At 43.5% G+C, this 72,089-nt stretch overlaps 1 protein-coding gene across 1 annotated transcript; it reads right to left on the bottom strand.

Moving 5' to 3' along the window:
* Positions 1-22,531: 22,531 nt before the first annotated feature.
* LOC147898273 (uncharacterized) lies at positions 22,532-59,439 on the bottom strand. Its single transcript, XM_087379558.1, has 4 exons — positions 59,333-59,439; positions 58,959-59,091; positions 51,941-51,995; positions 22,532-23,528 (listed from the first exon to the last, which is right to left on the bottom strand). Exons 1-4 carry the CDS (start codon positions 59,335-59,337, stop codon positions 23,287-23,289), a joined length of 435 nt encoding a protein of 144 aa, XP_087235684.1. The 5' UTR covers positions 59,338-59,439; the 3' UTR covers positions 22,532-23,286.
* Between the last annotated feature and the right edge of the window lie 12,650 nt (positions 59,440-72,089).

Here is a 72,089-nt window from a genome sequence, read left to right on the forward strand (position 1 = left end):
CCTTGGAACAATATATTTGTAGATCTACAACAACTTCAAAGAAGAATGGTCAAGTTTTATGGAATAACATTTGAGGAGTGCAAAGGCGTTTTGAAATTTGTTATCAAACTGGTGAGGTTGTAAAGGAAAAGAAAATGGAAAGAGTTACTATTACATTGATGAATGAAGCAATTGATACATCATTGACTGAAGCAAGTTCGAAGTATTTTAGTGTGCAGTCGGAGAAACACATATGGTGGTTAGGCTCGTTCCAGGTATGATCATTTTTTGTTTTGTACTTGATTTTGGTCATTGTTTTCAAATCTATTATAGTAAGACTTTTGTTTTCTATGATCTGGCAGGTGAAGACAGAAGACCATGAAACATTAGATTGGGTGTTTCACCACACGGAAATACCAAGAATAATCAAAAGACAAGTGCAAGGCGAGAATCTCCATGTTGCAGGAAAAGGTGATTTTCAAGTAGAGTGGCACATGGCTGGGGATCTTAAAACACTTAAGTGTATATATAACGTTAGTAAAGGAGGCAACTCAAAGTCTCCTTGTCTTTACTGCAAAGAATCAGCTCAAGTAATGGATTCCAAATGGTGGAAGAGAGCACCTAATAGAGATAAAGTTGACCCTGACTTCAAGGCCATTCTGGACATTCCACTATGTAATGTTCACATCTACACATTGCATGGTCTATGTCGAATTATTGAGAAATTGGTATTTCTATATATTGGATTTCTTGGAATCTCCGTCCCTGAAAAAATAGAAAGGATGCTCTTCAAGCATTGGAAAAAGTGTTCTCCGATATAGGTCTACATGGAAGAGATGTTCAAATCACAAAGGATTTTAAAAAGTCTACCAATGGCAAGGAGGTACCAATCAAGCCCTCTATTGGTGGTGTTAAGGCAAGAAGATTCTTGTCTCGACCCAAACACAGCAAGCAAGTAAGGCAAGGTAGAATAGTTTCAAAGATTAATTATGGATTGTGGAAGCAAGTCCATAATGCTATGAAAGATCATGAGGCAGATGGGGAAGCACAAAATGTGAAGGCAGAGGTGTGGAGGTCTCTTGATCAACTCTTCATGTTCTATGACAAAGTAACATGGACAAAGAGTGATTATAAGAACTTTAAGGAGGCAATTAAACATTTTGGGAAGTCAATGAAAGACGCGTGGACAGCCTGCAATATAACTCACTACATGGTAAGGTTTTGTCTTCTTCTTTTACTTAAGTGTGATCCTCTTTTTTTAATTACTTACTATGCATTCTTATGTCTTACAGCATATCATCTACAACCACCTTCCCTATTTTGTCAAAAAGTATGGATGCCCAGCAATTTGGTCTACCCAAGGCATGGAGAAGTCTCACTACATGGCACGTAATGCATTTTTCAGACACACACAACACTATGGAGGGAGTCACAAGGCAAATAGTTTGAAGGAAGTCTTCCAATGGTTTTACCGAGGCATACTACAGAGGCTGCATGCTAAAAGAAAAGTTGCTAGCTCCAAAATCAAGCTTGCTTTTCTTCTAGCCCAAAAGCAAAGACAAAGACAAACTCTAGACAATTCAATGGCAGCAGAGAGACATAGACAATGGAGGGAATCGAAGATATTTAGAAACCATAAATGGACAAGTAAACATGAATAGGACTCATTTGTAACTTATTGGTGTTATGTCCACATGTTTTCAAACTCAATCAATAGAATTTTTTTTTGTGGAACAAGTGACTCTTGGTGTTATGCCTATATGATTTGAGACTCCATCAATAGTATTTCTTTTGTGAAACATATGATCTAAACATAATACAATTTGTTCACAATTTCAATATATTGTTTGTTTAATATTTAACGACACCACTCTATCTAAATGTACAAATCATTTCATCTTCAACTTATTGTTCATTTATACAAGATCATACCAGACATCAAAGACTTTGTACAAATTAGTTCAACTTCAATATAATGTTTGTGCTATATTTGATGACTAAATCCTCTTTCTCCCAGGGCCTGCCAATCGGAACTCTCTTTTTTATCTTGATTGGAGTCTTTTTCTTCTTTATTGGCTTGATGTCGACTATCTGTTTATCAATGCTTGCCTCTATTGCTTGTCTGGGAGGGGTATCCTTTTCTTCAGCTGTCTCCACGTGTTCTTCTTCTTGGATTGTGTCGCCTGATGCAATCACGGGTGGCTCTCGAAACCTTATCAGCTTGTGTTTTCCATAGCCCTCCAGACATTTGGGCTCCTTAACACCACATGCTAATGCATAAGAAGTGTAAGACAAAAAGTAAGAGGCCCTAGAGGCTTGCTTATTCACATAATCTCCAAATATATCTATGGCAGACAACCTCTCTATCAAAATGATCTTTTCCTTTTGCCATGAAAGATCATGTCCACCTAAAACCCTGGACAAACATTTTAAGAAGTAAATAATGGCTTCTTTATTGTTGCTCAACTGCCTATGGTAAATCAAGATCTTAGCACTACCTAGATCATGAATATAATGAGCTAGGCTTGACAGTTTGCGAAATCCAACCGGCCTGCTTCCACTTGATCTCTGGAGGAATGTGTCATCCTCAATTTGTAGCTGCCACATATCAAAAGATTAGAGTGAGACAATACACAACCTAGAAAACATTTAAGCAGAAGACAAAGTATTTGATTTGAAGTACCTTCTCATTTTCATCAGCAACAAGTAGTTCATCTTTCCAAAGATTTATTCCTCTCCCCTCCAGTCCAGCCTCTTCTTTAAGCTTTTTCGTGTATAGTGCTGAGAGATTCATAGCTTCCTGTGTGAGCTGGAAGGTAGCTTCATTTGGCTCTTGGAACTTTTCAGCCTCTTTGAAACAAAAAGTAAGGGCCTCTACAGGATCAAAAATTGTTTCCAAAGCCAGTAGTGAATGGTCATCCTCTATGCCAACCTCCTTGTCAAGCCTTGAAGCCTGGGCAATAAGGGAAATGGCATAGTCCTCTCTCAAATTGAACATACACTCTATATCATGGAGGAAAACATAATCTTTTCCACCAATCAAGACACCTGGAAGCATGGGCACTGCATAGTTGCTGCTTTGAACATCAAAATCTTCAACTGGCTGTGCTCCCCTAAGAGTTTTTGTCCTCAGTTGAACAAGGTCAAGAGCAGCCACTTGCAGCCCCTCATCCTGAAGGTTGATATCTTCTTCTTGCTCTGCCATTTCTGTTACCAAAGGAACATCCTCTTTTTCCTCTGCTTCAGATGTGTCTTCTTCTTCAGTCTCCTGCCCTTGTTCATCCAAAGAGTCCTGACTGAAGACAATGTACATAAGGAATGCCATGGTTTCCTCAAGCACTCTGCACTTTCTGGTGTGCAAGTTACAGTTGAATTTATATTGACAAACAGGCTGTCAAATCTTCTATTCACATGGTACCTCAGCCTGTCAATGGAGATAATATGATTTATATGCACAAAAACCTTTTCACCTTCCACAATTCTTCCTGCCTCTGTCAGTTCTTTGAAGGTATCCCAATGGTCTGAAAGAAAATCTTTGTGATGCTCCAGTACAGAGCTCATTGTGAACTCCATGTTGAAAATACTGTGGTATATGTGGAAGTTACTCTGAGCCTTGCATTTGTGAAGAAACTCAAATAGGAGCAAATCTGGAGACTTGTCCTCTTCTAGTTCCTTTTGTTTTGTGATGGAAGAATCAGCATTCTGCTCCAGTCTCTTCCTTTTGCCTGTTCCAAAATTTATATACATTGAATTCTATATGCTGACATATGCAATCAGTGAATGCATAGGATATCACCAAAAAATTCCTTCATGAGCTCTCATGACTTACCTGGTGATTGCTGTGGTCTAATAATAGCAACAGAAAAGTCCAGCTTCCTCTTGAAAGGTGGGGCCTGAGAGTCAATTGTTCCAAAGCAAAAACATTTCTCATCATCAAGGAAGAATTCCATAGGACCAAAGATAGCAAAACAATGAGGTAGAAGTGAGAACCAAAAGAGACACAGGAATTTGCAGGAAAACACGATGGGGGACCATTTGGAAAATATAAAGCACTCTCCTCGCATTTTGTTGCAAATTCTCCTGTTCTGTTGATATGCATGTCAAATCAAACACTAGGTTCATCTCATTGATCTGGACATTTCTCATCATCAAGGAAGAATTCCACAGGGCCAAAGATAGCAAAACAATGAGGTAGAAGTGAGAACCAAAAGAGACACAGGAATTTGCAAGAAAACGTGATGGGGGACCATTTGGAAAATATAAAGCACTCTCCTCGCATTTTGTTGCAAATTCTCCAGTTCTGTTGATATGCATGTCAAATCAAACACTAGGTTCATCTCATTGATTCGTGGATAGTATGAGTTGATATGCAAGAGAAAGGCTAGAGCTGAGTGAAGCTTTTCATGAGGAATGTGTCAACAACAGGAATTTGCAGCAAAATGCGATATGGGCTACCTAGAGATGTATAAAGCACTCTCCTCGCATTTTGTTGCAAATTTCTAGGTTCTATTCAAATCCATCTCCAATCAAATTCCTGGGTGATCTACCACATTCTTGGACAGTATCAATTGAATATGTAACAAGAAGGGAGCTGAGTGAAGACATTTGGACATCAAAAGTCCAATGGATGGAAGAAATATATGTCAAAAAACATTGAAAACAATCTAGAATTCTGACCTTTTTTTTCCTTTTCCATGCTGTTGGAGTTGCACTGGTGAATCTCCTACTCTTTCACTAGCTTGACTCTGCACTAACCTAGAGATCTAGCAGTGGTAGTAGTCTTCAGGCAGGTTGTAGTCTGGATGGAGTGTGCTGGGTAGGAAAGGATCAGAGAGAGAAGGAAAAGGAAGATGCGAGGGTCCTGGCAGGGATGAAAGATTGCAAGGCAGGGGAGGGAAGAGTGGTTGTGGAATTGATTATGAAATCACGAATGGCACAAGTTCCAAGGCATAAAGTGTACCTTTCACATGTGCCAAGTTTCAAACTCCAAGAGATTTGGGTCCCATCCACACGTGTGAAAAATGACTACATTCCACACGTGTGGGATTTAGTAGCTGCCTTATTTGTATTTTGCACTTATCTTTTCCCTCCTGTCTAATCTATCCTGTCTCAGCTTTCTTGCCCTCTAGTCTCAGCTCTCTTGCCCCCCTACCTCCCTACCCTACAACATCAGCATCCTGACCAGCAGCACAGGTTCATCGCTAGCACAGGGTACTCATCAGCAGCACAGCACACCCACAGATAGATTTCAGGTCAGTATTAATGGGTTCTTCCCTCAGTCTCTGCAATCTTCTTGCCTACCATAGAAACAATCCATCCTGCATGGAAATGCATAGACTCTGTCCATATTTTATTTAGTTGTAAAGACAGAGAAATCACTGTAGGAATGCAGATCTTCAAGTGTGATAATTGCATGTGAGGGTAAAACTGTACTTATGGGTTCTTCCTTCAGTCTGTGCATACTTCTTGCCTTCCATAGACTCAATCCATCCTGCATGGACATGCAAACACCTTCAAATGACTGAAGGCATATTCCAGCATGCTGCCTCATGAATTTGCAGGAAAACGTGAGGAGAAGGCCTTAGGAATTTTAAACAGCCGAAATCGCGTTTTGTTGCAAATATTGAAATGTTGCTTCATCCACCCCTGTCATTCTGGTTTTGTGACTTCCATAGTTATCCATGGCTGTATTCTTCTTGCATAAACTCCATTCATATTGTATTTAGTTGTAAAGATAGAGAAATCACTGTAGGAATACACCAGCATGTCACTTCAGGTATTTGCAGGAAAACGCGATTTGGACTTGTTAGGAATTTCAAACTCTCCATATCGCGTTTTATTGCAAAATTTTCAATGTTGCTTCATCCACCCCTGTGATTGCCTTTTTGTGTCATACCATGTTCTCCATGGCTATAATCTCTTTCCATTGGTTTGTATGCAGTTTGTCAGAGTGATGGCAAGAACCAAGTCAACTGCAAGGAAAGCTGGCAAAGGGCCAGGGCTTGCAGCAACAACAGCTGGGGCAGGTACCAAGAAATTTAGTCTGCCTCCAAAGGGAAGAGCTGCACATGGCAGGAAGGGTAAGCCAATGAGCCTACTCCAGCAAAAGGCTAAGAGATTGAATCATGGTGCAGGTGTGCTAAGGGAGATCAGGAAGCAACAGAAAGCTATAGGCTTTGCAATCCCCAAGGCACCTTTTCAAAGACTGGTGAAAGAAATATGTGATAGTTGGCACCTTGGGTTCAGGTGGAACAGGACTGCCATTCTTTCCTTACAGGAAATGGCAGAGGATTACTTGGAAAAATATTTTGAAGATGCAATGTTGGTAGAAGCCCATGCTCAGAGGGTGACTGTGATGGCCAAAGACTTCAACACTTTGTCCAGAGTGAGATGGAGGTATGACAAGCTTGTTCATCCTGTGGAATGGCAGGACATAAAGATGAGAGACATATTATTAATTCCACCTACAAGGAAGTTGAAGGTAGATGAGGTTAACGTTGTTGAAGTAACCCACTCAAAGAACACTAGAGGGAAGGCTGCTTATGAGGAGTCACTGAAGCAGCAAATAAAAGAAACAAAATCTGTTATAGATGTGGAGACTGGAAAGAGGGAGTTGCAGATACATAGAAGGTTGCAGGAGCTGGGCCCTAATATAGTTGTCCATATTGAGGATGAATTTTCAATGAATGATTTTGACTTGACAAAACCATGCTTGGCAGCATTGGCTCATAAGAATGAGTATTGCTTAGATACTATCATTCTTGCAATGCTCTAGTAAGTGTTTATTATTTTACATTTTTTGCAAAACAATCCTCCTTGTACCTCCTTTATACCCTACCCTAATTATTTTTTGGTCCTATGCAGCATGATGAGAAGCTGGCTTCACCCCTCTGTACAACATATAGCCCATATTATTGATCCTGCCATTTCTTTTAAGTTAAGAGATGCAAAGGAAACTCCCATCGGTATTTCCAACTGGTTCAGACACTACAATTTTGAAGTTATCGATGTTTTGCTACTTCCATACCATAACAGGTATGTGGGTGACTGCTTCTTTTAAGATTCTTCTTTAAGATTGAGAACTCTTGTAACCTTTGATTTCCTAATGCTTTTTTCCTTACGCAGTGACCACTGGAGTTTTGTTTCTATTGACATCCAGTAGAAACAATGCTTTATATTCAACTCTCTTAAAAACACACACAGAGAGCTGAAATTATAAGTGATGTGTGTGCTTTTTGAACTTAAAACTTTATTATTTTGATATCATACTAACTAAATTATATGTATTGCAGTTGTATTAGAAGGCTTCTAGATGCATTGGATCACTGTCCTCCTAATGTCTCTCTTTTGGATTCAATAGAGCCAATAAATCTAGAGGTAAAAAGTCGTTCCCTCTACTGATGTCTATTTCATGCTATGCCTTTGAACTTATTGAATAATTTTATTTTGTTCAGATGTTAACAGTTTCTAACATATCTTTCCATTTGTACAGACACCACAACAAGATGATTCAAGTAGTTGCAGATGGAGAGTGCTGATCACTGCCAAATATCTACTTTCAAGCTATTTTGAGAAAGAACAACCAGACCTTGTAAGAAAAAATAATTTTCATTTAGCTTGAAGATAATTGATAATGATACAAAGTGTTCTAAATCATCATATGCCATTGCAGATGAAAGAAGATAGCTTCAGCTCAAACTATGTATATAATTTCAGAGCTCATACAATTTGGAAGTTTTTGAGCTATGCCTCCCCCAAACTTATTGTACCAGCTACTGTCGAGTTGGGTGAGAGCTCTAAAGTACAAGAAGGTGTCATACACCTTGATGCCACAGATGAAGCTGATGTGGTGCCACAAGAACAAGGACCTAGTGCTGATGAGGAGAAGCCACAGGAGCAAGGACCTACTACTGATGTTGTTGAGGAGAAGATGGAGCAACAGCAAATAGATGCTCCTGGGGCAGTAGAGGAGACAATGGAGCAGCACCAACATACTGTACAGGACAGGATGGAGCAGCAGAAAACAGATTCTCCAAAAAATGATGATAGGGAGAGCTTGGACCATGTAGAGTAGCCTCTGGATCAAGCTGTACATAAATAGAAAATGGATGTCAAGAATATGTTCTACATGTACAACTAAACACTTCTGTACAAAATTTTACTTGATTGAATGCAAAACCTTTGTTTATGGAGTCTGTGTTATCTCAATTTTTAAATTTTTATTGAGCTCTCTCTTCTTTTGAGCACCTGCAAAAAGCAATATGAATCAATAGGGTAAAGTAAACTAATAGCAGTGCTTAATGAGACTAGGATAAATCAGATGGTGTACCTTTTTATTGTTGTAGATAAATAAAAAGTCATTTGAAATAGAATCTTCTGTCTCAAACAGAATGTCATTGCACAATTGAGCTAGGGAGCAACATTCTCTTAATGAGATATTGACTAGCACATCACCATTCTCAACAACATCAATATCAAGAAGTTTATTTTCTCCACCAAAAGAATCTTCATCTTGATCCATTGGGACTAGTTTTGTGCCTAGCATTCGATTGCGCTTATAATAAAAAGAAAAAATAAAATTTTGTGATGCAACCATGTACTTCAGTTGCATAGAAGGTTGGACAACCTCACAAAACACTAAACTACATGTCTTCTTATCCCAACCTTTATCCAAAAATTGTGGCATGCATGCCGAACTTGTTGCTTTAACTGTGAACATTGTTTTTGAAACCTTCACTGGAAAGGTATTAAACAAGTCCACAAAAACTATGAGAGGCATGCATAAAGAAATTTTTATTATCCTTGTGGCAATATTGGGCCTTAGAGCATTCTGTACTTCTTTGAAAAGCTTGGCCCTATATGCCTCTATAACACTAGAATGTGGGTGAGGCCAATCCACTAAATTCCATGCTGGAAGGCCTTGTTTCCTTAACACACCATGTGTGTTAGCATTGTCCAGCAACTGATAAAAATGATCAGTAAAAAATCTACCCGATTGAGCTAGCTCTGTTGCACATCGACCTTGGTATTATTGTTCTCCTATCGATCCATGTAGAACATCTATAAATCCCAGAATACAATCGATGTTTTGCCATGTCTCATACGATGAAGGGTATAAATCTGAAATAAAACAACACAAGAATGTCAATAAGCAAAGAAAGAAAGCTTCATCTTAAAAATCCATACACCTCATAAAGAAAAAAACCACAATAGAAAAATATACAATTAGGCCTGTGTTGCAGAAGATCATTTGGATAGTCTCGCAAGACAAGTTCTTTATGCATGTACACATGCTGAATCAAAACTTCTTTCACCAATATCTTCCCTCTGGTGATTTTAAAATCTCGTACTCTTCCCTTCCATGACGCTAAGAAAATGTTTTTTGTCTGGGGTCTTTTTCTTTTGCTAGGTTGCATGAGCACCCATGCTCCTTTTGAAACACTAAACCTTTCCCAAGTTCCTTCCGTTTTGACTGTACTTGAATTCTCTACCGAAGAAATAGAAGAAGCAGGCCGACGGGGTAAGGATGTGTGGTATAATTCTGCCTTCATAGCATTATCATCCACTGAGCGTCTTCCACAACAACGGCCATGATTTTTATTCACCATGGAGACCTTCTGAATCTGTAACAATAGCAAAGTAATGTAAACAAGATAAAAAATTGAAGTTTCAAGAAAGAGAAAGTGGGCAGATAGACAGTTGACAAGAAACATCTTACTCTACGCCAAACAGGATCAAGGGAGTAGTTTTGGAAAAGAAGAGGCTGTTGCACAATGAGGCAGTGGTGTAGAATGGTAGACCTTTCGAAGGAAAGGCAGCACAACATTTCAAAGTTCAAAGGAAGGTGGAAGTGGGAAGGCCCTTGTCAGATAAAATGTCAGACTAGATTCTATCTTCTTGTCCAAAGATCTTGTGAGAATAAAAAACCAATCTCCACATTAATGTAGCACGCTTGTACCTACATAAAGTATTGTCTTTTTTCTGTTTTCTCTTATTTTCGTGAATTTCCAACGTTACATTGGCCCTCTATTGATTGGTTGAGAGCTTATTTTTCCAAACTATAAAAGGCCCCAAAATGAGCTCCCTTTTTTCCTAATGCATGGTTCAACACATCTTGGCAGCATCAACCACCTATGTAGCCTCGATTTGCCATTTTAGGAAAACTCATTGGAAGGAGATCGAGCGCCTCTTCAAGAGCTTTGTCTGGGTAGAGGAACCGGGGAAACAATGGATGCACCATGTCTCATGGGAGCTCTTGAAAACCCCAAAGATGGAAGGGGGCATAGGACTCCCGGATGCCCAGAGGAAGATAACAGATTGGCAAATGGTTAGCCCACCTTTTCTCCAAGGAGGCCCCCTAGAACACTATATTAGGGAATTGGGGAATTTTCACATGGTTTGGGAATTCCCAATATGGCTAAGATTTGGCAACATGGTCAAATACTAACCCACTAATTGAAAGTGGAATCCATCCTAAACATTAGATTCCCTTCCTCCCAAATCCCACTTTCAAATATGGGTTCAAGTTTTGGCCACATGGTCAAATCTTAACCCCTTACTTGGAAGTGGGACTTGGGAGATTCTCAAATTCTCCAATGTGGTGTTCTGGACGGAAATTGTGAAATACTTCATTAGTTAGTTGGTGGGGGTGGGGAGGTGGGTGGGGCTGGGATGGTATGAGAGGTTGATGTCTGACTTTCCTTGCAGGATTTTGACGTCCAAGACGGCGGATGGTTTGGTGAGAGCTTAGAGAAGTTGTATTCCACCACTCCTGACATGGCAAGGAAGAAAGGGCTTAAGGGGGGACGATAGTCTTAAGGAGTCCCTCTAGTGGAGCGTCACCCCAAAAAGGACTGATGAGGCTTTTGGGCTCCACGATCCACAGAGGGCAAAGAACCTTTTTCGTAAGGGGCTCAGAGATATGAGGAATGTGCGCTCAGTAGTAGACTGGAAGACAGAGGCAGAGCTGATGATGGAATTTCAGCTGACGGTTGGCTCTCATTTGAATTCAAATTCATAAAAAAGCTAGCATGACTTAGCCATTTGCGTTTCCTTTCCCTCTTCCTTCTAACCTTCACATATGTTGATGACATCCTCTTCATTAGTAATCCTATCATTACAAAATTTCTTGACCCTTCTAGGCCACTCCATGAAGATGAACCCTTTACCATTTATTCGATACACATTATCTCTGTTAAATGTAGTCTTTCCTCACCCTTTGTCGAGACTAATCAAAATATTATCAGCCTCTCTACCACTTTCCTAAGCACACCTATCTCTCTTTCTCCTCCCTTCCTTGGTGAATTATTTACCACATTTGTTTGGAAGAAAAACTTCTTAAATTTTCCACTGTTTCCATCATCAGTTGTCACAATAACTGACCCTCTCCTCCTACAAAGTTTGCCTAACCTTTGTCCTTCCCATCCTCTATTCTTGTTCAGATAGTTTTGAAGCTTTTTTTCACTTATCCCTTCTTATTGACATTTGGAAACACAATGGCTCCCAACCTCACAAAATTAGAAGAATCATCCATGAGTACATCTCTTACAATACCTTTACCCAACTAAAATTAGATTTGTTTACACTTCTTTCCCTTTTGGGTAGACAATAGGTCATCACACTAGTTAATGACCTATTGTCTCACCTACTGTGATGCACCCTACTGGGGAAAAGGTGGGCACACACACACACACACACAGGTCTCTTATTTGCTTACACTCTTGGTGGCTACACAAATTGCCCTATTTCCCCTCCTCCCCCCCCCCCAAAATTATTTAGAATACTTGTTAAACACACACACGCACAAATTTTTCTCCGCTAAAATCTTCGTACTCAAGCACAAAAACCCCTCTTTTTCTTTTATTTTTTTCTACTTCATTTTGTTAAAAAAATTTTCTTCCCTCTTAACTTTTCTTATTTCATTCTTCTAAACCCAAACCCCCCCCAATTTTAAATTTTTGTCCCTCTTATAATTCTTATTTCTACTATACCCTTTTTAAACCCCTCTAATTTCCCCCCCTTGTCATCAACACCTTTAACTGCACCTAATTTTTCTTTTGTGGTAAAAATGGCCTTTTGATTCTTATTTGGCTTGCTTAGACCCTTTAAATAATTACATACATTTACTTGTTGTAATGATTCCCTTGGCCCCTTTCTTAAATACTTAAAGTATTTATTACTTAATACTCATGGCTTTAAATATGTCTTTATTGTATTAATCCACTAACTCTCTTATTATAATACCCCCCTAAAATTTCTCTCTCACCCCCTAATTATTGTCTTTATAACTGACTCTCTTTTTTAACCCTTTTTACATCCTAACCCAAACCCCAAATCCCCCCCCTTTTCTTAAGCTCCCTTAAAAATTTCAACCCCCTAACTAAGTCCCTCTTAAACCTTATACTAAAACCCTCCCAACCCGCTTCTTATCCTAACCTAACCACCCCTACCTAACCCACTTGCCTCCTCCACCACCCTAACTATTCTTTAAACTCTTCTTGCTTTGCAACTCCTCCACTGTTATGCAAGACGCCACTACCCATGCCCAATGCCCATACCCACCATTACGCCACCCTTACAAACACTCCTCCTTTTGCGACCTTCTACTCATGAACCTAGCATCTCCCTGTCAGCTCTGCTAACCTTTACCTATACTTCGACATTCAGTTTTTCATGGTTTATTGCTCGCTCACGTCTTTTTCCTTGGCCTTCACAACTCTGCAATGACTCCACATGGCATATTGCTCGCTCATGGCTCATTTTTACCTCTTCATCATCGACTTAACTGTGTGGCAATTTCTGTAGTTGGCACTTTGACATATTGTTTCATTTCTCTCTAGTCTTACAAACCCACCTTGCACCTTTGCCCTCGCTAGTTGCTATATTCCGTCACCTTTTAGTAGAACTAATCTTAGTTTTTGCACTAATTGGGTCTTTTCGGGCCTTGCGCATAACTTGTTTTCCCTTCCCACCTACAACTGCCACAACAGCTTCCTTACAAGCTCACTTTTGATGAAACTCCCTGATCTAGTCTCTTCTTCTCATAAGCGTCTATTCTCTCCTTTATTGTGACCTGCTTAGTAGTTATGTAAGGACGCCTTTCCATTCATTTCCTTGGTTATTTCTTTGAGGAAAGCCTTGGTTTTTGACCTTTCATTTCGTTCTTGGTTTGTTTTTTTCTTGCTCTATTGATGACCAACCAGGTTCCTTTTAGGTTCTTGCTCAGTATACTTTCACGACTATTGCTTTGTCTACTTTCTTTAGTGTTTGTTGGGTTCACTATTGTTCTTCATGGCTTCCCCTTAACATTGCCCGCTTGCATGTTGGTATCCTTATATGTCTTTTTGTGTTTCACTCAACTGCTTTTTGCCTTCGTGGAACTCTGCAAGTCTGTGCTTTGGTTGGATCTATGTCCCCCTTTTTGCTCTTATGTAGACTTTGTTGATTGGCTTCTTGGCTATTTATATTTGCTTGGTGTATATATTTATCTCACCTATTCTCTTCTATTCTTCTATCCCTTGTTTCATTTGTTTTTTTAAATCTCTCTTTATTATTTACTTTGGTGGGCATTGCATGGCGACATGCCCTACTCTCAAAGGGGTTTTACGTGGAGTTAGTCCTTTATAATATATATATATGAGATAAAGGTGACAGCAAAGAGATGAATAGGAAACCCATAGGGATACCTTTAGTTTGGGTCCAGCAATGTGGACCAACCTGAATGATAAAAAAGTCAAGCAGAAGTGGCTGTAACTTAGAAAGGTGTCAAAGCAGTAGAGTATTTTAACCTTTTCTGATTTAGTGAGGTCGAGACAACCATTTTTTAAGAAGAATCCCTTGAAACCTAGTTTAGTAGCAAGCTTGCAAAAGTAAGAGAAAGAATCCATGAGATTGAACATGCCATGTTGGGGGATGGCTTCATAGCAGTTAGCAATGTCAACAGAGTAAAGGGAGTGGATTTCGTACGGTAGGTTGACAAGGAATTGTAAATTTGAATCAATGCCCCATGGCATATTGGTGTTAATGTTGAGGAAATTATTACAGGTGGCATGGAGTTTCTCTCCTTGAATGGAGATAATGTTTTCCAGTTCTTTAAGTCCTAATAAAGTAATGAGGTTAGTGAAAGAGGAGAAGATACGATTTTGTGCATTGGTAAGCCAACAACAAATGTGTTTTTGTGCCTTATAAGTACACATGAGATAGGGAAGGTTACTAGAACTGTGAGGAAGCCTAAGGGAATCAAGAGTGTTAGAAATGGATTTTAGTATGACAAATGGGGAGTCAATTTGTGGTAAAAACTTGGGCGAGTTTATTTTAATCACTGTGAGCCTTTGTACTAGATATTTGCAAAGGATAATGGGAGTTTGGGATGCTTTATCCAAGCCAGTGATGGCCACATGGTTTGAAATCCAAATTTACTTCATTAAGAAGAGTTTTTTTTTTCTAGAATGGATTGTTGGATTTTAAGGTTGGGGAAATGAAAGAAAAATCTTTTTCAAAAAAGGTGGGAAAGTTTAGATTCATAAGTGGTGTAATCCAAGTTGAGAGTAAGACAAACATCTTGGAAACAAAGAGTAAGTGATTGAAGTGAAGCATGAGGATATAAGGGGGTAATGGGAATGTGATTAACGGCAAAGAGTATGTGAGAACGGAGAAAGGAATGATGAAAGAAGTTAGGGTTAGAGGTGCAAATGTGAAACTGATCATCGAAAAGTTTGAGAAAAGGTTTAAATCTCTTTAATAAGTTACAATGTCAAGTGGAGGTAAAGGTATTAGCTAAGAAAGTGAGTTTAGGTTTGTAGAGTAAGGATCTAAGGGGTGGAGTGTACTTCCAACTAAAGGAGAAAGAGTCAAAAGTGTGGAGAATGTTAGAATCAATACTAAAGTGTAAAAGAAGTGTATCTCTAAAAATAGATTTAGGGGGAATTTTAGTTAAAATATTTTTCAAATAGAGAACATGAAAGTACTTCAACTTTTTCTCCTTTGGAACAGACTAAAGATTGGACCCAATTGGAGAGGCTCCATGCTCTCTTATTATCAGGGATGATCTGTAATAAGCCATCGGTCCCATATTAGATCATTCTAATTGAGTTTGGGGGCACTTTCATACAACTTAATGCAGCATTCCAAGTGATTACATATCTCTACCGAGTCAGAGATTAGGGTTCCTAGACCTCAGGCTCACCGGATTACCTTGGCTGGCCCTAATTTCATCCATGACATTAGTAGTAGTTGAGGTCACTCAGAGGTGTGGGTACGCATGTACACGCAAATGGTTTAACCGTTTTTTGCTCCATATGGATAGAGTACCCCCCTTTCATTATAGCCTTCAAGTCCCCTTTGTTCCAGCCTCACCACAAGGGTAACCAAGTTATCCTAGTATAAGTACAAACATTCAAGACCTTGTTAGTCCCCCAACAAGCTTTCTGTGAAGCTCCCAAGGATCACTACTTATGTACATCAGAAGGAGGCTTCATCAACCCGCTAGGCTATACACATATCCATCTCCCCATTCTTTGAAGACATCATCAGGCATTCCATATTTCATTGCATTGCATTGAAATATGGACTGCCAACTTATGTACATCAGAAGGAGACTTCATCAACCCGCTAGGCTATACACATATCCATCTCCGCATTCTTTGAAGACATCATCAGGCATTCCATATTTCATTGCATCACATTGTTCGGGTTGATGGCATACCTCTTGAAGAGTGCATCGACACTCTATATGACCTGCAGGAGATCAAGTTAGAGGAGCACTTTACTTTCAAATGCTTTGTGTAATACGAGATCCAAGGTCATTACCATTGTCTTTCACAAATAGATTTGAACCCTTATCAACCTTCTATCTTTATTGGATTAGAGATGTTAGGAAACTTTCATTCAAGAGTCTGTACAACATAGAGACCATCTTCTTAGGGCACCTAGTAAAGATCATGATGCTCGACTATATTCTACTTAAAGTGTGATCACCAAGTTTTTCCAATCAAATAGCATTGAACAACAAACCCCAGGGACATGGCATGGCCAAGGCTCGAAGCGAGAGACACAACAAACATGTCAATAGGTTGATGTATAGATCAAGCTCAAGGACCTTCCCTCCATGTTCACCAAACCACAAGCATGAGCAACGAATGTGACAATGACACTTGTCCGATGTAGCGCAATAGCTAGGAGACCACAGTTGACTACACGCACTGATCATCTCCAACACAATATCACAGGTTTATGCCACCATGAGGCTTGTAGTCATTGAGACCTCCCATGAGCTTGACCCTTTCGTCAGCATCCAAAGGACCACCATAGTGATGCCACACCACAACTTCCGTCCTCTCCATGAGCTAAAACATTTCTAGTACTTGTGTTTCTATGTTTATGTTGCACTTGTCTTGGGTGTAGATGCTCGCTTAGAGGCTCCACCCATTCAACTCATTATATATGGGTTTTTTAGTCTCATAAAACCTTCGATCTTTGGGGGATTTTTAATAAACTTTCTCTCGACGTTCCAAGGGTCTAGCACATATATACGACCTTGCTCTATGATGTCTCGATGCAGGCACCACTAGACTTGTCCTCCTTACCTAGGCCCAACACGTCCTCCTTGTTCACTACATGGAATGTACCGGCTACGCTACAACGGCTTGACAACCAAAAAGCCATAGATCATGAGGTGTTAAGGATGGAATACTTTGCACATGGGCATGAGATCTTGGCTCCGATCCTAGCACAGATGTTTCTTCATGTGGTATGTCATGGATTTCCTTCTGCTTGGAGCACCACTACCATTATACCGATAGACAAAGCAAGAGACCCAATGGATATATGGAACTACCGCACGCTAATGATAGGACATACATTGGCCAAGATATATGGATTGGATGTTAGAGTAAGAGATTGGCTCTTATATTGAGGCACATGGGTAGCGGGCACTAGGTCAAGCGGGTTTCCGATGGCAGCATTCCTCCCTTGACCACATTTTGAGCTTACAGGCTGTCAATGAGGAGGCCAGATCCAGATACCAAAAAGTCTATGCTTGCTTCATAGACTTGCAGAAAAGTCTATGCTTGCTTCATAGAATTTCAGAAAACTTTTGACACAATCCCACAAGGCCGCTTGATATGGAGGCTGCATCTCCTGATACGGAGGCTTCAAGAGATGCAGACACCTGGAGTCATGATGTGGGGCATGATGAGCTTATATGAATCTATCAAAGGGAGGGTACGTGCACCTAGAGGTCTATCAAATTAGGTTGAGGGCATGATCAGAGTGAAGCAAGGATGCCCACTCTCTCTGACTCTCTTTGGGCTTTACATTGATGAGATCACCGTACTCATTCTAGACCACCAGGTCTAATTGTGGATCCACCCATAGTCATGCGTCCATGACTCACCAATTACTTGAAATCTCTCTAAGGTCACCAGACCTTACTAAGCGCCACCACCTAATCCAACACCTAGGTAGGACTATGGACCCTTTGAGTGATGATTCCAAATGAATCATTCTTTTAAATGTCCTAACTTCTTAAGATTTCAATTCAACTAATCAAGTCTAATTTAAGGTTACCAAACCTATGGCCATGTATAGCACCCTCTTGCTTGGGAAGAGTCCAAGAACTACCCTGGCTCATCAACCCAACCTAAGAGAATGACTTAACCATTTCTAGTACTCCACCTTCAAGACTCTTGGCACGATGGATGCCTTCCAAAGCCCAGCTTGCCCAACGTCTCTGTACGATACCATTGTGTACATTTCCAAGGTAATAATTGTGCACGTGCTCAATTCTTGAGTTTTTCCTATTTTTACTGTATGATCCTACATGCAAATGCATCTACTACTTCATTATCCTACATGCAAATGCATTATTAATTCATTCTTTGTCCTAAATGCTCATCTTGAGTTTAAGTAAGGCAATCCTTTGACCCTTGTCACCCTGCAATTGTGTATTATATTGCCTTTTCTCTCCCTCTTCTTTTATGAAGCGACCACACTTCATCAAGCTACTTCATCCCCCCGCTCAAATATGCCTAGCTTTTTTTTTTTGGTAACTTTTATTTTTTTTGCCTTTTCTTATTATTTTATTTTATTTTCTTTTTTTTTTTTGACTGCAAGGGAAGGGTAGTAGGTAGAGGGAGGGGTGATTATGGCATGTCAGCAATGGAAGCCAAGTTGCAGATGGGTGAGGTGATAGCGCAGATTTTGAGGCAGCTTGCACAAACTCCGGAGAAAGATGCGTCATACAAAAGTCTATGTCCATTTCCCCCCCCACGCCGAGTTTTTTTGGGAGAAGGAGACAAATTTGGCTGCCATACCCTCATGGCCACAGTTAATGTTTTCATTCATCTCTGTTGTTTCTTTTTTCATTAATTACTTCTCTTGTCACAAAATCCACGGAGAGAAAATGGAGAATTGGAGAGCCCCCTGGTAAATTTCTTTCTGCATTAATGTCATGCTGATGTCAGTATCTTTGGCAGCTTCCACATGACAGGTCCACACAGTCAGAGGATCCCTGCTCTGAGGATGCACATGTGCAAAAGAATGATGCATAAATTGAGAATCATTGGCCCTTCAAATGGGATGGAAGGAGTTCCCACATGAGTGTATTTTTGCTGTGACCAACTACCAGAATGCTCATGCAATCCACCATACCACATATGAAAGCCTAATGCCTCATGCACACACTCTATGCATATGAGAGGTCACAACCTCTCATGCCTCTTGGGTCTATCCCTTGGGCACCTCTTCTTGAGAGTATGAGAGGAGGAATTCATCATCAAACCCCAGTATCTATTGCGACCTCTTCTTGAGAGTATGAGAGGAGGAATTCATCATCAAACCCCAGTATCTCGAGGACAGAGTCTCACATGCGCTGAGGATCGCCATTGGACAGATGCGGGTTTCATCCCATCAGCTAAGGATTGAAGCGGGGAGAGCTACAGGTATACCCAAAGAGTAGCGGATCTACACGCTATGTATGCTGGGGGTGGTTGAGATAGAGGAGCATTTCCTTTGTGCTTGCCTAGCCTACTATGAGATCTGGGGGCGCTACCACTGTCTCTATCTAGAGGGGAGTGGCTTTAGTCCACTATCACAACTGATCCATTTCCATGACCGAGTCAGCATTGGGCTTTATCTGATGGAGATGCACCGGCACCAAGAGACACTACTGCGATAGGCTAGACCACACGACAGAGACCGACCGGGCACAGCGACACATCACAGACTTCTACACATTTGAGTCATCCTCAAGACATAGGGAGTGGAGGATGAGGAGCTAGCTGACATGAGGGCATCCTAGATCAGCAAAGAGAGCCGGCGTGGTGCCGTTGAGAGAAGGGACACATAGACCATGAGCGAGACAGAGAGTGCCTAGAGCACATTCTATTGAGGTCTGACCTATCACAGCTTTCCTCAAGGGGTAACTACAGAGGCGAGGGGTCACTCTATAAATAGCCTAGAGTGGACATAGCCCAAAGTGTTCAGAGTTTCGAGGAGACCACGTCGCGCAGCACAACTCGACAGCTCGACAAACACAGACATGAGATATTTTCACAGCTCACCAGAGAGCCATCAATGTGCCGGTTTCTGTGTCCTACCTGTGAGATTGACTTATCCAATTTGTACTTGATTGATTATGATTTTGCTAGCATAGATTAGTACTCGGTAAGGGCCTTACCGCGTCCTTCGCATGACTACTTTTATGTGCACTTTGTCCCATACGACACTCTGTCTCTCTCTCTCTCTCGTCGCCTTAGAGCTCCCTCCCTTGTTGTAGCTCCTACATCAGAAGCTCCAGCAGCCCCGATTCATGTAGTTCACACCGTCAGCAGAGGTCCACGCCTCTAATAGAAGTTTCCAACGAGCACGTCGTGCCTCCGATAGCCGTCTATAGCTCGAGTCAGCAGCAGCTCAAGTCTCAATTCGTAACAGTTTCAGCTTCATCGTCAATTTGTAGCAGTTTCAGCTTCATTTCAATTCCAACGTAGGGTTAGCTCGCAACAGCTCACAACCATGCTTAGCCTTCCCCACTCAGGGTTGGGCTGAACCCCCAGCCCAACTCACCAGTTAATCCCAACTGACGGGTACACAAACAAGCGCAAGCCATTATGGAGTTTCCCACTCAGGGTTGGGCTAAACCCCCAGCCCAACTCACCAGTTAATCCCAACTGACGGGTACACAAACAAGCGCAAGCCATTATGGAGTTTCCCACTCAGGGTTGGGCTGAACCCCCAGCCCAACTCACCAGTTAATCCCAACTGACGGGTACACAAACAAGCGCAAGCCATTATGGAGTTTCCCAAGATGAAGACTTTTGCAACCTCTACCCCAACTGGCAAAAGCTTTCGTACTCAGCTACTACGAAGGCACCTACCCACTACGCAAAGACAAACCACAGGCAGATGATTAACTCCAACCCACAAGAACAACTCTATTACTTGCAGCAAGAAATACTAGAGTGCAAGCTTCAGCTTGCAACTCTTGGGAGGAAAGTGTAAGACATGGAGAGCAATGGAAAACAAAAAATTATGGCATAGTATTACAAAAATGCAGTGTATCTCCACCTGTACGACAATTTGTCTCCATGGTAAGTAGATGATTAGTAATCAAGATGATTGAGGATAGAAGTAACAAAGTAAATAAATTTGATCTCTATATGGTAGTTAAAGAGCAGAAATGAAGAGTGAACAATAGAGAAAAGGTATATGTGATCAGTCAACGGGCACACAAGCACAGGTCTACTTCATTGGGAGGGAAGCTAGAGTTAAGATCCTCATACAAACACAAACTGAAGGGTACAAAGTTTTATATTTCTGAGGAGCTCACTCCAATCCAACTCAAACAAAGAAATAGTGTACTGACCAAAGTAACGGAACCACACAAAGCAAGCAAATGGGCGATTTATCTAGATGCGCAAGTTCAAATCCAAACCCAATCTCTTAAACTGATGTTACAAGGCCACTTGATGATAGTATTAGAATGTAGCATGCTCTATAATAACTAGGGATGAGTTGAGCATTATGCACTCCCCCAATTCTTTGGTTCTCCAAATGTAGTAAGTCACTTTTTGGTGTTTGTACTTTGCCTCATAGACCCGTGAGATCTTCCGCAAGCATTAACCTCTCTCTCTCTCTCTCTCTCTCTCTCTCTCTCCCAAATATATAAGAATGAACAAATTTCAAATAGTGATATCACGAGCTCCAAATGTCAAAACATAAGGAGCTTTTTGACCTAGAATAAAGGAGTCAAATCATACACCTTATTTTTTTTTAAGCCAAACTATCCTCATGTCTTTGAGTATATGTTGTTGAGCCAAAAAATACATTTTAACTTCTCTCACTATGAATTTAATTGCAACCCATGCCAAGCCTATAATACAATGGAATGAGATGTCCATTTAATCCGCTTCTAAACACAATCTAAATCAAATAACTTGAGGTATGATCCCTTTCAGCTAATACAATCGACAACCAATTTGCTTCTAGATGCATCTCTCTATCTCTATCCAGGATCAAAGTACGTAGAGCCGTAGAACGGAGTGGGAAAGGTGTTGCCACATCTACGTCTATCAAGCATATTTGAAATCTACTTTTGTTGGCCCATGGTCCGAGTGGCCACAATGATCATTTGGAAATATAATGAGCAATTGCACAAGATCATGAGCAACTCGGATGCACCCATCTGTATGTCAAGGATCGAAAAACCGTAGAGCTACGTGCTGAGTTCTTCGCTCATCAGTAAATTCCTTATTTGCATTATGCATCACACCCTCAATGAAAGTTGTCATTATTTGTAGACTGCATTACCTCTGAAATTCTCATAAGATAGTTTAGAGATCAATACAGAGCATAGTGTCATACGTATTTCGGCCCAAAAGCACACATTCGAGTATCAATCAAGAAGGTAATGAGAAAGGGATAGTAGAAATGCAAACCATGCCAGCTCAAGACCATATATTGGTATGTGTTCATTTCTCAACAAGGAACTTTGGAAGAGATTTCTGCTTTCTTGATTATTCATGTACTTTTAACACATCTAATACTGAATAAATTCATGTTAAGTCCTTTAACCTGACTATTTTAAAATTAAAATAAAAAGTTTTTTCCGCATTATTTGCCCTTGAAATCTCAAATTGATCAGGAAACATCGACACTAACAAAAGATTTTCTCTAACAAGAGGGTCTTTTGCACTCAAATGACAAGAAAGGTTATCAAACAAGGATGTATGCAATCTATTATGAAAATTTTATCTTCAGTCAAGAAGGAAATACCTAATCTTCAGAATGGTACCCGACTTCAAACAATGACAACAAGATTAAGTTATGCCATACACTCAAAGATGTTTCAGAAATGTTTCAGAAATAACATAAAAGGTCTAGGATAGCACAACAATATGCAAGAATGTTACTTTTACATACTCAGTTATTATGAGTGATGGTGGATAGTCTTTTAAAACATGATCCGTCAGTTTGTGTTACATTGATTCATACAACAGCTCTATACAAGGAAAAGGACTACAGAAGAACGAAAGTCTTCACTAAGCACAATATGCACTAGGGATAAAATTTAATGAAGGGTACAGCAGAAGGAAAATTTTACAACAAAATTAATGACTGATATTAATGTTCAGGAAGCTGATCCCTGGCCTGACATGCTTTCCATGGGTTACAACTTGCAGTCTGATGAAAGCCAAATCTAACTACAGAACTCCCCTATTTTCTCAATTCTGATAACACTTGGTATTTCTTGTACCCTGTAAATGTCTTCCAAGTTCACACAAAGAGATGTCTTTGAAGCATAAACAATGGCCGGCCTGATTGCAGGCAAGAAAACATCACAAGATAATAATAAGTTAAATAGCCTTCCCCGACTTACAGGACAAATGTGCTTTTGAGGCCGTTAAATCACCAGCAGAGATAAGTCTTGGACAACAAAGACTACCCTAGATTTGCAAGGTTGGCCACTGAATCAGTCTTTTTTACAAATTTATACTGTCAATCCAGGAGGCTTTGATCCAGTGCAGAAGAAGCACATCAAGCCCAGTCCTCTTGTGGATATAGTAGAGACTGGCACTACAGGATGACATTAGAATCTTTCTTCTTCTTTCTCACTATGTGCTCACCATCAACTGTTAATATTGGCATCCTGAAGCCCACCTGAACCCATGTCAAAACATTGACCCCCTGAAAATTGGTTCAGGAAGGCACATGCTTCCAGACCAAAATAACTTAAAAAGTTGACCATTTCGTTGGTGAGTGTGCATCTCTGTAATCCTTTGCATTCTTACATAAGGCACAGAGCATTGTGCTTCAAGCAATATCTTTCCTAGATAAATTTCGATATAAAATGAAGTTCCACCCATCTGGTGAGCAACCCACTAATGATGGCCCAGAATCATCAACAGAGATAGGTGCTTCTATTTGCCTTCTAGCAATTGAATCTTCCCCATTTTCTTTAGTAGTCGATGGGCCATCATCTACTTTCTTCTGCTTGGCTAACGAGACAGTTTCCGTCCTAAGCTGTTTGCACAACTCCTTCACCTGTTTTGTACCTGGACACAATCAGAAATAGCCGATCAAAATCTCCAGATCTTCTTAGTACAAATCATGCGGACTTTTGAAGCTTAGACACAAATTCTGCTGCTTAACCATATGAATCCTCTTTGTGTGGATATTTAAAAACACGCCATAAATCAGCTCAGAGAAATATTCTGGCAAATTACTCTCCCTTCGTACACAGTAAACATGTACGAATGCAAAGAAATGACGAAATTGAAAGGTGATGCTGCTTTCTGAAGCTGTAACTCAAGACATCAGTACTGGTATGTGTGCGCACTGTTTGATGCATCAATAGTTTAATTCCCCTCTCGTACAGGAGCACCAAAGTAGAACCTAATAAACTCAAATCTGTCCAGCAGTCACTAATAAGATCCTTTCCTTTAGAAACGGCATACAACCTCATTACTACCCAAGTATAAGCTGCCCCCCCCTAACATCGTACTATCAATAGCTTATTGAACTATCAAAAGACAAGAAAGCATTGCACAGAAGATCAGAAATGCAGGGACATTCTGATAATGGACTTTCGTATGCAATAGGAATGACAATAGGGAAAGTCTCTTCTTACCATGTCAAACACTTCAGAGTCTAGAAACATTTCAGCTAATATTGCAATTTGCATAAATGCAAACGCAGCTGCACTTAGTGTAGCACTTAAATGTTATCAGATGCCTGTGTACTGTGCACTAAAATGCAATGTCCAATCGACACAGTGAAAGTACCTTTCCGCTCATGTAAAGCTGTGTATTCTCATGGCTTTTATAGTCACCCCCAAGGAGTGTCGTAAGGGTCATCATTTGAAATCGGTAGGTCTAAAGATCAAACTCATGATAAAGCCTATATTCATCATTTTCAAATTAGGGTACTGCCTAGATTAAGAGTCACGTTAAGGTTGAACATTGAACTATGCACTCGCTCCTGCATATATACTTTGATCTTCTTTCTGTTTTGGGGGTTGTATGTGTGTGTGCTCACACACACGTGTGGGGTGTGTGTGTGTGTGTGCACGCACGTGTGGTTGTGGTGGGGGATGCCATTAGGTTAGAACTTACATGGCAGGAACAATGTAACACATCCTTTCTGTTTTGGTGTTTGGCCTGCCCCAAGGGGGGGGGGGGTGTTAGGTAGAGCTTACATTGCAGAAACACCATTGTGTGATTAGGGTTTTATGGGATTGGTTCTAAGAAAGTCTCTCCCTTTAGGACAGCCACGTTTCTCGATGAGGCATGTTTCTTCCCGATCTTACCTCTACAGAGACCACTAAGACACTCCTTCAATGTAGGCTGTAGCCCTCTATAAAAATGCTCATTTGGTCTTTTTCCTCCTTTGGTATCATCACTTAATCATTGGACATTGACCACGCCTCCATGAGGACCAAGGCAACTAAAATCTGGGTTGCTCAAATGGTGCAAAGTAGGAGCTAATGGAACCAAAATGTTGAGAGGTCTTGAGAAGCAGAGAATCTACATGAAGCGAGGGATGCAATGTGTTGATCCTAGCTCCCTCCCCTTTAACATCCTCCTAGCTTGTGGAGTGCTCAAAGCAACCATCAATCAAATTGGAGCTGCCTTCAAGATGATCTAATTCTTAACTCATTGAGCTTCCTTAATCTGATAGATTCATCATTCTGCCAAAATCAGTCAAAAACTAACTCCTACAAATCACACACCTGATAGGTAGAGTACAGCATCCACTTGCAGAAAGGCTTGAGACCATCCTCGCCCTATTTAAGATCACACCAGTTCTTCTAGAGCATAATAACGCTATGAGTCGTGAATCTTTCCCTCTACTTCAAAAATTGGCCTTTATTTAAGACTGTCAATCTTTACATTGCTTCCATAAACACATGGGAAGCTATGTTTAAAACCATTAAAGAGACGTTTGTGCCCTTGGGATACATAGAGAAGTTGCTCCACTATTGGTAGTTCTTTAGACAAGATATGGATAACAAGTCTAAGAGAGCTTTCACAATTACCCTTGAAGACACTTGAATAACTTCACCATCAAGTATGTACAGGATCTCCCCCCTCACATTCAACAAGCAGTAAAGTTGTTATCTCCAAAGACATTGGATGAAGCTTATTTAATGTTGAAAGGGTAGAGAAAAAATTGATATCCAAACATGGCCATTCTTTCAAGGCCTCTTGCAAGACCTCAACAACCTCCACTCAACAATGATGAAGGGAGAATGCAAAGAAAAGGGAAAAGAAGTTTTGTATTGCAAGAACTACAGAAGGAATGCACCTATGTCAAAGCATCATCTTCATGCACATGGCACCTACATCATGGCCATGACCCTCCCTTTTTTTCATCCACCTCCCAATTCAAAGAGAGGGAATACTCATTATTAGACGGCACATCAAGCATAGTTACCAGGGAACGCCGTTCCGCCTTCCTGGAATGTGGGAACGCCGTTCCTTGAAGGCATACTATACGGGATTGTCCCAGAACGTCTAGGAACGTTCCCAGATGAGAGAACTCCATGGGAACGTTCCCAAATGATATTCCAGTGTTCCCAAATGACGTTCCGGCGTTCCCAAACCGCGTTCTAGCTTCTGACAAGTCACAGGAGTGGTAGAAGTCACTTAATTGCTGTTTTTGGCCATGATTTTGGCCGTAGTTTGCTGCTCCAACCACTCAGCCCCTCCTCTCACCCACTCAACCCCCTTGCAAGCCCCCATTTTATTTGAATATTTTGGTATGTTTCCATGTGATTTGATGATGTGTCATATGACGTGGCATTCCCTTTCCCGTTCCTGTTCCCTCTTCCCGATACGTTCCCGTTCCGACCCCCCACGTTCCCGAAACGTTCCCGTTCCCTGGTAACTATGACATCAAGCAACATTGATCACGTTATGTTTGACAAAGGAATCAAAAGACCTTGACCTTAGCCACCTTAGTGAAGACATTAAGGCTGCCAACTCAAGCTCAATATCATCCATTCACACTCACACCATTGACAAACGGGACAGCGATGGAGATGAACAAGGAATGTTAAGGTTTGCATTTCTAATTTTCAAGATAAAGTTTTGTTGAGGAATGGACATGGATCATGGGGCCTTGCTAACCCAAGCCCTATCAATTCGATGGGTTGACCATCAATATGGCAATAGACAATGTCTATAAGCGGATTAAACAAGGTCACACCTTAGCTTGCATCATGTTCGGTCCACAATTTCTTAGTTTCTAACTATCAATCTCCCAAGCTTGGCAAGAGAGCTGGTCATTTTTCTATAATTTCCCTCTAGAAATTTCTTTACAAGCATCCTCTTCACCTCTATTTTTTAACATGCTATCAAAGTCCTAAGGAATACTAACAAGTGCTGGAAATTTAAGGAAGGAGATCTCGATTCAAGCTTGTAAAAATCAAACTTCTATGTCCAAAGGACATGTACCCTTGCGAGAGGGAGGGCGATCAAGATTCACACAGGTGTACTCCTAAGCCCTTCATTTCCTCGTCAACCGTCACGGCTGTTAGACGCCCATTTCAAGCTTTGGAGAATCAAGTAAGCCTTGACGGAGGCAGCTACCTTCCTTGGAAGTTGAAGATCCAAAGTCATCTAGTGGTTCCGATGATTGGAGAGATAGCGACACAAGTGGGGCCAAGGCCACTAGATATCACAAATGCGACTGAGGTAGTGGTGACACCAGCGGATCCAAATGCAATCACGGATTGAGTATCTCATTACTTTCGAGGAGCTAGTGCCCTTGCTTCTATAGGAAGAAGCTCGAAAGAGAAAGTACGACAAAAACCAAGACAAGCCTGGTAACGACAAGCCCAACAAAAAAAAGAGGAATCACAAACCTCATGACTATGTTGCACGAAACGTTTCCACGCAAGAAACGTGGTAGTTTTGAAACGTTTCTGAAACACCATTTGAGTTAATAGGAAACAGTAGGAGTAGGCTGAATAAAGTATATTTCTTCTCACATACAGAAGTTAGCAATTAAACAAAACATGCACCATATAAGCTAGACATGTGCGCAAGGCGAGCGATTGAGGGCATGGAGCAGATGATCCTTGAAGATGCGATTCATATAGTGCATTGACGAATTAGTCGTCACTCATGTAGATCATCTACTCCGAGTATTGTGCTACTTCTAAAACCTTCACTATGCACTGACCATGATAATGCAAGAGCCTGCCATCATCTCTTGTCACTACCTGCTCTTGTTGGCTTTTCTTTTGGCGCACTTGTAGATTAGGCATTTCTAAAACGTTTCCAAGTTTCAGAAATGCCCCACTTTTGAAAACGTTAGGAAACGGTGTTTCCTAACTTTTTTAAACGTTTCCTGCAACTAAGCCTCATGATGAGGACTCTTCACCTAGTAAAAGCAAGAAAAAGAAGAAATGCTTCTACTGTGACCAGCCAAGGTTTTTTGCGAAGGACAACAAAAAGAAGGCGGCTCATTAGAAGAGAAGTAATGAGTCCAATCAAGAGTCAAATGAGTCAAAACTAGCAACCAATGTGGTCACGACTTCAAGTATTGCTGAGATCATGTATGCAGATCTTAGTGTACCTGTGTATATGTCTGAGACTGAGTGATGTTCTGATGAGCCAGAGGGACCAATGACCTTTGTGAAGGTGGAGGACAGCAACATTTACTCATATTATTTTGGGAACAAAGCTGATATCATTTGCATGAGGGAGGTGTCTTTGAAAGGACCTCTATCAAAGTCAAATGGATGCAGGGACACTAAAGATGGCACTATAGGGGTTATAGAGGGATGTTGTAGGTGCCTCCATGAGGTACCTGGCTTGTTCAAAGCAAGCATATAAATGGGTGGATTCATCGATATGTATATTCATTGCATACATTCAGACTCCGAGAGCATGCTATGAGAAAAGTCTTTGCTTTGTGTTTCTCAAGTATTGAGGGACTACAAGGTACTATTACTAGATGATTACTCAGTTAAATCTCATCTAGAGCTCACGGTCCAAGATTTCTAGAAAGACACTTGGCCTTGTAGATCTGTGTGAATCAGCCACTGGGATCTCATTGTTCAAGGATATTGCGAGAGTGAATACGAGTTGAAATTCAAAGCAAAACTTGGGAGCGTGGCACTTGGTGGATTCTAGAGGAGCAGGTGTATAATAATTGTGCCAAGATTGTTTGAGAAAGCTGGCATGTTTGTGATCTAGGATGGTGGTGCCGCTGACCGAGCAACAAATGCGGGTTCAAAGACCTATGATTGACGACGACTCTAATGTTTTTTTCCCCAAAGAAAAGGAAAATCCTATTAATGCTCGAAAAACCCTGGCTGCTTTGGAGTTCTCTCCTCTATTCATGATCTACTCTACTCTGATCTAGAGCTAGACCAATCGTCGAGCGATGAAAAAGTAGCAAATAATTCCTTTTCTTTTGTTCGTTTTAGGTGTTGGGTCAGATGTGTCGATGTAGAGGCTGAAATGTGTGCAAGAAGTGGATTGAAATTTTTAATGCCGAGGCTAAAATGTATGTGATATAAGTGCCGAAATGTGCATGTGATGTGACGAGCACGTAAAGCAAGAAAAAGCACAAAACATAGCTGCGTGTCGTGAATGATGTCCCAACCGCAAGCTCAAGACCTTGGGCAAGATCTTGTATGCGGTATCCAGAAGCGTGATCGGTCTTCACTAACGAATGTCCGACTTGTCTCCCCCTTTCGGAATCAAGCATATCCAATCTCGACTCATGGACTATGGGAGTGACCCAGAGTCAAAGATCTCCTGACAAGCAAGACGAAAAGGCGTACTAATGTGCTCCCACAAGCTCAGGAAGAAAGTCGGGGTCAAGCCGTCTTCCCTTGGGCACTTCGTAGGGGGGAGGGCCTTGAGTGCCTCCCTGAGCTCCTGGCCCCCTCCAGGGACCTGCTCAAAGTCGGCATGAACACTGTAGAAACTTGGTCCCAAACTGCCTCGCGTGCTATAAGTGCCTCAGAGGACGCCACGTTTGCTTGAACAAATGTCGACAGAAAGTTGTGGTCATCTTAAGGATCTCTTGAGGGTCTGAGTGCATCTGTCCCTGGGCATCCCGCAACCACTGCAACTAAATCCCTGTTGAGTGTGGCCCGGCAGTCTGAAAGAAATACCTGGTCATCCTATCCCCCAATGGATCCATTTGGCTCGAGATGGAACTCGGCTCTGTGAACCTCCGTGTCCCGTAAGACGAGTCTCGCAACCTCATGACGGTCTCGAAGCCACTTAGAGTCAGGGTTGTGCTCCCTTAGTCTCTCAATGGAGGATAGATCCCGCCTCAGCACGCTCTCCTACTCTTGAAGCGTAAGTCTCCGATACAAGGCCTATTATTGAAGCTCCTCATTGCTCCCCTGAATCGCATCCCTCAACTGCCTGTCAGGCAACGGCATCCCTAAACTGGCCTATCGAGCGACGGCTGCCATATCGAAGCCACTGCCCGTTGTACCTCCTCTTGTAAAAGGCTATCTGGAATGCAGATCCCCTTTTGGGAAAATCCAATTGGGGGCTGCTCTAGGAGTACTATCGGGGAGTGGTCTGACATGGTGGAGTCCACTTCTCCACCCTGTGGAGGCGAACTCAAACCTCCACGTTGTATGTGCATGGAAGCCCACTGCACTAATCGAACCCCCTTTCCGAGACTGCAAGACCAAAAGCGTCACTACTAGAGGCAAGGGATAGGAGCCCGAAATCTCTAGGTAGTTCCATAGCCCCAACCTCCTCTAGAACTCCCTCGGAAGAGGACGCCGAAACTCGAGTTGGGGAGCTGAGGACGAGCCACTCACGGTCTAAGATGGAACCCGAGATTCTAAAGGGGCAAGAAGGGGGACTATCAGGTTAGAGGGGGAGGGAGTAGTGAGGGTGATGACAACTGGACGAGGGGGCAGGGGGCAAGGAGAACATGGGCGGGAAGTGGCGGCGGAGAGAGGTCATGAGGGGGAGGGGGCGAGGGGCAGTCTCCCCTGTCGCGGAAGAAGAAGCTTGGGTTGAGGACGAATCCGATCTCTAGGGTCTGCCCTGTGAGCCTAGGGCCTCCTCCTCTACCGCCCATGCGAGTCTGTCAGTCTATCGAGCGTGGCTCCGCAAGCCTCTTGGACCCTACAACTGCTAAGTGGATGCCTGTGTGTCTTGGTCCCTTCCCTAGCGAGACCTACCGAGGGGACATACTCCTCCTCCATGGTCTAGTCTCCTTGAGATTGAGAGGCTGCCTCACGCTCCACTTTCGCCTTCACTGGTGGCAACGGAGAGAGGTCATGAGGGGGAGGGGGAGGGGGACAGTCTCCTCTGTCGCGGAAGAAGAAGCTTGGGGTGAGGACAGAGCCGATCTCTGGGATCTGGCCTATGAGCCTAGGGTCTCCTCCTCTACCAGCGAAGCGAGTCTGTCACTCTATCGAGTGACGCCTCTTGGGCCCTACGACTGCTGAGTGGCTGCATGCGTGTCCTAGTCCCTTCCCTAGTGAGACCTACCGGGGGGGCATACTCCTCCATAGTCTAGTCTCCCTGAGACTGAGAAGCTGCCTCACGCTCCGCTTTCGCCTTCACTTTAAGCCAGGCTCTCCTTCGTCGGTTCTTCAGAGTCTTTTTGTTTGGTTTCTTCTTATGCTCCACTTTCATCCTCCACCCAAGGGGTCTGAGACTGCTGCTGCTGCATGCGCAGGGCTCACACTAACGATCCCGCTCTTGGGGGGTCGTCTCAGGCCTCGATGGCAGTCCCTGGCTAGGTGTCCACGTAACTGGCCTTCGAGATCTCCAAAGGGCAGCGAACAGATAACAACCAGCAAATACTTAATTTTCAGCCACTCACAGAATTATTACAGCCAACCAAAAAATAATAACACCCACCAAATAATCACAAAATAAACACAAGGAGCTAATGCCCCCGTTGTGAAGCGGGACACCATATTGGTGCTAAACTTAGCGCCCCTTTCGGCATTTCTTTATCATTTATTAAGAAGGCATCCAGATACAAGAAAAGCACCGTTGTGCATCAACCCGAAATCAGCCAACTGAATAATCCGTTCATAGGCACTTCCGTCCTACTATGCAATCACAGAAAGGCATCCCAGTCCAATGTAATATCCCATGACAGCCTTTCTTTCAATTCTTGCTGATAATTCTAACTTGGCACCTTTGATACCCTTCAAGGGAGTCCTGGTAGAAAAGAAATCAGCCAAGTCTGCCCTGACAGCTTTGATACCCTTCACGGGAGTCCAGGTAGAACAAAGACCAGCCAAACAACCAGCCCTAGTTGTTCCTCGCACACAAAAAGGCCAGCTGCGCAAAACAAAAGGATCTGAAGGTTTTGAGGCAGTAGGAAAGCTCTCGGAAAGCAATCAACCGATCGGAAGCTCGGGAAACCCTGGGAAATCAGCAAACATGGAAAAATGAAATTCCCTGGCAAGATCTCTGGCACCCTAGCAGGTGAAAATCAGCAAAATCCAAAAGCTGATGTATCAAACGTCAAGAGTTGAGCTGCTCCTCTCCCCGTGAGGACCTGCCCCCCTCCTCCCCCTCTCTCAGCCAGCCCCCTCCCTCTCCCTCACCCTCGCTGCCCCCCCTCTCCCTCCCCTCGCTGCTTCTCTCCCTCCCCACCCCCCCCTCCCTCCTCCCTCTCTCCGTGATATGAGCATCTAAGAGAAGATTTCAGCAATGTCACGCAGCATCACAACAGTTTGGAGAGCTTGCTTTCCCATCCTCACCTCGCAGCCTTGGGCAATTACATTACCAAGGTCCTTGCATACCGGGACCAATGTATTACACAGGTAGCAACATGCTAGCTGTCCACTCCACCCTTCTTCAAAGAAGGAGACTTTTTGTAACATTCCATTGGGTCCCATGGGTCGATTTTAGGCCCCCAGAGGACGATAATAATAGTTTCTTTCTTTCTTTCTTTCTTTCTTTCTCCCCTTTCCCCGCCCTCTCCCACGCCCTCCCTCTCCCCCCCCGCTGCCCCTAACCCGCCCCCTCCCCCGCTCTCCCTTTCCCCCCTGCTGCCCCTACCCCTTCCCCCGCCCCCTTCTCCTCCCCCGCCCTCCCTCTCCCCCCCCCCGCTGCCCCTACCCCCCCCCTCCCCAACCCCTTCTCCTCCCCCGCCCTCCCTCTCCCCCCCTTGCCCCTTCCCCAACCCCTCCCCCTCTCTCCCCCCCCCTCCTCCGCTCTCCCCCGCTCTCCCCCCTCCCTCTTTCCCTTCCTCTCCACCCCCTCCTTTCCTCTCCCCCGCCCTCCCTTTCCCTCCCCGCCAGACCCTTCCCTCCCTCCTAACCCACCCCCTCCCTCCCTCCTATCCCCCGCCCTCTTCTCCTCTCCCCCGCCCTCACTCTCCCTCTCCACCTGCAGCCTCCCCCTCCCCCGCCCCCTTCCTATCTCCTTCCCTTCCCCGCTCTCCTACCCTCTCCTTTCTCCTTCTTCCTACACCTGTGTTCAAGGGCGTCCTGGGCACTAGTTTCACGGACAAAGCTTTTTCAGTGTTGGAATCGGCCTTTTCACTTCGATTGGCGAATGGATCCCCATTCAGCCAATCTCCGTCCACTTCCACCGGCCACGAGAACCGTCATTTTTTCAGAAGACGAGTTGCAGCAGCTCAAGAAAGATGTGGAGTTAGAGGGCTCTACATCACTTTTCAACCGCATCTTTGGGTTACACCCTTCCAGATCACAAGCTAGAGACGGGATGCTGGCGGCGTTACCAGGAGATCTCGCCCCACACCTCAGGGATATTCGACTCCTGGGATGTGGATTCTTCCAAGTGATTTTCGACTCCCACGAGTCCACAACCCTTGTTCTCAAAGCTAATCCCCTAGCTTTGGGTTCGAGGAGGATCTTTCTTTTACCCTACACCTTGGGCTTTGATCCGATCAAGGAGGACAAGCAAGTCACATCACTGTTCATTAGATTTCCTGGTCTTCCTCAGGTCTACTATCAACTGCTTGCCACTATCGGAGCCACATTCGGAGTGGTCACTAAGATCCCCACCCTTCCTGGCATGCCTTCTTCCTCGGCAGAGGCAGTCAGTGCAGATGGGGTGCCTCGTGTTAGGGTCATAGTCTCTGACCCTAGCATCTTAGATGACCACATCATGCTTCAACGTCCAGACGGCTCTCTCTTTCAACAAAGAGTCGAGATTTCAGGTAGACAGGACCAGTGCAGGATTTGTAGGACCCTTGGGCACTAAGCTAGAGAGACTACCCAAGGAAGAGAAAAAGACCCAAGAGGTCTTCTGGTGCGGCTCCATCACGTAGTACTACCCCGACTGCACCTCCCCAGCACCCTAGAGCAGCAGGGCGCCTTGCTTCGCGCACCCCAGAACCACCAGGGGCAGCAGAGCGCCCAATGCCTACAGCACACCCAGTACTACGGTGGAGAGCTATCAGAGCCGCTCCCTTACCTCAAGAGGAGACCTTTGATCCTGTTCAGACAGACGCCTTCTAGACTCCAGAGGTGGATGTTGCTTCAGCCCCAGACACTACAGTTCCACATCAAGAGGGGCCTTTAGATGCACCAGCCCCAATCACCTTGGTTGCGGACAACGAGGGGGCTACATGCACTTCTTCCCCGCAGATTGTTCCTACCATAGTCAAGACGACCGAGAAAGTGCAGCACAGATGAGGACTCCAGATTCCTCTTCAGTCCAACCACAGGTCTCCTCAACACCCAGGTCCAGTTCTGCTGATAGAGGCCTGGCAGATCCTTCTCCTCCATCTTCCACGAGTGCAAGTCTTCTTCGCACTCCTCGGCCAGACTTGCTTATCAGGAACTCTTTTTCGGCACTGGCAGATTCGGCGACTTTCATGGATGATGAGGACTTTGTGCCCTCCACCTTAGGGGTCCCGGTCATGGGGATTTCTTTTGATAGGGCATCTTCCTCAACAGGTGTGGGGATCCTCTCACCTGTTGAGTTTCCTGCCCTCAGCAGGAGTGTTTCAGACCAAGGGAAGATGGTCTCCTCTACTAGGTCGGGTAAGCCTTTCCATCCAGCATCCTCCCGTCAATGAGGATAGTCAGATGGAACATACAGGGCCTAGGCGGAGTTCCACACCATCCCCATAGGCAACTGATCCAGAATTAGCTTCATCCAGGTGTTATGGAGGTGCTATTGATATTTTTTTTATCTGGATGCAAGTGATTGCTCTAAGTCGGGCAAACTGCTTTCAGGACATCCTTCTGGTCGCCTGCTATGGGCACAAGGGGAGGTACTTGCATTTCGGTCTCTTCCTCTATTCTCCCCTTGGTTGCTGGTCATGGTATTATTTCCCCCTCTAGAGCTCAATGGATCATTATTTTGATTGGAGGGCGTAAGATTGGTCTTCTCAATCTTTATGCTCCCAACAACAGAGGGAAGCGGATCTCCCTTTGGAAGGAGTTACTCTCTTGGGCCCCCATTGCAGATTCTTGGATCATTGGAGGCGATTTCAACATGGTTGAGTTGCCATCAAACAAAAAGGGAGGCAAACAGGGTGGAATTCATTCTTTGGAGAGGGCAGCCTGAAATGCCTTTCTTTTTATGTACAGTGGCAGAGACACTTGGTTGGATGATGCCACAGTCACTCCTGTATTCTTGGTCGAACAGGAGAATACACATGCCCATTCATGCACGTATTGACACATTTTATGTAGACGATTGGGCACTTGACAGAGGAGGATCTGTATACATTTCTACTGGGGTTTCCACCTCAGATCATTTTCCAGTGGTGTTGCAGATCCTTGAGCCTCATCGGAGAGGACGTTCTCCCAGTGTCAAGATTTCGGATGCTTTTTATGCCGAGGAGAGCCTCACGGAGGATATTTTACAAATTTGGGTTTCTCACATATAAGGTGGAGCTGTCCGCCCTTCTCAGGTAGCTGCAGCCTTATCAGAAATTAGTGACTATTATCATACAGTCGCTGATTCCAGGAGACGCAAGATTCTCAAACGTGAGATTGGTATACGCCAGCAGTTAGCGTCCCTTCAGAGGAAAGAGCAGAAGAGGCCCACAGATGCTTGGATTCAAGAGCGCCTTGCTGCAGCAAGGGCTCATTTGCAGACATTGTTGGATCAGAGAGCAGAATATGCCTTTCATGCACGAGAATCCTTTTGGATTCAGATGGGTGGTAGGGTCAACAAATGCTTTTTCTCTACTCATGGGCCCAGACATAGTAGAGATAGTGTCTCGCAGCTTGTTGACTCAGACGGGGTGTTACAGTCAGATCCTGATGCTGCCATGCATGCAGCTTCATATTATTTTGCATCCCTTCTTACTGCAGATCCGGGCACACAGGCTATAGATGATGCCAGAGAGGTTATTTGGCAATGTATCCCTGTACTGGTGAAGGATGAGATGTATGTTTCTCTAGATGCACCTTTCACCAATGCAAGATTCAAGACTGCATTACTTGCCCTTCACAAGGGCAAGTGCCCAGGTTCGGATGGACTTACCTCTTCCTTTTTTATTACTTTTTGGGAGCAGGTTGGTGATCACATCACATCAGCCCTACAGGGCGTGTGGGACTCTGGTGAGATGCCGGACTCACTTACAGATGGTCTCATTCATCTCATCCCAAAGGGGGGTAATAGGAATCTAGTGTCTCAATGGAGACCCATCACTCTATTGGGCACTTTTTCAAGATTCTAGTCTGCGGCTACAGATTTTTCTTCCAGATTTGATTCATGACACGCAGACAGGGTTTGTGCATGGCAGAAGTATATTTGATAACATTTTCTCATTTTGGGAGGCCTCAGAATGGGCCATGCAGAGCCGCCAAAGATTGGCCATTCTACTCTTGGACTTTGAGAAAGCTTATGACAGAGTAAACTGGGATTTTTTAGAGGGTACTCTATCCTACTTTGGTTTTTCAAATGCATGGATTAGAGGAGTATCCTCTCTCTACAAATCAGCCCATAGCCAAGTGCTCATTGGGGGGGTAAGAGGGGACAGGTTTCAGATTTCCAGATCAATGCGCCAGGGATGTCCTCTTGCCCCTTTTCTTTTTCTGTTTGTGGCGGAAGCTATGAGTAGATATATACCTTAGATCTCAAGCTGATATTTATGGGCTGAGGCTTCCTATCCGCCGGGAAGAAGAGCTCTTGGATAGTGAGCCGGCACATGACACAGCTGTTTTTTTGGATGCCACCCCCAGGACACTCACTTTCTTCCGGAAAGCCTTGGATTTATTTTGCACGGCTGCACGTGCACCCATTAATTGGCATAAATCCAATGGCTTTTGGATTTGTGATGGTGACACACCGGATTGGGGTAATGATATTGCCTTCACTTGGGTACAGAGGGGCGTCTCTGTCAGATATTTGGGCTGCCAGGTTGGGGTGGGCATCTCTCCCTCACAACACTTTGCTCCGGTGTTGGAGAGCATCAAAAGAAAGCTCCTTTTCTGGAGCTCAGCTAAACTTGACTTGGCTTCCAAGGTGGTGGTACTTAATCAGGTTCTTCTAGCCACAGCATGGTTTGTTTGCTCTTGTTGGTGCCACTCTAGGGATTGTATCACTCAGCTTAAGAGGCCCGTACGAAACTTTTTATGAAGTGGTCTAGATGGCACAACTGATGTTACAGCCAGGGTGGCTTGGGAGACCTTGATTCTTCCTACAAGAGAAGGGGGTTTCAATATCATCGACCCGGATCTACAGTGCAGAGCCTTACTCTGCAAGGTCGTTGTGAGAGGACTTATGCCAGGGCAAGAGCCTTAGAAGGATTTCTTTATCAAATGCATACAATCTCGCACGCCCACTTCAGGAGAGGATTGGACACATAGCACCAGATGGGTTTTCACCACAGCCCACCTCAGATCTCCCTCTTCCCCTCTTATGGTTGCTATCCTGAAAGCATGGGCCAGCTTCAAGAGTACACTTCGCAAGATTCCCCCATCCACCCGTGAAGAGATTGAAAGGCAGCCTATCATGTGGAATGACTGTATTTTGGATGAGCATGGCAGACCACTTAGAGCTTCTCCTTACATGCAGTGGCCAAGATGGGAGAGGGGCCCTGCTTCTACCGTGGGAGCATGGAAAGCATTCAGGAAGCTTCTTGCAGACCAGCAGGCACAGATGGTTCTTAATCTCAGAGAAAGTGCAAGGAGAGTCCAGCAGATTGATGCAGCCTTGCCCTTGGATTGGGTGGACACAGATGACATGCCTATTTCTTGCTCCACCTGGATGGGGGCATTTTCCAAATTGGGAATTCCTTTACAGGTGATTGCTTTTCATGACACACATGAGGATGCCTTAGTCTTTGATGTTACTTCGGGGGGCAAGCTGTCCAGATCCATAGAAGATATCTTGTTAGAGGTACCGTTTCAGCCAGTCAGGATAGTGGGCTTCATGGAGCATGGCTCTCTTTCACAGTGGTATTTGGATCCTGACCCGCTTCTCTTTGCCCTGGGCTCATGGAGGCTGTGGCTCTATGGAGGTGTCCCAATGAAGTTCTTGCAGTGGGACCCTGGGGAATGGGAATGGATAGATGAAGGGCATCCCCTTCTTTCGTTACACGGTCAGTAATGCCAGGAAATTCCAACTCAGTTGTAGGGGTTGGAGGCCTACCAGAGCTCCTCATTGGGAGAACTTTCAGATTTCTACGGACTTGCATAAAATTTTTTGGCAGAGGCTCTGAAAATCCCACCGGAATAGAAAAATCACTCTCTTCTTTTGGCTTTCTATTCATGGTGGGATAGCAGTGAACCATTGGAGATCCAGCTGACCCTACTTGCCCTCGTTGCCTTTTTGCTTCGGAGACAATACAACACTGCCTTTGGGATTGCAGACAGGCGAGAATCATATGGAAGGGGATTGCAAGACTTTTCAGCACTTTTGTTCGCCTCCCCTTCTATATGACCTGGGGATCAGTGACTTGGCTCACTCTTTCAGGGCCCCAAGTTTTCTTTGAGAGACATGACTCCTCTTGGGCTCTTCACATCCGACGACACCTTATGGAGTCGTGCTCTCTAGAGGATGTTCTAGCCACTCTCTTCAGGGCTGCTCATTCCTCGGTTGACTCTCCATGGGAGATCTTAGCTAGCATTGCAGCATGGCACATTTGGAGAGCCAAATGCACTGAGGCTTTGGAGGCTTCTCAGGTTCACCCTTCTCATATCTTGGCCAGTACTTGGACAGATACGGTACACACTCTGATGGCCATTTGAGCGACCATGCACAGATCCTCTCGAGCAGCCTCCTCCAAGAGAGTTGCTTTTCTCAGAGATTGGAGAGACTCTCCCTTCTTTGCTGAGACTTCTACAGGGTTGAGTTGGCATTTTCAGCCTCAGACTTGGTTTCTTTCTACCTCATTCTTCTGAGGTGTTTTTTATTACATGCTTAGCATGTTGTTTTCTGCACAGAGCTTGCTCTAGCGAGTTTCTTTCTTACTTAATAGAAGTCTCTTTTTTGCAAAAAAAAAAATCAGCAAAATCAACCCTGGAAAACTTGCTGGAAGAGAATCCAAAGTCTGGAAGCAAATTGAGTTGCCTGGAAGCTCCAAACTGCTTGGAAAAGAGCGATTTTGATAGGCACCTGGCTTGGAAAACTCCTAGAATAAGTGTGAATCAGATTTGGGCCTCTGGGAAGGCATGCAGCAAAAAACGAACTGATCTGGAGGCTTGTGGCACAAAAACGAATTTCGTTTTTGAGCTTCTAGCAGCCCTGGCAGCCCACAGACTGCGCTGGTAGTCAAAAATTTCGGCAATGTGATAGGATAGCCCTAGAGCAATTTCCCACCCTGTGACTTGCCTCTCCCTAGCACAATTTCCCAGCTTGTGACTTGAAAATTTCTGTGATCCAAAAAACAGCCTTGAAAGAAAATTTAGACTTTTATACTTGCTTTCCAAGCCAATCAAACGTGGCTCCCGGAGCTATTTTTAGCGAAAGGGATTTTTACCCCTCTCTATCCTTCAGATCCTTTGCCATGGCCCATGGAATTAATTGCATTGAAGTGTCCTTTACAAATTTAATCAGTTTGAGGCCAGTAAATTCCTAACATTTTAGAAATTCACGTCCCTGTGACATGTCCATGCTCCCTGCATCAAAGGCACTCACCCAATAATCCTGAGATCTCAATCCTCTGACATAGCTCACTTTCCTCAAGAGTCTCGAGAAGGATCCACTCCGGGATGGACTTTGAGTCCTCTAACACCAATTTGACCCCTCATTTGTTACCACCGATGCGGCTGACTCCTATACCAAAAGCTCAGCCAATGGAAGGGAGGATAGTCATGTACTCCCTGGTAAGTCCCGGAAACTGAAGCGTCACCGAAAAGCGAGGCACATGGTGGTACGCGTCCATGTCCTCTACGGTAAAGCCGTGGTACCAGGGGAAAAGGAAAACCAGGTGTAGGCCAAGATAGATGGGACTCTGCTCAACTAGTGCCTGGGTGATGACAAGTGAGCATAGCTAGAGAAGGGAGACTCCTCGTCCATAGATGGTGACCTCCTGGATGTGGTCCCCCTCTAATGCTAAACTCACCTATAACCAATCGCAGATCTGACTCTTGAAGGGGTGAGATTACTATCTGGCCCAATACTCTTTGTCCGTGAGGGATTGAGCTGCTTGCTTGACCTGTTGTTTCTCCTGAGGAGAAAGAATAACCTTGATGGCTGGGGGGGTCGAAGGTACTACCATTTGAGCCCTTTGGGCCCGACAGAAGTCGCCACCAGGTTCTCTTTCTTCCAAGTGTTAACAGTTAACCCAAAGCTCCAAAAAGAAGAAAGAAGGCCACGTTGGCGCTACAAATGGGCTGACACTCAGGCTAAGGAATGAGCAAAACTCGAGCAACGTGACAACAGCCCGAGGTGCCACGACACCTCCACGCTACTCAAAAAGTGCACCCTACTCAAGTCCCACCCTAAGGGGACCCAAAAGAAGACCCTCGATATTCAGCCCATCCCCCAACCCAAGCGGGGGGTCCGCCTTATTGGAGCAGCTCCAAACAACAGCTAAAAAGGGCGGGAAAAGGAAGAAAAAAAAAACCACCGCAAGGGGGGCGGAAAAGTAGCCCTATGGGAAGAGGTGGGGGTGAAGGGAAAAAAGGGGAGCGGGAGAGAATGAAGAAAGGGGGAGGAGAAAGAAATAAAGAAAGAAAGAAATTTTATTAAAGTCTTCCGAAGACCGATGGGTCTATGAGACTGTGAAAATCTTGATACAAGCGAGCTGTGAGGGTGGAGCTACTAAACGAGCATCCACACCAATCAGAATGCCAAAAAATGCAGAATGGTAGTACTAAGTACTAAGTACAACATAGTCATGTCGGTGGTCGACTACATATCAATCACATCATCATCACAAGACATCACGGGTGGATGAGGCACTAGAAGCATTAAGTCAGCGATAGAGTGTTGACCACTCAGGGGGCAGCAGCAGCCTGCGCACAGGGGGAGAAGAGCGGATGGGAGATGAAGAGGACGTTTTTGGGGGGGGGGGAGGCAGGGGCAGAAGAGGCACGGGGGGCAGCACGGACTAGCACAGAGGGGGGCGAAGGTGCAGGGGGGGGAGGGGAGTAGACGGGAGGGAAGGCGGAGCAGACAGAGGGGAGGCGGAGAGGAAGCAGCAGCCGGAGGGTGCACGGGAGTGGAGGCGGAGCCGGACGAGCACAGGGGAGGCGGAGACGGGTTGGAAGGGAGGAAGGGAGGGAGGCTATGGTGAGGAGGAGCTTCAGGAGCAGGGAGCAGGACGACTCTGAGTTGTTCCGCAGTGCTTCTCAATGGGAGCTAATGGAGTATGTGCATCGATGTGTGGATGTTGACCCACGGTGGGCCAATGACAGGGGGCGTTGGGATTTTAGGGGTCACCTCCCTACCTGTGAGCTGGTCGCAGTCCTGTTTGCAGGTCTAATCATACCTGTCCTTGTGCAGCCTTTGGCCCTGGTCATAGTACTTGCCCCATGTGTGGGCCCTTCTGTTCACCATTTGGGGCTTGTGCTGCCCTCCAAGATCAGCCTGGTATAGCTGCTCTGCTGCCCACATGGCAGCCTGCATACTGCCCATGTGGCAGCCCTGCACCTTTCTTCAGATCAGGTCGGAGCAGAGCAGACAACAAGCACAAGCAGCCAGGCGTCAATTTGGGGCCACCTGTGTCTGCAAAACTGGGTCGGACTATTTCTAGGGCCCTCCATCCCAATAAAAGGGGCCCTAGGCATGGGGCTGTCTACCAGGGCAGCAGAGAGGCCTTTAGAAAATAAATCTTGTACCTAGTCATAATTTCCTCTCAGAACTGCACTCACCCTATAGGGTAGGCTGGTTTGGCGGCCCACTCCTTGGTAAGAGTTCGATGGTGTAATCCTTGGGACACATTGGCGGTAATTCTCTCAGAAAAAATCCTTGAAAGACTCCAAAAACAGAAAATTTTCTCTGTCCAACGGACTCAATTCAATTGTTGCATCAGTGTCCCTATCTTTGATAAAAATCATATACGCAGAAATAGAAGACTTTATTGATTTACAGCTAAAACATTAGATACAATAAAAATAGTTCCCCTTTTCTTTTGGCAATAATCTTGTGGTCCTTGTTTCTGTGTTTCTGTAAGTCTATGAAACCAGGAAATCCCCAAAACTATGCCATGATACTTGAATGGAGAGGGGTCAAACTCTTCTTGATCCACATAATCCTGGATGTGAACCTTGAGCTTCACAACAAGGGGTGCAACTGGAATCTGGGATCATCACCCCCTAAGAAGAGAGTGATGACTGCACTCTGATAATACTGTAACTAAGATGGCATGCAACTCTCAGTTCTTCATCAAAAACCTCAGTAAATTAGGTGCTCCGAAATCAAGAAGGGAGTGAAAACAGCAGTTATTCATCGGAAAAAGATTTCGAAAGAGAAAAAGTAACTATACAAGGGGCAAGAAATAAGGGCTGGACCCCCTTAAAGGATTTTATTTTAGAAAGACAATAGCTTGATACAAGGAAGGATTGTGAGACAGCAATAGAACTAACTGGTTCTGAAATCCTACATAGAGCATGGAGGCTCCTGAATATATAGCCTTGGGAGGGAGCCAACCCATGCTTTTAGGGCGCCAAAATAGGCTGGCTTTTCTGGAAAGCAAGGGCTTTCCCCAAGAATTCGGTGCTCCAATCATTGTAGCTGCAATCTCGCCTGTGGAACCATCTTTAAAGCTGGTCATCCCATTTAAAAGATGTTTTTTCCCTTAAAACGTGGGTTAGTTTAGCACTCTCCGGTCCCCTGTTACAAATAAAGCAATTCCCACACAACACCTCACCCTGTTAACTGTTAGCCAATACATGCATTCTTGTGCTCTTACTATTCCTAGTCCTCTATGGGCGTCCCCACCCAGCACGTAACTAAAAGCAGATAGTAAGGAGAAACTTTCTCTAGTTGACTGTAGTCAGCCCTCTTTGATGGGAGTCAAAATAAAGTATTTCTCTTTATTTCTTAGATTCCCATGACACATGGCATTCTAAGAAGAATCCAGCCTTGATTGGAAGAACCACATTTATCAATTAAAGATGACCGATGTGCAATACGTTATGTGAGGTAAAAAGGATTTACCTCAAGGACCATTTGTCTCCGTGATGGAAGTTCAAAAAACTCCAAAAGAGTTTTTATTTCATTTGTGTGATATCAATAGAGTCGATTGGAGGTCTGTCGACTAGCACTCACGCTCCCAAGATAGGAAAAAGGCCAAGTTGGCTAATCAGATTGTAGAGGAGTTCTCTTATTGTTTTAGGATGAGTTCCTTTATGGGTTACCTCTAGGCAGAATGTTTAACGCAAGATTGAACTTATCTCGAGAACAGAACCTCTAAATAGGGCTCCTTGTAGGTTAAGCCTTGCTGAAGAAGCTGAGATGCAAAGGCCACTGGAAGAATATCTCAACCTGAGAAAGATTCAACTCAGTGTCAACCTTTCGCTTTGCCAGTGATATTGAAAAAGAAAAAGAATGATACTTTTCGCCCCTATAAAGATTAGGGAGGATTGAATAATATCACTACTAAGCACAAGTATCCGATGGCTCCGATTGATGATTTGCTAGATGTATTACATGCAGCCATCATTTTCAGTAAGATAGATCTTAAGAGTGGCTGTCGTCAGACCTGTATTAGAGGCGAGGATGTGCATAAAACCACTTTCACGAGGGGGTTTGGACATTACCAGTATATTTACTAATAATGTTTGGCTTGGCTACGTTCATCATGTTTATGAATGATTTACACTTTATTGACAATATCCTCATTTACAGCAAAAGTATTGTTGTGCATCGCAAAAGTGTCCAATGCTTTCAGGAAAAGTATTGACAATATCCTCATTTACAGCAAAAGTATTGTTGTGCATCGCAGAAGTGTCCAATGCTTTGAGGAAAGCCACTCCAATGTTAATGTTGAGAAAATCATGTTGTGCATGGTTAGAATTGAGTATTTAGGGTTCATTCTTAACTCTTGAGGGGGTTGAAATGGAACCGAAGAAGGTTCCAATATTAGTGTGGTCAATTCCTCAGAATGTGATTGTGTTGCAATCATTCTTAGGATTTGTCCAGTTTTATCAAAGACATATGAAAACATGTTCCGAGATGGTGTCACCCTTGATTGAGATGACCTCAGATAAAGTACCGTTTGTATAATGCTCCAAATCAACAAGGGAGTTTTAACGCGATAAAGAAGGCATTGCTCTCAAGTCCGGAGCGAAAAAATATCGATCCTCTGAATAGAAACCGATGCAAGTCGCATTGCGGTAGGGGTGGTTCTTCTCCAACAAGGAAGACCAATAGCAAGACGCCTTCTTTTGTTAGAGGTAGCATCTCATGTATCATAGAGTGAGGGCCATCGTTGTGGCTTTGCCCACCCATGAGAGGTAGAGTGAGGGCCATCGTTGTAGGTCCCCAGGTGAGGTAGAGGGGGATGGGCTTCAGCAAGAGATTCCCCAAGCAAGGAAGAAGATAACATCTAAGGACATGGCCATAATATTGCTGTTCCCACTTGTCTTCTCAATATTCTGCATTTTATTCATCCTTGACCACTAGTGGTAGGATGAATATGTTGACATGGGAGGAGTTGGTTCCACCAATGTGCTCCATCAGGAGGAGAGATTTCATAGTCCTTCCTAGGGGAGCAGCTCAAATGCCTTGGCTGCCCCACAAAAGGGCCAAAATCAAGGACAGAGGTCCTTTTTCAACAAGAAGACAGATGCAGAGAAAAGAGCACTAAAGGCGAAGCATTCGTGCAATCATTGTGGCCAAAAAGGTCACTATTAAAGGAAATGCCCTCTCCGGATAGTCCATAAGGGTACCCGTTCCTATTCCACAACCATTACTCTGGCCCTTGTCCATATTGATATTCTCGATTCTTTGGCATCTCCCATTGGAGGGGGTTGCACTTCAAGCAAAAGACTCTAGGACCTAGATTGTCGATAATGGCACGTCTCACAATATGAGCCCATCTCAAGATGGACTCAAGAATTTTATGGTTTCAAGGGGTTACATTTGCATTCGGAGACAATCCAACCATCAAGTTTGTGGCGAAGGCAGTCTTGACATTATTCCCGACGGCAAAGGGGGGATGCACTCCTCAAAGGTACTGTTTGTTCCCTCCCTTGGTTGCAATCTGTTGTCAGTATATGAGGCATGCAAGCTTGGCACAACTATTCTATTCAATGTAGACTTTGTGGAGGTTGGGGATACAGCCAAGTAGTTCACACTGGTACGGTGGATCATGGTATTTATACTTTGTCAGCTCTCTCTTTGGTCACAATGACCCCTCGAGGTGATTTATGGCATTTCCAATTTGGTCACCTGAATGCCAAAGCGCTGCGCAAAGCCGCTCGAAAACAAACGGTTCTTGGTTTACCTGATGTGGGCAGCAAGCATGGTCAGTGGCATTCATGTATACGAGGGAAGCCGCACAAAGAGGCCTTTTCAAAGCAAGCTTCACGACAGGGTTCTACACCTCTGGAGATGGTTCACGTGGATCTCTGTGGACATATGACAATTCCTAGTCTTGGAAATGCATTATATTTCATGCTGTTGGTTGATGACTTCAGCACATTTATGTGGATCTATTTCCTGGCTCAGAAGACCTTGGCCTATTCTTGATTTCGGGAGTGTGCTCTTGTGAAGAATGAGTCTAGTTTGATTGTGAAAACCCTAAGGTCCGATAAAGCTAGAGAGTCATGTTCCCACACCTTTGATGAGTTTTGTGTGATGAAGGGCATCTGGCAAGAATTTGCCAACACAAGAACTACCTCCAAAGCAGGGGTACTTGAGAGGAAGAATAGGACGGTGGCGGAAATGTCTAGGACCATGCTAACGCATCATGAGGTCCCTGGGTTCTTCTAGGCAAAGGCCACAGTTCATATCCTAAATCGTACTTCGACCTTTACTATTTTGTAGATGACTCCCCTTGAGGCTTATTTTGGGCAAAAACCTGATGTATCTCATTTCCACATATTAAAATGTGATGCCTATGTCCACATTCCCAAGAAACAAAGGGGGGAAATGGATGTTAAATCCACCCAAATGATCTTTGTAGGTTACAATCGTCATCAAACAAGCGGATACAGGTTGTATGATCCCTCAAGGAAAGAGATTTTTCTCAACAGGGACGTCATTTTCAATGAACAAATTTCGTCCAGTGTCATTCAGAAGCCACTTGTTCTTGGAGAGCCAATTGATGGTGGTGATAGTGATATCATTCCCGTGTTTGAGCCCCCACAAGTCCCAACAGATTCATCAGATAGTGTGCCGAAAAGTGACCCGAATGATGATGCACCTTCTCAAGACCCGAGGGAGAGCTCAAGGCCGGGTTTTCAAAGAGTGCTCAAGTCGCTTATGAAACTCTCTTTGAATCTGGAGTAGCAGATATTCCCTCTTCATGGCTCAAGGAAGAGGGAGGTCCACATAGATCCCATCGCTTCAAGGAGAAGGTTCGAGAGGAACCCCAGTACAAGTAAATTACTCTTTGATGTCTCGTATTCTGAAAGACAGAATCCTCTTCAGTACACCAAGCGCTTTCTTAGGAGCGAAAAAAGCCATGGAGCTGGGGTTAGAATCCATTGAGAAGAACAAGACCTAGGAGTTGGTTCCAATGTTGGAAATTGAGGATAGAATCACTCACACCTCACTCCCGATCTAGCTCATACAACACTCAGTTTTGAACCACTCCTTGTTGGACATGTGCTTTGAAGCTCCACTTTCCACATACCAACCTTCGTCTCCTTCACTGACTGCATAAGCGGAGCAATACACGGTGATGATGAAGAGAGCGCCATTCGTGACGTTTGCCAATTCGGTCTTTGGCTCCTCCTTGGACTTGGACCCCTTCTTGAGGTCCGCTTTCTTCTTGCAGCACTCTTTAGCAAAATGGCCAAGCTTCTCACAGTAGAAGCACTTCATCTGCCTCTTTTTCTATGCATCCTCGGTCTTGCTTTTGTTCTTGGAGTCTTTGAACTAACCCTTGCCGGGCTTGTCCCTTGCCACGAGAGCCTTCTCGACCGATTGAGTAAACAACTTTTCCCGAGCCTCTTCCTGCAATAGTAAAGGCCCAAGCTCCTCGAAGGTGAGAGGCTTGGTCCTCTGTCCTATAGTGACTGTAGTCACGAAACTCTTAAAACTTCAAGGTAGCTTGTGTAAAATCAACAGTGCCAGTTGACTTGAATCTACCTTCTGACCAACTGCTGCGAGCTGGTCCCTTACCACCTTGACTTTTGTCAGATGGTCATGAACATTGTCTGCCTCAGTCATGTCCAGATTGTACAGTTGATGTTGGAGCATCAGAATTCGAGATGTATTGTCAGTTTCATACAAATCCTTCAGGATAGCCCACGCCTCTACAGACGTCTCAGCTATCTAGATGTGCGGAAGAATAGAATCCGCCGTGGTCCCAATGATTAATGCTAGGGAGTGGGCATCTCTCTCTACCCAATTCTCAAGCTCTTCACCATCCACTGGAATGACAATCTTCCCCTTGCTGTCCAGCAAGTCTTCCATCATGGGAGGACTCCTTTCCGCTACAATCCTCGTCACTATGTGATATACTTGCTGAATTGTCCTTGCTGCAATTCAATGACAGCCAGCAATACTTGCACCATAGATAACCACAGGCCCACCTGCTTGGAGAAGATAGTGATGTCTCCTCACCAACGCAACCACGGACTCACCCCCTTGAGGAAGTCGGTGATGTCCTGGCGATGGAACCATGAAACCAGCCTTCAATAATATTAAAGGGCAGTAAAACTAACAAGTAACCAGCCAGCACTTTTACATCAACAACTCAGCAAAAGTATAACTGGTAGATTGGGAGCTAGAGTGCACCTGCTAAAAAACAAAGACAAAGATTGGCCGCAAACCTTGGCGCCCCTTTCGGTATTTCTTTAAAGAAGTGAGAGGCCCTGAAAAACCAGGCTACAGAAAGGATACATTCTTCCTAGCATCTGAGGCATTCCACATCCCATTAGGCATTCACATACCCTGCATGCCTTTACTGTTCTCACTACTCTCACTCACCCTGGCAATAGGCCTCCATTCCTATTCCAAAGAGCTTGCACACAGCCGAAAACCGTCACTAGTAACCACCCTTGGCCACAATGTTCCCCATAACTGTCACTAAAGTCCAATTAGTCATCCGTCTGCTCAAATCAGAGAAAGAAAGCATACAGGAGCTTTCTCCACTGTCCAAGACTGCCATGACCAATAGTCTCTCACCCTATGGGTCGCACATATCCCGATACATCAACTTGTTACCCATAAGAGAACTAGCATCACAACACAGCAAACACTATGGCAGTCACACCTGTACCATCCCTCTTGGGTTCCAAGGTTACTTCACATTCCAAGCATGGATTCCCGTCCCCAGCCTACTCAGCAACAAGGCTGTACTCAGATGTGCCATCGGCCTAGCAACCACTGCCTGCATGTGACCCATCTCTTAAAGAAACCAAAGCACAATCTCTACTGAAAGTGACCTCCATCAAGCATAGCTATGAGCATCCATTTCAGGTCCAAAACACTTGCACTCAGCTTATGCATGTTCCTAGCAGCCAATACTTGGTCACAGGGACTCCCTTAGCTGCCTTAAGTGCCCTCTTAGATATTCACCTGCTCTAGACAGGGATAAATCATGGACACACAGCTAGCATCCATTGACAATGCTTCACACTCTGGTAGGCATCAAAGCCCAATGCTTACTCCTTGTTATGCATTGGTCTCACCAAGCTTAACAGTAAGCATTTAAATCTGTCCTAAGCATTTGCATAAAAACCTGGAGCTATTACTAGTAATCCGTTCTGGATTACACAGTTCCTTCAAAGCAAAGATAGGAGCGTAAACACACAGCCCGTATCCTTGGAAACTAGGACAAGGAGGAAGACCAACTACTTCACAGCTCTTTGTTGACCCGAGGTCTCAGAGCACCAAGCCATCAACATGTGAAGCCCCCCAGCCGCAGCAAACATAGCGGCAGGTGTATCTGCTACAGCCAACAGTCTGTACACCAGCAGCCCGTACAGAAGCGTGGTCCCAATCGTACAAGTGATGCGCAACCCTATGAAGTTCCCGTACACAGCCGCTATGCTCACCGTACGAGCTCTATGCTTTAGACTAAAGCAGCCCATACAACCAACTGTGAGCCCAAGCGCTAGTCCGGTATTGCCATCAGCCTGTACACTTCCATACAATTAACGCAGCAAGCCACGTGAAGCCTCCGTACGTGCATAAGCCTCAGCCCACACCATAGCTCCTCAAGCTCGAGGCCCAATCCTCATACCTGCCCGTACACAAAAGGCCGTACTCTCAGCCCTGTGAGTTCACACATGCGCAAGGCAAACCCATAACTCCACAAACCTTTGATCCTCCTCCCCGTCGATGCCCGTGCCTGCACGTAGTCATCCTCAGCCCGCGCGACGTGCATCCCATTTTTCCTTGTCATGGAGCCTTTCAAGGTCATCCTTGCCAAAATCATTTGCATGGGCATGCCATGTGGCAGCATAGTCACATGAAAACCCGTTTCGTCCTGTTCAAAACCTTGAAACGCAAAACAAACGAAACGTTTCGAAATAGGATGAAACGATCTCAGCAGAACCTTTGTTTCGCCCAAATCAAAATACACGTTTTTACCCTGTTTTTTCTAGAATCCAATGTGCTTGTGTTTTGAATTTCCTTTTTAGCATCTTGACTTGTATTTCTCTTTGTTCACTCTAACTTAAATAAAACATATATTTTTGCCCCTATGAGGGCATGTATTAAGTATCAATTCAAAACCTATCCGTTTCGTCTGAAAAGTCGAAATGAAACGAAACAGACGAAACGTTTCTAGTGACTATGTGTGGCAGCCCACATTTTAACATTGCCCCCAGGTCCTAGTTGATCAAACCAATGACCAACTTTAAAACTCATTTGCCCCTTGCCCCTTCTAGTGGGACCAAACAAATGGGCAACTTGGGTCCTAAGGGTACTTTGCCCCCTCTAATTGGACCAATGACCAATTTCATCCCCAAGGCACAATTCCTGAGAGCTTGCTCACTTCGCAACCCAAGGCCTTGCCCTCTTTCTTACTCGGGTCTAGCCCACATGCATGTGCTATAATTCACGCCCTCGTGATAGTTTACCTCTATCTCAAGAGACCTAGGAGTCTGTTTACCAGATGCAAAGAGCATTCCCAAATTTCATCATCAAGGACACTAATGCCTCAAGAGAAAATGAATATTATGCCCAAGATGAGATAAGAGATAATATGACCTCGAAAGGGTCAGTCGGCATTTCCCTTTAGATAACCGATGATTATAAAGAATGTATATTGCGCTTTATGTATATGGTCAAAGGGTTTTAATGTCAAGGTCATCGGTGACGATGATTTGCATGGATAGATGAGTCTGAAGCCAAAGGCATAGGTGCTCCTCTTCACAGTTGCCAAGGAACGTTGGATGCCAAAATGGGAACGTTTCGGAAGGGGGAACGGGGGCGAGAAGGCCACGTCATATGAAATGCCATACGACACATCATCATATGACATAAGACTATACTAGAACAAGAGAGAAACTAAACTTTTAACAGCTTTGAACTTTCCATTTCAGCTCTAGAACTTTGCAAAGCATGCATATGAAATTACAATATTTCCAACACAACTTGTCACAATTCATACCTTCAAGAGAAAACATTTCCACCACTCAGCTTGCTCATCAGTTTGTGGAAAAACTATTTAGGATATGGTTTACCAACTGAAATTGTTAGTGATAGAGATGCTACGTTTATTGGGCATTTCTAGAGAGCTGTATTCACAATATTGGACACTCAACTCATAATGAGTTCGATTAATTACCTTGAATCACATGGATAGATGAGAGGGAAATTCAAACTCCAAAAGATATGTTGAGAGCTTATGTCTCCTAGAGGCAATCTAATTGGAAAGAGTATCCTCTTTATTGGAGTTTGCATACAACAGCACTAAGCACTCAGCCACCCAAATCAGTCCATTCGGGATGATGTATGGATACCAGCCTAGAGCCCCATGAGTAGTTGACTTGCAAAATGCCAAGGTTGGTACTACTATTAAACAGTTGCAATAGCAACAAGATATGTTGCAGCTTGCAAGGGAAGCATAAAAAATGCTCAGGATAGAGTGCAGTTTTATGCTAATTAGAAGTGGTCACCTCGCCTTCTCTCACAGGGTCAATGGGTTTACTTGACGATCCGTTAGGACATGGTGTACTTTTAGTACGATTAGGGTAATCTTAGGGTTGAGATACCTAAGACACCCTAAGCCTATGTAATTGCCAGCCTTGACTCGTTCCGAGGATTCCTGAGAGTGGGTATTCCTGAGGATACCCAACTAGGAGGAGCCCACCTAGGCCTATGATTCCCTAACAACATCAGTATGCTTGCGGTTTGCCTCACCTTTAGCTCTTTGTGAGGATCTACAATTGGGTGACTACATGTGTGCCCCTATCGCATTACTAGCAATTGGTGGTGTTGCAAGTAAGTCATGGATAGACGATTGCATAGGGAGCCCTAGGCTAGTTGTAGCTAACATATAAGGGATGTTTCACAACCTGACCCACCCCTTGATTTTGCCATGCAAGCCCCCTCATTTAAGGTCACATCCATCAAAGGTAGCTCAAGAGCAAAGGTTTTCTACAAGCATCTCAGTAGTATAAAATGATTAGTGCATATTCCCTACTATATGTCAAACAACATGCAAGGAATTGTCCCGCCCAATAGTTCAATCGTTTAATGAGCTCCTCATAGCCTCATGAATTGACATATCTCTATTGAATAGCATACCTAACAAAGGACTAGCAGGGCTCTATATACTCTCAAAGGGAATTGGAGATAGGCATTTTGGAGAAGTAGTGGTTCAATGATTGCATTGAGTGCTTTCTCATGTCCCTAAGAGATAAATGCATTGCATAGCATGCAATTACTTGTACATTAGGTCACGATACCTATATAAGCGTGAAGCATAAGTATACAAATGAAAAGTGACGGTTTAGAATTTGATGAGGGAAAACATTTCAAGAGCACAACATTTAGCGCACCTTGGCGAATGACAGGAGCATATCTGCTATTATAGAAGTCAGGGCCCCGCATTACCTGGAAAAACAAAAGATCCATGAACCCTCTCAATTAACAAACCAAAGCATTGAGAGTGTGCAAGATCAAAGACTTCACATAAATGAAAACTAGCACAACGTGTAATTCAAAAGGTAAACAAAGCACAAGTTTAATGGGTATACGTACACATAACCTAACTTAAGACCCCAAGTCACAACAAATGCTTTGCATAAGTCAAAAAAGAACTTTTTAAAGGTTTACAAGGCTCAATCATCATAAAAGCTCTCTTTGGGACCTCCAAAACCATCAGCAAAATAGAAATAAATGTATTTCTCTTTATAATATATATCTCATTCGAACAACTAGCTACTCACTTTTTGGTTTAGTGTTTGATAGTCGTTCAAAAAAGCATTTAAGCTCTCCTTATTGAATCCTAACATCTTGAAACCTTGTTCGGTCTCACAAACCCCTCTCTCTTCCTTCCCCCCACTTTCGGATGGATTGCCCCCCCCCCCCCCTTTTTCAGTAGAGTCTGGACGCCCCATCCCTCTAGATCCCATGACATGAGATCAAACGTACCACACAGTTGGACCTACTCCAGCTATATACATCACGAACTTGGGGAAGGCCAAGAGTTTCCTACCAAGATCCAATTTTACCGTGACCACTTCTTAAGAGTATCAAAGGAAGGATTGATCACTAGGCCCCAGTGTCTAGAGGACAGACAGGTTACCCATGATTTGAGGATTGCCATAGGACAGATGCGGGTCTGAGAATCAAGGTAGGGAGGGCCGCATGCACACCTAGAGAGCACATTTAATCATTTGCCTCTCGGCACATTTACATATTTAATGCATTTAAGACCCATAGCCTTAGATCCATCTAGTCCGTGCCATGTCACCCTCATCAAGGACCTTGACATTGATTTCTTTGACCATTTGCATGAACCGCTCCGTTCATGCGACAATTGGTCCTCTAAAGGAAAGCGTCCACTAATGCCTCCCAGGTCATGTTATCTCAGCTTGAGCATAGCATTCCTTCCCTCTTCAAGCATCAGCGTCCTCAATGATAAAATCTGGGAATGCTCTCCGCATCTGATACACGAATTCCCAAGTAGCCTCAAATAGAGGTAAACCATGCCATGCAACCAACATCGTGGGTATCTTTTGATTGCGTACTTGCATTGTTCCTCGGTCCAAGATTCTTGTTCGTTTGTGTCTTGCATTATCCTCTATCTCCTTTAAAAAAACAACACCCTCGATTAGTAAGTCACATGAGTGCAAAAACTTCTTTACACGAGAAACATGAAACAGTGGATGCACCTTACAACCCTGTGGCAATTCTAATTTATAGGCCACCTTGCCTATTCTTTTTAGAATTAGCCACGGCCCACAATATCGGGGTGATAACTTAGCACACTCTCCTACAGTCAAAGACTTGGAGTGTGAAGGAAGTCTAAGAAAAACTTTTTCTCCTTCCTTAAATTCCCTAATGGACCTATTTTCATCCGCATACGCCTTAGCTCTATCCACAGCCTAGCGGATGTTAGCTCTCACAAGTGCTAGCATCCCGCATCTGAAACCACAAAGTTCACAGCACTAGGCACTTTCTGAGGTATTCCAACTGTAGTTGGATTTGGAACGGACTGATCCCTGTAGAGGAATATTTTCTATCATTGTAGGCAAATTCTAACAATGGCAACCACTTGTCCCACATATGTTGCCCAAATGAAACATATACTCTAAGCATATTCTCTAAAGTCTGGTTGACTATTTCCATCTGACCATCCGTTTCCAGATGATCCCTACTACTTATTCCCAACTCAATCCTTAGTGTCTCAAACACTGCACTCCAAAAATGACTGAAAATCTCCCACTTGCGGGGCACTAACAGACTCTCTAGTCGGAATGAAGTGAGCCATCTTGGTAAGACGATCAACCACCACAAGGATAGGATCATATCCACCTTGTGTTGTAGGTTAAACCTACTATAAAATCCATGGAAATGCTCTCCCACCTACCTAGTGGTATTTCCAAGGGCTGTAAGACTCTGGGTGGCTTCACCCGCTCTACCTTACTCACTCAAGCCTTCAGCCTCTCAATACTAAGCTGATCCAGCAACACGCACTTAGTAGGGAGAAGATGACTTGTCTAGCCTACCATTGGTGGAAGAAGATTGCAGCAACTACTGCCCTTTGTAGCTGCTCCTCTTGCAGCCTTTTGCCCTTCATTCTAGAAGGAAGAACTTGTTCACTTTTGCCATCTCCTTTGTTGCTTTGTTGCTGCACTTTTGTTGAGTTGTTTCCAAGCAAGTATTCATCTCTTTTGCTTCCGATGTACCGTGATTTCGACTCCCGATTCTACGGGATTCACCCTAGAAGCTTCTTCTTCAACTTCCATTTAGGTCGATTGGTTTTATTTTTCAAACACACTGTCTCCAACTAAAATTCCAATATGTATAAGTTGAAACCCAAATACTGCTACACATGCATACCTCCAAATACTCACAACCGAGACAAATACTTTTTCCCTATACTAGGGAAATATCCGCAATCTCAATAACCAAAAAAAACTATAGCTGCAATCCCAAATAACTGCACGGGAACTTATATGGCAAACACACGAAAACTCAAACGTAAACCATCTAAATAAAAGAGGGAATAGAAAGCCCCCTGGTCAAATCGTCCTTATTTCACAAAAGAATGTCGAAACTACTTTGCTTTTATGTCCAGGCATGCAAGGATGGTGAAAACCCCACAAAACGCCTCCAAACTGGATTTCCATCTAGTTCGATCAATTTATGGATGGAGATAACAAGATTCCGTCACTGATTGACAGAATTTTCTAAACCTCAAAATTTTAACTTCACCTAATCCCTCTGCACGTCAACCAACCTTGCGTTGACCCTGTCTTGCACCCACATCTGGGTCTAACAATCTGAAGTGCAACCAAACCTGTCCGTGGTAACCAACATGCAGATTCACCTACCCCACTCGTCGAGGATCTCTCTTGGGCAGTTCTGGGTCTCTTCACAAAAACTTCACATCGAGAACAGCAGAGTAGAGCGACTATCCAAGGAGAGGCACATATGCACACTGTGTGACATGCAAGAGGTTGAGACAGAGGAGCATTTCATCTTCAGGTGTCCTACGTACTATGAGATCCGAGGGCATTTCCACTGCCTCTTCAGGGATAGTTATGGGATTTTGGCCCGTTTCCTCTCCTACCCAGACCAACGGTGTTTGGCACGTTTCATTCACGACTTCATGCCATCCCGATATCTTGCTACTCCCGATGATGATGATGATGATGATATTGATGATGATGCTAAGATTGATATATAGTCGACCATCGACATGACTATGTTGTACTTAGGACTTAGTACTGCCATTCTGCATTTTTGCATTGGTGTGGATGCTCGTTTAGTAGCTCCACTACCACAACTTGTTGTATCAGGATTTTCACAGTCTCATAGATAGATAGATAGATAGATAGTCTCTCTCTCTCTCTCTCTCTCTCTCTCTCTCTCTCTCTCTCTATCTATCTATCTATCTATTTATCTTTTTTTCCTTTTTTCTTTTTTTGGAGGACAAGCGAGTCTTGCACGCCCTTAGGATTGGCATTGGGCAAATGCGAGTCTCATCCCATCAGCTGAGGATTGTGGCAAGTAGAGCCGTAGGCACACCTAGGGAGCAACGGATCTGGGGATTATGCACATTGGGTGAGGTAGAGACACAGGGGCACTTCCTATGTATCTGCCCCGTTTATTATTAGGAGCACTTCTAATGTATCTGCCCTATTTATTATGAGATCCGAGGATGCTACCATTGCCTTTTCAAGGAGGGTCTTGGATACTGGCCTCTTATCAGATTGATCCACTTTTAAGACCACATCTACATCGGTCTCTACTTCATGGAGATGAGACGTCATAGAGAGACCATCCTACGCCAGATCTCAGAGCAAGAGAGGGCGACTCAACAAGGGAATGCGGTGGATCGAGCTGAATGACACATCACAGATTTCTACACATTCAAGCCTACCCCCAGACATGTTGGGATAGAGGAGGAGATTGACAACATGACAACAGTATGGACCAATGAAACGAGACGCCGATGCGGCGACGTACTAGAGCACACATGATGGAGGTCCAACCTCTTACAATTCTATTGGGAGGAGACCACCCGACTAGAGGTGTTACTGTTGATATGGCCGACTAGAGGTGTTACTGCTGATATGGCCCACAGGATACAGAGACCACAGCGTGAGACGACCAGACAGACACAGATATGAGACATTTTTGCTGCTCACAAGAGGGCCACCATGGCACTTGGATATATCCTCTGACTCCTTATCTACGACTATGTCTAGCTATTAGTCACTTTTTATAGACTTGGGAGTTCACATGTTTGTATCTCTGATTTTAGTTTATAATAGTTCTCAACAAAGGATCTCAGTGTGGCCTTGGACTCAGCCCTTTGTGGCTTGTATGAGTATGTGTCACATTTGATTCTGTACTTTGTCTCATAGGCCGGTGAGGCCTTTCAAAGACGTCAATGTTTTGCAGTCTCCGCTCCACCTCCGTTAGCCCCCGCTCCACCCTCCGCTAGCCCTCTGCTCCGCCTCCATTAGCCCTCCGCTCCGCCTCCGTTAGCCCCTGCTCCACCTTCGTTAGCCCTCCACTCCACCTTTGTCAACCCCCGCTAGCTCCCTGCTCCACCTACACTAGTCCTCCGCTAGCCCCCGCTAGCCCTCCGCTAGCAGTGCGCTAGCCCTCCGTCAACCTCCGCTCCACCCTCGCTCATCCTCTTTCGTAACAGCAGCAGCAGTTCGAGGAGCAACTTGCCTTTCTTTTCACATAACCCTAGGCTGGGCTGAACCCCTAGCCCAGCTTAGGGGTTAGCTTCAACAAAGGGGTTTTCTCAGATTGACGTAGGCCAATATGGAGTTTCCCAAGACAAAGTTGTTCATCTCCACCCCGACCAGCAAGCCTTCATACTCCTTCGTTGCAGCAACACCTAGCCCCTATGCATTGACATTCAAAAGAAGAATTGGATCGGACCCACAGGAGCAAATCTACTACCTACAGCATGAAATTAGTGAGCTCAGGCTTATGGTTGCAGCTCTTGGAAGAAAAGTGAAGGAGATGGAGAGCAAGGACAAGCAAGAGATTATTGCAAAGGTTATGGAAAAATGCAGCACATCCCCACCAACACCAACACTTGTTTCTACGGTCAAAGAGATGATCAAGACTCAGGTTAGCTCAGCCAAGGAAGAGATGGCTATTGTGGCCAGCAATAAAATTAATAAAGCAGATGTCTATGCAGAAGTTAAAGGGCAGGAAGCAGTAGTACATAACAAAGAGATACTACGCATTGGGGGGTTGCCCAAAGATTGCTGTGGCAGCTCTAGTGAGGATGTGACTCTCACAGAAGATGAGAAAATAATATGCCTCAATAAGAATATACCTCAAATTGAATGGAATGAAAACCACATTAGCTACATCGCTCAAAAAGGAACACAAATGCAGGTGAAAGGATAGAGAGAGTCAATATCCTCCGACAGACAAATAAGCTGAAGGGTACAAAGATATGGATATCTAAGGAGCTCACTCCGACTCAGCTTAAACAAAGGAATAGTGAGCTCACCAAAGTCAAGGATGCACGTAAAGCTGGTAAATGGGCATTATATCGAGATGGAATAGCATTAATCCGAGATTTCAAATCTAATCCTAAAGACCCTCAGTCTTAAACTGATGTAATGAAGGGGCCTTCCTGATATAGGACTACAACTTAGAATTGTGCTTTAATAAGCTCGAGCTGAGTTGCCATTACGCTCCTCCACCATCTCTGGTTTATCCAGCTCTCTCTCTCTCTCTCTCTCTCTCTCTCTATATATATATATATATATATATATAAAATTTCAATCATACAAATTGTAAAACAATTGTACACAAAGATATTAAAAATTATTCTATTGTCAACAAGGCTTTGCCCAATACATACATGGGCAACGGGTATGGATTTTACCAAAGCACTGCGCACAGATTCAAGGGCCATTTTGGCAACTCTAAGGAATACAAAGGGAGTCTGTTTTATAAAAGCATGGCATAAGGGGAATTTGCTGATATGCCACATCAGCTACCTCCGAAGAGTCATCTTGATGATGCAATAGTCTTGGAGCCAGGCAGAAAGCCCAAGAAAAGCATCATTACAATTCTATGAAATTGTTTTGGCTGCGCTAACAAGAGGTATGGTAGATAATTCAGAAGGAGTTCCTCATAGATAAGCTTGATTATAGGATAAGAAGACAAAGAGGAGAAGGGCCAAAGTAGCTGAACACATCCTTGGTCGACTGTGTCTGAGAGTGCTAGGCACCATTGATCGAAGACAAATGTGACAAGGTTTCCAAATGTTACAAATGTGTGGATAAATTTGTCGTTCGTGCGTGGGGAAGTGTGGATGTAGCTATTTTTCCCTATATAAAGGCTATATAATCCATCATAAGTGCTATGTAATCCATCATAAGTGGAGGAGCTATTCAGAATTGCAGCACATCTGTCTTAGCGGTGGCCTGGTTGTCCCATAAATCCTGATAGATCTCAATCGAACATTCCATTTCGTTCGTCTCTAACCCACTACAAACGATTACTCCCTAAATATTGCTGCGCTACATAAGGGATGCAAGACCTGCAGTTGTGCTCATCCGAAAAACTCGTGGAACATTCGCAACGGGATATCACAAGAAATGAGGTTTTCTAGCTACTTTAAAAACCGCCACGAACCACAGTCATCCTTCAAGCGTCCATAGCTGTCGTCTTACTTGAAGCCGTCGTTGTTGGGTTATTTTATATTCATTAAGTATTCTGTAAATCTACATTTTGCACAGTTCAACAACTTAAAATTTCCATCATTGAAATAGACCGAGGAAAATGATCGCGTATGGCAGAAAGCCCACTAGTCGAATCGCTTGAAACTCTACTAATACATATTTGAAAGGCATTCACCTCGAGCACATAGGGGCGCAGGTCTTGAAGGACGCGGCGCAGAGCCCCGAATTTGGTGCCGGCGAGGTCGACAGAAGGGTCGGGGGCTCTCCGCCGCTTTCGGGAAGACTTGGTATCGTCCATGTCTCTGTTTCTGGCAAAAGAAACATCCGCGGAAACTGCGTGAGGAGGGGGGGAATTTGCGGCAAGCAATCTTCAAAGCCATAGCCAAATTTCCAGAAAGGAGAGGAGCAACAATCGGAGGGGGAGTTCGATTTGCGAGTAGGATTTGAATTGCGAGGATGGTAAAAAGTTCTTTGAATCGAAGAAGGGCTCATTTTCAAATTTCAAGCCAAAATTTTTTCACAAACCAAAAACCAGCTCAGCAACCGTACCTCATATCTCACGAAGAGTTTACTTAAAACAGGGGGGGGGAACTTTGAACTTTGGCCACTCTAGGGCTCACAAGAGGGTTAGCACTTAGCAATTTAGAACACCCCACATTGCACCTCTTCTTTTTTTAATGCCCCTTGTTGCTAGGGTTAACCTTTTCTAGGGTTGCCCTCCTTTACAATTAGTATTTCTTATCTTCTTCTCAAAACTTGTGCCACATCATCCTTCACCTTTTGTTCCTCCTCTGGAGAAGATTTAAAATTTCTAACTTCCCCTTGGTTCTTTCAAGTGAGGGTGACCTATTTCAAATCATGTTTGTGAGCACTCTCTATCTTCCAGCTTTCCTCATCACATGCAATGAAATATACTTAATACTGCCCACATGCACACCACGTGGGTATCTCAGTGCAACTCCTCCATGGCCACATACAAATTCAGGATCCTTTTAAATTAGTGAAGTATTATGGTGAGAGAGATGATTATACATGTTGAGAAGTGACTCCACCAACCCCAACAATTGTCAAGCTTGTACATCAGATAACTATAAGCTCCAACTTTATTGGTGGGCAAATTTTTCCAAATCGTATCCTTGTCTGTTATATTGCATCATCATGGAAGCTTGCTATGTGGTACTGGCCATGTGATATTCATAATTATATGCATGATTATTAGTAATTATGTACTTTGTAAAAAGATGCTCCAAGATATTGAGAATTATACGTGTGCTCACGTGATTTTCATGACAAAACAAGTAATGTAAATTGTTATGAACTTATGAAACGTCTATCTTCCTACAAATATTTTAGAGGTCACCTCTCACTCAACATATTAACTCATTATGAATGCTTGGCATGTAAGAGTGCTAACAATTATGCCTCTTTGAGCATAGTATCATATAAAGTAGTCCAATTTGAAAACCTTTACATAAGCACTTACCATTTTCTTAATGGTAATACTTTCACCAATTATAAGACTATTTTATTAATTACAAAATTTCTACAATCATCCCAATTATGACAAGTAAAAGGCCTTGAAGTATCTAAGATGTATGGTTCGTTAAGTTATGATTGTCCCATGTATGACAAGTAAAAGGCATTGTGGTATTTAAGATGTATATTTGGTTAAGTTATGAATAGCTTTGGAGTTCAATGTATTGTATTTGCAATTGTTCAAATTCTAGAATCTTCCCAAATACAACATGAAAAATACTTTGGACACCTCTTCATTGTGGCATTTAACAAGTATCATCCTCACATATTACCACCTACTTTTCTTGGCTAAAAACATTTTAATAACATCTTTTGCAAGCCTTAAATAATATTTTCCTTGGCATGATGCTCACAAAGGCCACTAAACGTTGTAGCTACTCTCCTCTATATTTTCTAGTTAAATTTCAAGTCTAAAGCTCTTTCACCCCTTATGCATTCAATACTTTGACATAGTCAAACTTCAGCAAAGACAAAGAAGAAGTTTGGAAAGGCATGGAGTCTGCCTTCCTCTCCTTACAAGCTCCTTCTATGAGGAGCACACACTTCAAAAGGTGAATGCTCAAATGTAAAGGCATCATGGCAAGGACTTCATAGTCTTGCTCCCCTCCTACAAACTTTGAAACTTAAAGAGAAGAGACTTGTTGCCATGTAGGTGGAGGTCCTTATTGACCACTAAATGGAAAGATTCGCCATGTACCAATAAGGTCATCTCTAACCTTGCTTGGCTAACACTCTCTCCTTTGATTCATATAAGAGATCTTCAACAACATCCTCACTTCCCATGTACTAATTATCATTGATACATGCTAAAGGTTGCTAATTAAGGCATGTCTAACCTTGTTCAATCTTCTCTCTCTCCTTTAGTTCATGTACAAGATCGTAATAACATCAAGTTGATAAACTGAGACAAATTTACACATACCCCTTCAAGGAAACTATAGAGAAGGGCTAATTTAGAAGTAAAGAGGGTTACCAAACTTAGTTTAATTGGTGTACAAATCTAGTGACTACTTGCATCATGTGAAGAGGGTTACCTAACTTAGTTTAGTATAGTTGGTTTACAGATCTAGTGACTACTTGCATCATGTGTATTGTAGGCATTTCTAATGCATTATATAGGCACTGGGATTAGCTTTTATATCTTGACTTGAATAGTATAAATGTGCTACAATAAAATTCTAAGACACAATGATGCATCATCATCGAACCAAATTACTTCCACACTTGCCAAGGTGGCAGTTGTCGCTTCTAGCCGCCCTTCCTGGAAAAGGGAAAGGTGGCATGGGGACAAAATAGGGCCTAAGCCTATGACCATTAACAAGCCCACATCTTGAATATCTCGCCTTGCAACTTGATTGATAAAAATGTGCCGTCATAAAGTTTGTGACCGATCCAATATGGTCAAGCCTATTGGAGCTTCAACTTTTTGGGGTGGAGGCCTTGCCAGGACTAGAAGAGCAATATTGCATTTTTTTTTTGAAGATCCAGAGTTTGGCATGCTGGTGCACACTTCTTTTAACGATGATGCACCACATTGGAGATATAGGAAGAGATGAACCAATCTTCACCGAGTTTTTGGAGTTGTTCCATTCGATGTGCCGTAAGAGACTCCTCCAAGCTCTTAATTGCTTGGACACTACAATATGGAGGCTCAAAACCAAGAACTCCATGGGCACCACTGCCTTGATCCCATTGACCATTTTGAAGGAGGGGTTTATAGGCAGTCCGAAAAGCCCATAGGGTGGAATATACCTTTCAGTCCCAGTCCCAGTCCCAGTCCATCTATCATTCACCACCTTCTCCATAACTTTCCACAAGAAGTTGTTGGTCGAATCTCCTTGGCCATTGGCATCCCATTGGCATGGGCATAGGAAATGGTGGATAGCTTGTGTATCATGTGTCTCTTAGTCATCTTGGACATGATGCCGCTATTAAAGTGGCCACCTTGGTCAGTCACAATTGCCATGTGACATCCAAAGTGGGTCATGATCAACTCATAAATGAATTTGGCCATAATGGCTGTTGAGCTGTCTTGCATCGCTCATGCCTCTACCCACTTTGTGCCTCCACCACTTTGTGCAATAGTCATTGGTGACTAGAATGTACCAATTCCTAGATGGAGGGGCAGCTGGCTTGAAGGAGCCTATGAAGACTAGACCCCATTTCTGGAATGGCTCAAGGAGGAGGACAGGGTTATGCAGCATTTGATCCTTAATGTTTGGCTGACCCAACCACTAGCATGCATCACACTACTTGGCAAAGGTGAAGGCATCGCCGAGAATTGTTGGCCACCATAGGCTCATTTGGAGGATCTTCTAGATAGTAGGATTGCTGACAAAATGACCTCTGGCTAATCCTTGGTGTGCTTCACGCAAGACTGCAAATTGTCCAAGGTGATAAAGGTGTGGTACATATCATCAGAGCACCTTGTCGGGGTCAAGGTGATAAAGGGATCAAAAAAATTTGTCTCTAAAGGGTTTATTGCTTAGGAATTGATTGAGGATGCCCCTTTTGATGAACTGCTCTTCGACTTTATAAGCTCAAGGCTTAGGATAGGCAAAGATTGATGCTTTTTCTTCCGGTGATAAGTGAAGAAGCTTATCCACAAATATAGCATGCAAATTGCTGAAGGTAGCTTAGGTAAACAAGGACTCAAGATACTAATGTCTCTATTTAGAAATGGGATGGACCTAATGGACTAAGAAGTTTCACGTGCAGAAATATTATGAGTGGCTGAGAAATCAAAGGGCAAAGATAGTCCAATTGTTTAACACGGCAAAAGGCCATTCTAGATAGTGACTGCTGTTAGCTTGAAATCAAAAATAAAAAAGATGATAGGTTAGTAGTCCCCACCCCCCCTCCAATCTATTGTTTGTATTCATTGTGTAATATATTCAATTCTAAAGGGGCAAGCTTAGCCCTCATGAATGCTTGAGTTTTCTTGCAAATTATGGCTACAAATCAAGATGACAAGCTAAATTGCAATCAATAATGATAACATCAACAATATCAATTATCATTATTAATAACATCAATAATGATAATTGACATCTACAATAGTCATAGGGCTATGATGGGTGAATTCGTCTCTAGTAGCATATAATGTTATTACTTTTTGGCAATATGTAATGGCAATGTCTTGAAGTTTGATCTACATGGACAACTCTAAATTAAACACCAACTATATCACTTACTTTTGATGTTATTTCTTATCTACTTGCATAAGTTCTCTATCATCATGAAATGATAGAGCTATGATCGGTGAATTAGCCTCCAATAAAGCATACAATATGTTATTACTTTTAGTGATATGCTATGCTAATGCTTGCGAGTTTGGTCTACATGGATAGCTCCAAATTGAACACCAACTATATCACGTAGTCTCGAGATGGTTTCTTATCTACTTGCAGAAGACCTCTAGTGGCAAGGAGCCATGGAATTTTGAATTGGTGTCTGTATTTGCTTTATGCCAAAAGGCACTTTTCTAGTACGACATTTGATATCAATAAATTGTACTTCAATCATGGTAATGCTTGCATAAGCCTTCAATAAGGCTGTATAATTTCATGTGAGAACAAACCCTCCAACCAAGAAGAAATCATTTTCAAGAACATTTGGGAGAATAAACACAACACATTTGTGATGAGAACAAATCTTCCAGCCAAGAAGAATTCACTTTCATCTTTATCAGGTTATCCTCCATAGTTGAGCATTGACCTACTTTGTTGAAGACTATATGCTTTATAGATTGAAGGACTATGTGGAGGAATGCCAAGGAAGAAAATGGCAAGGCCCCAAGGAATGAGCACTAGAAAACTCTATAGAATAATAGTTGTACTTCTCCATAATTTTCCAAGTCTTTCATAAATCTTTTTCAAACTTATTTAGATGAGTTGTTATACTTTCGTGATCAACACCATTATAGCCGAGATGAATATGTAGTTCGATAAAAAAACTCAAATTTTTAAAAATTTGGACCTTAATGGATTTTTCCAATCCCTTGTACACGTTCATGATGATTTTAGGAAGCTCATTATCAATTGATATAGGTCCTTATCAATTGACATATCGGCACTCTAGTCTTAAGTAAAGTGTGTAAAGGGTAGGCTCATTTGGTCTATTCCATTAATACACTTTACCATTACAAGTGGATAAGAGTCTCCTTTTCCATCGACAAAAAGTGAGCCTCATTTGCTAATTGTTATATTTCCACAATTAAATTTTGTTGTTGCAATACTAGATGTTAAGAACAACTCCTTAGCAAGGCAAAGAACACACAATTGGATAAGCAAATCGTACAAACTCCAATACCAACTAATAAATATCAAGTGTATAATGGGTAAAATTAGACACAAATACCTCATTAACTCGAAGCGGATGGGAACAATTTCTTTAACCTCGCAACAATTTTGGCTGCAATAATAACAATCAAGGCAGGCCCCCCTAGCAAACTCAAACTTCCCAAATACAATGGTCGTGGCAATCTAGCAAGATTCATCCACCATCTTGATGCCACATGCTGAGCTAGAGGAGATCAATCAAATGAAACTAAGGTCACATGGTTCCCCATGGCCTTAACCGATGAAGCCTCTAAATGGTACCTAGACCTCCTAGTAGAAGAAGGAGCCACATGGGCTTGCTGCAAACTAAATTCAAGAGGTGCTTTCAAATGAAGAAACTCCAAGATGATCCTGCTCTCCAACTAGGCAACCTCAAACAAGGTTGGCGAGAAGATGTATGCACGTACATGGGCTAAGCAAGATGAAACACTCAATTGTCAAATGTGACCCACGCCCCAATGATAAGTACCTCACGACCTAGTTCATTGCAGGCCTAAGGAAGAAAATTCGCAAAGACATGAAAAAGATTAGCAGTTACGAAACATTCAGTGCTGCGCATGCGGCAGCCATTGACATCGAAGATGGCATGACTGACTCTCACACCAGCAGTGATGATGGAAGAGTCAGTGTGCACGATAAGCACTCTAAAAAGGAAAAAGCTAACTCAATTGCAGAAACGTCTAATGAAGATCACCTAGAGGTCATGACCATGAAGCTCAGAGAAGAAATGATGCAAGCCATGGAACAAAAGCTTCACATGTCTCAGCCCCTGCCACCTTAGACTTGTCCATGGTAAGAAAATGTATGGTGTTCACATTGCATGGCCAATCACATAGCAAATGAATGCCCCGTCTTAAGAGCCAGGATCAATGCACAAGCAAATCCACTACCATGGTTGTGGTGCCATACCAGCATAGTTGGTGGGCATGATGAAAATAGTTGCATCTTCAACATGCTTCAACAACCCCCCCCCGCCCTCAATAAAGCCAATTGGCACCCATCCCAGTGTATAGGCAGCCAACACTTGCACAAGCATCCCCAACTCTGAGGCTGAATCCTATTCCTGTTCGGACCCAAGTTCCGTAATTACTCAGGAATCCAAATCCATGACCATATCCAAGAGCGTCAAATCTAGCACCTCCGGCAATTCCAATACAACAACTTCAAGCCGAAGAAGTGGATTCACAATTTGAGTATGAATCTGAGTACCTAGTGTACTATGTGGAAGGAGCATAAGGTTTAATACCTGTCTATGTGAATCAAGTTCGGCCCAATACATATCGAGCAATCAAGTGTTACAGTTGTGGAGAGAATCACCGGATTGCAGAGTGCCGGTAGCCTTACTACTTTCTAACCACTTTGCAGAGAGTGTGGCGTTGACCATGCCTATATGGGATTGTCCCATGAAAACCAAGGTCCCACAACAAAATGAGGCTAAGCTTGACGTCCCAATCGGCATTATTGGGGTGGACCATCAAAGTCTAGGGTTGGCAAGCATATTTTCACAACCTATGAATGTAATTACACGCCAATAAAAAGAGGCCACCAAAGGCCCTAATATTCCAATTCAATCAAGTTCAAGACCTCTTCAAAAGAAAGCACAAGTTCCTATACCTCCGCCAAGCAAGGAGCAACCAAGCTCATCCACATCCGCTCCCGAGCCTCAAAGAAAAGAAGCTCCATATCCTAATGCAAAAGTGGAGAAGGCTCAATTTCAGGCACTTCAACAATGGTGCAAAAAGAACAAGCTCAATTCAAGGCTAAGAAGCAAGCACAAGATCAAATCCTTGACTCGGCCCCATCAAGTATTGACACTGTCCTCAAGCCTCTGTTTTAGCAAACAAGATCCACAACATAATGTACCACCATGCCAACTTGAAGGTGCCTCACTCTCTAGCATTCTAAGTTGCCCTGTGTGGATTCCCATTGGAATCCTCTTACAAATTTGTCCCAATCTTTGAAAAATTTTCAAAGGATGGATTGAACTAGCAAATCCCCCTCCACCTATGGAAGACATAGAAGATATCCCTATGTGGATGGGTGAGGGAGATGACATACACAACATCACTGTGCCTTTGAGCCATAAAGCATATGATGACGTCTAGGCCATAGTGGATGGTGGAGAAGGTGTGAATGTCCTATCCAAGGAGCTCTATGATGAATGGGGTCTCCCACCAATGCAAAAGGCTAATTTCAACTTACGCCTTGCAGCAGATGATTCACGTGCAAAGCCCTTGGGAATAGTAAATGGAGTGTCAACAAAAGTCGCAAGAGTCCACTTTTCTCTTCAATTCACAATCTGGGATCTCCCTAAGAAATCTTATCAAATCTTACTTGGACGCCCTTGGTTGCATGAAGCATCAGTCCTCCATGATTAGGGAACTGATAGATTGACAATTCAAAATCACGACACTGTAGTAAGAGTCAATGTGGAGACAGGAGCAATAAAACCAATTGTGCCTAGAGCATTGGATAAAAACTCTTCAACAACAATCTCTAGCAAATCAGCCCCCCTGCACAGCATGCCTTAGCGGGTGATACACAAAGCAATGTCAATAATGGGATCCAAGCATTGGCGACCATTGACAACTGCCATACACTAGATCCCATCTTCTCGCAAATTGATGCTAAGGTCATGCAAGTAAAACCTCCACTCACACATGAGGAACCAATCGATCCAAAGGTGCCATTCTTTATGGTTGACCTTGAATAGAATAGTGAATCTGAAGAAGCTACCCATTCCAGTAAGGACTCATATTTTCCTTGGGACCTTGAAACATGCTAAAAATGCTCAATTTGAAGACCATGTCTATGACAATGATTTAGCCATTCTCCATGCCCTAATGGTGGTTGAACTTCGCAAAGTTGAACAATAGCAGAAGATCTCGCAAGAAAGCTGGAGGACATCGCCCACAAAGCCAAGGCCGACCACTTTAATGAGTTCAAACGAGTCCAAATTAGGATTGTTGAGTTGTATCTTACGAAGCTATCTCCCCCAAAATCTGAGCCACCTCCTCTTGAATGGTCCCCTAGTGGACTTGAAGGAGTATGCACAGCAAATGAACCATTACTTAGGTGTACTTTGGCAGTGGAAAATTACCCCAAAATTCCCAATGTAAGAAGTTTCGAAAGTTTAAGCCACATGTGGGATGAAGCTTGATAATGAGGCTTCACAAAAAGAAAGTCCGCAAGAACCTCAAAAATTGGTTAATGATCCTATGCCACCCAGTGCACATAGCCCATGTCATGCTAGTTCAACACCATCAGAGGCTGATTTGTGCCAGAGTGCTTTAAAAACTACACCAATGGTAGTGTCCTCATAACAATGCTAAGACTAGTAAGAGAATCTGATGTGCAAGAAACCGATAACATTGGAGAGACTCCAATCTATGAGGGATCGGCCAAAACTTGCACAATAAACCTCACCCTTGAAGGGGAGGAAGAGAAATTGGTATTCATTGGGAAACAGCTTATACAGGAAGATGAAACAAAGCTCAAAGCACTCCTAATGGAATAATGAGACTGCCTAGCAAGGAAATGAAGGGTATTTCACCAGAAGTGGTAGTACACACGATACCTATTAGGGAAGGTGCCCACCCTAAGGTATGTGGACCTTATCGAACAAATCCAAAATCTGGCACCATGGTCTATGATGAACTGGACAAACTCTTAGATGTCGGATTCATCTATGAGATAGAGCACACTGATTGGGTTTCACCCATTGTCATCATGCCTAGATGCAACAAGAAGCTAAGAATATGTGTTAACTTAAAGAATGTGAATGCCGCCACAATCAAGGATCACTATCCCCTACCCTTAATAGAAACAATGTTGGAAAAGGTGGTTGGATTGTAAAGAATAAGGGAGAGAGATAGGAGACTCAAGTTCAGCTTTCTTCACAACACACAAAAGAGAGAGGACACAAGGTTGGAGGGTGAAGCCTTTCTTCACTTTTGCACACAACAACAATACAATAGAAGAGGGAAATACCCTATATGTCAAAACCTAGAATACGTGGTTCATATGTGAACCCAAACCAAAAACATACGTGGTAGTCTAACTACACCACGAGTACAACTAACATAGGCGGTGACATAAATGATAGTCATTCAGGAGATGTATCGGGGGTAGAGCTTGATATCTCAACACTCCCCCTCAAGCTCAAATCCCTCTCATGTACACCAAGCAAGCTCCTAAATCTGCGAAGCTTCTCGGTACCCAATGCCTTCGTAAAAATATCAGCCACCTGCTCCTCAGTGCTGACATAGACAAGATCAATCTCACCAGCTAGAACCTTCTCTCTCACAAAGTGATAATGCACCTCAATGTGCTTCGTTCTAGCATGATAAACTGGGTTATTAGCAAGCATGATGCTGCTAATGTTGTCACAATGAATGACAACTGCTGCATGAACTGACTGTCCCATATCTGCAAGTAGCTTCCGTAACCAAGCTACCTCACATGCAGCCATTGCTGCACCCCTGTACTCAGCCTCTGTGCTCGACAAGGCAACTGTTGGCTGCTTCTTGCTGCTCCAACTGATGGCACCACTCCCAAGGGAAAACATAAAACCACTAGTAGATCTCCTGTCTGAGACACTACCAGCCCAGTCAGCATCTGTGTATCCATGTACCTGTAATGCACACCCAGCTTCATAAAACAGTCCATAATGCAATGTGGACTTCACATACCGCAGTATGCGCCTAGCCGCATCCAAATGTGGCTTCCTCGGTGCCTGCATAAACTGACTCACCAGCCCCACAGCATAGCTCAAGTCTGGTCGGGTTATAGTCATATAAATCAAGCTACCTACTATGCGCCTGTACATAGTAATATCTTCAAGAAGCTCACCTGACTCTGCATTGAGCTTCACATTCTGCTCCAATGGAACAGAGATAGGCTTACAGCCTGTCATCCCATATTTGGACAGCATGTCCAAACCGTATTGCCTTTGCAACAGCCATATCCCACTCGGGGATCTAATAACCTCAATGCCCAAGAAGTAACGCAGCTCTCCCAAATCCTTCATCTCAAATTTCTGCTTCAACAGCAGCTTCACTTCATTAATGTCTGCATCACTATCACCTGTAATAATCAAGTCATCAACATAGATGACTATAAGCACAATCCCTCTGTTTGTCCTTTTCACATAAAGTGAAAAATCTGAATTGGAAATCTGAAATCCAATAGTGACAAGATATTGCCCTATCTTGTCTGACCATGCCCTCGGCGCCTGTTTTAAGCCATACAAGGCTTTGCGCAACCTGCATACAAAATCGGGGTGTGCATTATCCTCATAACCTTCTGGCTGCATCATATAAACCTCTTCCTGCAAATCACCATGCAAGAAGGCATTTTTCACATCCATCTGATGCAAAGACCATCCCTTTGCAGCAGCCATAGCAATTACTGCTCTCATGGTTGCCATCCTTGCAACTGGGCTGAAAGTTTCCTCATAGTCAATTCCATATGTCTGTGCAAAACCTTTGGCAACTAATCTTGCCTTGTACCTGCTAACAGACCCATCAGCATTGTGCTTTACTTTGTAAACCCACTTGCAGCCAATAGCCTTCTTATCATGAGGCAAAGGCATCAAATCCCAAGTGTGGTTTGCATCCAAGGCAGCCATCTCTTCATCCATAGCTGCTTCCCAATTTTTATGCCCTGCTGCATCCTCAAAACATGTGGGCTCTGGCTCCTCTAGAACCTTGACCATATAAGCATAGTGATGTGCTGTATACCCATCATATCTCAGCCTGTCAACTGGATACTTAATACGAGTGGACCTCCGTACAACTGGATCAGTTGCAGGCGTCTTTAAATCATGCCTGCTTTTCCTTGCACCAGGTGTAACAACAGAAGGAATCCCAAGTTCCTCATCAAGGCTCATTTCAGAGCCGCTTGACTCTCCATCAACATGAGAGCTACCAGCAGACACATCAAATACTGGAGCATGGTCCACTTTTTCTTTTCCCTTATGTGATACCTGCACAACACTATCAGGACTGCCATGTGACGATTCACTAGATCTCAATCTCCCTGTCCATGCACTAGATCCACTAGTAGAGGACTCTCTGGGTCCACTCAAGGCTTGAGATTGCTGCTCTGCATTTATTGCAGCATTCCCATTTCCTGCATCTGCATCTCCTGCCATAACAGTTGGTGCATACCAGCTGCTCATTTCATCAAAAACAACATCTCTGCTCACTTGCATTTTGCGAGTGGAAGGGTTATAACAGCGATACCCTTTCTGGTGCTGAGCATATCCAATAAAGATGCATTTTTCTGCCTTTGGATCGAGCTTTGTTCTCTTCTCATCAGGAACATGAACATAAGCTATGCAACCAAATACCTTCAAGTGAGAAATATCTGGTTTTTGGCCTGTATACATTTCTTCAGGCGTCATGCCATGGACAGCTGCAGTGGGGGTTCTGTTCATAATATAAACAGCAGTTGCTACTGCTTCAGCCCAAAAATAATCAGGCATGTTTTTCTCATTTAGGATCGCTCGTCCTACTTCTGCAATATGCCTGTTCTTCCTTTCTGCAACCCCATTCTGCTGAGGGGTAGACCTGCATGAGTACTTCCTTTGAATTCCCTGTTCTTTCAGATATTCACAAAATTCTTCTGAAAAGTACTCTCCCCCTCCATCAGATCTTAGCACTTTAATATGCACACCTTTCTCTTTTTCAACCATGGCCTTAAAAGCCTTGAAATGGCTGAACACTTCACTTTTGTGCTTCATAAAATAAATCCACACCTTCCTAGTGTAGTCATCAATAAACGTCACATAATAATGGCATCCACCAATAGAAGCAGCTTTGGTTGTCCAAACATCTGAATGGATCACTTCCAAAGGTCTTCTGCTCACCTTAGCATTTTTAGGAAATGCATGTCTGGCCTGCTTACCCATTTGGCATGCTTCACATACCTTCTGCATTCCCTCAACTCTGAATTTAGGCAAACCTGCAACAATGTTTTTCGTTTGCATAGATTTCAGCCTTTGTATATTCACGTGCCCAATGCGCTTGTGCCATATCTCAATATCTGCAATGACACCTCTCCCATGCGCAAACATAGCAGCTTTCACCTCAGGCATATCAACATCCAAGGTGAACATTCTTCCATTTTTGTTGCCTTTCGCAACCAAGCGGCATTTATTTTTCAGGTCTTCAACGAAGCATCCATCAGGATTAAATCTAACCTGCAGACCTTGCTCCCATCTGGCCAACTGAAACCAGGTTCTTAGTGATTTTTGGAACATGAAGTACATCTGCCAAGTACTTCGTTTTGCCATCCTGCATAGCCAATGGCACTTTACCAACCTGCGTAATTGGGTGCGCAGTATCATCACCTGTTTCAACATAACCTGGCTTATCCAAATTTCTGACATCATGAAACCACTCACCATGACTGGTCATGTGGTTAGA

The sequence above is a fragment of the Dipteris shenzhenensis genome, chromosome 9, assembly GCF_047967505.1.
Source record: "Dipteris shenzhenensis isolate YYH24624 ecotype China chromosome 9, Dip_SZ_1.0, whole genome shotgun sequence".
Lineage (NCBI taxonomy): Eukaryota > Viridiplantae > Streptophyta > Polypodiopsida > Gleicheniales > Dipteridaceae > Dipteris > Dipteris shenzhenensis.

Coding starts and splice junctions, on each gene's coding strand:
- LOC147898273 (XM_087379558.1), bottom strand. Junction 51,996..58,958: donor TGCGCCCCTATGTGCTCGAG/GTGAATGCCTTT, acceptor TTGTTTTTCCAG/GTAATGCGGGGCCCTGACTT. Junction 23,529..51,940: donor TGCTCCTGTCATTCGCCAAG/GTGCGCTAAATG, acceptor GATTGTGTCCAG/GTACAAAACAGGTGAAGGAG.